Source organism: Gossypium arboreum, chromosome 13 (assembly GCF_025698485.1).
Source record: "Gossypium arboreum isolate Shixiya-1 chromosome 13, ASM2569848v2, whole genome shotgun sequence".
In the NCBI taxonomy this organism is placed as follows: Eukaryota; Viridiplantae; Streptophyta; class Magnoliopsida; order Malvales; family Malvaceae; genus Gossypium; species Gossypium arboreum.
Window position 1 is genome coordinate 15277625 of NC_069082.1, and position 72089 is coordinate 15349713.

The 72089-nt window shown below is 34.6% G+C and overlaps 2 protein-coding genes and 2 long non-coding RNA genes across 8 annotated transcripts; 1 reads left to right on the forward strand and 3 right to left on the reverse strand.

Annotated features, from left to right (window-relative positions):
- Positions 1–14895: 14895 nt before the first annotated feature.
- LOC128286683 (uncharacterized) lies at positions 14896–16046 on the reverse strand. Its single transcript, XR_008277307.1, has 2 exons — positions 15766–16046; positions 14896–15119 (listed from the first exon to the last, which is right to left on the reverse strand). It is a non-coding gene; the product is annotated as an uncharacterized LOC128286683 (long non-coding RNA).
- Positions 16047–19879: 3833 nt separating this feature from the next.
- On the reverse strand, positions 19880–36169 carry LOC108463645 (uncharacterized). 3 transcript variants are annotated; one of them, XR_008277306.1, is made up of 5 exons: positions 35953–36169; positions 35501–35694; positions 34879–35387; positions 34653–34755; positions 19880–20634 (listed from the first exon to the last, which is right to left on the reverse strand). It is a non-coding gene; the product is annotated as an uncharacterized LOC108463645 (long non-coding RNA). The 3 variants fall into 3 exon arrangements; XR_001868113.2 differs by lacking the exon at positions 19880–20634 and having other exon boundaries at positions 34535–34755; positions 34879–35242; positions 35325–35387; positions 35953–36168; XR_001868112.2 differs by lacking the exon at positions 19880–20634 and having other exon boundaries at positions 34535–34755; positions 35953–36168.
- Positions 36170–38160: 1991 nt separating this feature from the next.
- LOC108463643 (uncharacterized) lies at positions 38161–42674 on the forward strand. The gene is made up of 7 exons (XM_017763551.2): positions 38161–38603; positions 39821–39970; positions 40067–40282; positions 40492–40613; positions 40791–40954; positions 42002–42156; positions 42393–42674. Exons 1-7 carry the CDS (start codon positions 38376–38378, stop codon positions 42486–42488), a joined length of 1131 nt encoding a protein of 376 aa, XP_017619040.1. The 5' UTR covers positions 38161–38375; the 3' UTR covers positions 42489–42674.
- Positions 42675–42878: 204 nt separating this feature from the next.
- LOC108463644 (serine/threonine-protein kinase PBL34-like) lies at positions 42879–47673 on the reverse strand. 3 transcript variants are annotated; one of them, XM_053024059.1, is made up of 7 exons: positions 47064–47673; positions 45630–45964; positions 45379–45514; positions 44889–45025; positions 44640–44763; positions 43306–43809; positions 42879–43137 (listed from the first exon to the last, which is right to left on the reverse strand). In XM_053024059.1, exons 1-7 carry the CDS (start codon positions 47275–47277, stop codon positions 43130–43132), a joined length of 1458 nt encoding a protein of 485 aa, XP_052880019.1. In that variant the 5' UTR covers positions 47278–47673; the 3' UTR covers positions 42879–43129. The 3 variants fall into 3 exon arrangements, with proteins under 3 accessions (XP_052880019.1, XP_052880018.1, XP_052880020.1); XM_053024058.1 differs by having other exon boundaries at positions 42879–43809; XM_053024060.1 differs by lacking the exons at positions 42879–43137; positions 43306–43809 and adding an exon at positions 43853–44174.
- Positions 47674–72089: the final 24416 nt, after the last annotated feature.

The window sequence follows — 72089 nt, forward strand, 5'->3', positions numbered from 1 at the left end:
CTGCTTCAGTAGTTAAGTGTCTTCGGAAGAGTTTGAGAAGTCTTGGATTCAAGCCTTAGCTAGTGCAAAAGTTTTGTTTTTAATATGAATAAACCCTGTCTCTAGTCTGTAGGCTTTTAAATTAAATATGGGTATTTTATGTCAGAAAGGGCCTACCGGTCTAGGGGATAAGTGGTGTGTTGTGTTTACTTGTAGTCTTGGGTTCGAGTGCTGGTACGTGCATTGAGGTGTTTCATTTTCACTCTGGCCATGGGAGAGTTGTGGTTTGACCAAAACTTGAGTGTTTGAGGAGTGTGGGGAGCTGTGGCCAAATTTTAAGCGGTTGTTGGAAGGAATTTTGATTGTTAAGGGATGTGGATAAGTGGGGATTTGGTTGAGTGATCTTAGGAGTGATTTGGGGAGAAAAGTAGGGGAATTTGAAGGTAGTGGATGAGTGTATGCTGAATTAGAAATCCTGCCTCTCAGGTTTTTGGCTTTGGTTAGTATTTTCATTCCTTTTTCGATTTTTTCAAGGTTTTGCACTTCTTGGGGACTGAATATTGCTTGGAGACCATTCGGGTATTTCTTTTTTTTTTCAACTTTACTTTTCCCTAGGGCCATACCTTGCTTCGATTTTCTTTCTCTCTCTACTCATCTATCTGACACTCTCTCCCTTTTCTCTTTGGGCTGAATGTCCTTTTCTTCCTCTCTATCAACTCTTTTGGTTTAACGTTTCCCACTCTTTTCATCTTGTTGTGGTAGTCGAATACTCTTTCTCTTCCTCTCCCTATCCTTTCGACTTAAGCAATTGTTCTTTGACCAATCAGGTTTGGGTGCACTGTTGTTCTCCTTTTCTCTCTCTCTTTCTACCATAATGGTCTTTCACCTAACATCTTTCTCTATTGTCGGTTATTGCTAATGGTGTGATTGTTCTACCTTTTGCCTCCATTGTATCGTGTGCTTTTGGCTATCATTTGGGTGTGGGCCGATTATCTCTTTCCCCTATTCTGAGATTGGCGCTTTTTGTATGTCAATAAGTGTTTGGTTCAAACTATTGGTGTATAAAATATTGGTTAAGTTTAATATGATTCAGTTGGAATGCAGGTGTTCTCTAAGGGCTAGTAACCAGTCTTCTGCAATGGTTGAAGGGTGCAAGTCTCAATCGTTCAATCAAGGCAAGTGATGAGTAATATTTTGGATAAGTGTTAAGAGGGGTTGTTTAACCCTATTGTCAAATCATTAATAAAGTGACTTGATCGAATGTAGGTTTTGGTGCTCGTGGGCTATTCGCACATTTTCCTAACCAAGATATGTAAACACGATCTCAACTACGGAAATCGACAAAAGCCGGAATAAGTGAACCATGACGCTACACGGGCGTGCGCTCGCTCGTGTGGTGGTCCGTGTGGCTCAACATGGGCGTTTGATCGTTGAGACTGGCCATGAGCAATTTCATGTGCTGAGGTCGTTTTTGGGCCATTTAGGGTCGAACTGGACTGTGTGATCCCACAGGCATGTAGGCCCCACACAGGTAATCCACACAAGCATGTAGAGAATGTTGGGCTAGGATGTGTAATCCACACGGCCGAGGTTATTTTTAGGCCCGTGTGGGCCCACAATATGGGTCATGGGCCCATTTTCACTGTTTGGCTATTAAGATTGCACAGGTCGCCCGAGATGACTGTGGTCCTACAGTTGGGTCGGTAAGTGTACCTAGACCCCCTAACTGATAAAATGATTATTATGCCCCTGTGTAAAAAAAAATAACTGTTATGCCCCTGTGAGATGAATGAGTATATTTAAGCATGCCATTTTAAGCATACTGAATACATATATGATATTATGACATGACATGACATGATTCATGATATGTTGTATGGGGATGGGTTTTATTATGATTGGAGGAAGTGTACTGTACTGGCAACTCTGCTACAAGTATTGTTTAGTGCCGCAACAAGTACTTTTTGGAGTGTAGGGATGGGTGGGTTGATTATATCCCCATATAGAGTGCAGGGTTGGACAGAGATGGAGTGTAGAGGCTGGCTGGGTAGGATCACTTGATTGCATATCTGTACTGTTACTATCACTGAGATGGGCTCAGGCCCAAACTTATACTGATATTGTAATGGGCTAAGGCCCTAACTGAGACTGAACTTTTACTGAATTGGGCTTAGGCCCAGACTGTATGTGCCCACTGTTTGGTTTTTTGATATGGGATTACACACTGAGTTTTCATAACTCACCAATCTGTTAATCTGTATAGGTAATCCCCAGTCGTAGGCGGATCGGTGCTGTGAGGGACTCAAAGGTGGCCACACAATCGTACATACTTTCATGTTTGATTTATAAATTATAAATAATTTTATTTTGGGTAATTTTTATTGTAATAAGGCCTCTTTGGATTTTATTTTTAATTTGGGATTTTTATTTTCTTTCATTTATAACTGCTAGTGGTAGGAAAAGATGCGAGTTTTAAAAAAGATAAAGTTTTTTAAAAAATACCATAAATACGCAACCTATTTTAAGAGCTTCCACAAGAAATAACATTTTATAAATTAATGATGTTTTAATATGATTAACTTTTTGCCAAACGACTTGCATTTTGAAAAAATGAATGAGACATCAGAAAAACATCGTTAAGATCGCAAGAAGGTTAAATATAGAATGGGTTTTTCAACGATATCTCACTTTATGAAAATACACTTCAATGTGATATCGCCAAATTCGGTCATAACATCCAGGCCGGGTATGGGGTTTTACAACAATTGATATGTTTCAATCATTCCAAATTAATATCCAAATCGTCATAATTCAACTAAACATATTTGATTTTAATTCTATATCAATAGATGCCATAAATGATCATTTTGCAACCATGCCAAAAATTATCACTTTGGTCATAAATCATACATCAATTTAATCTTATAAACACCAATCATCAAGGCATCAAAATAAAAAAAGTTTCACAAATTCAAAGCAACATTTCATGCCAATATCATACACAAGCATACCAATTTGGCCATTCCAAACATATCATCACTAAATCAATTCAACATTAGCCATCAAGCCCAAAAATGCCAAAATGTCATCAATCATAAACCACATTTACAAGTCAAACATAGTGGCTATATCATCAAGCACAAAACACCTATCCATGCCATTATAATCGCGACCAAAGCATAAAAATCTATCGATAAATCGACAGATAGTGTGATGGATCTCCAACTAGCTTCCAACCCAATCAAGCTTTCGATAATTTGTAAAGTAAAGGAAAATAACTACATAAGCAATGTATGCTTAGTAAGTTCGTATAAATTTTAAGCATAATATTCAATTTCAATAATAAACTTTATAAAACAAACATAAATCTATGCTAGTGCCATAAGTTTCATAAATTGATATGATCATCAACTCACAAATGAGTAAGTTCATTAATGTCACATACATTTATCATTCATAACATGATAGGATTTTATGGACTTAATAGATAATCATCAACTTTTCTATAAGATTATACACTTTTCAATCTACTTGCTTTTCATTTCATTCCCAATGCTTATCATAAGCCTAAACAACATTATCAATTCCCCACTTAGTGTATTTATCCATGATATAGGTATATTCATCCATAGCATACGTAAACTTCTCACATATATTACATTATTCAAAATCATTACTCCCTTTTCATCAAATTTCATTTCAACTATGAATTTACCATTTCATTATCTTTCCTCACCCGTTTCATATGCATAACACACAAGTTATAAATATAACTTCAACCATGACTACAAACTAGTGCATTTAAACATAGCTCTTTTGAAATCAACTACATACTCAACCATTTCATAAGAAATTACATACTTTGATTTATTTCACCTTTTCATGAACATAAGCACGTTACCAATTAAGCACTTACCGTTTCAATGTATTTCATTAAGATTAAACATGATATAATTCAATCATAAACTTGGCACAAGCCTAAGCACCAACAACAACACATGTTAGCATAATTGAATATAATTCATATGAACTTAACATAGATAACCATTATACTTAAGCATGATCCGATTAGATTTATCATCCTTCATAACATATCATGTTTTTCATGTATCACCATTTTAATACGTTTCATACACACATGTCTTGATTCATATTGAACACTTACCATTTCATTTGCATAACACAAAAGACATAAACATGACATTTACCATAGTCACAAGCTAGTGATGAAACACATAACTTAGCAATATCATCACATGGTAAGATATGGTACGTAAACATAGCATTACTTAAATCATACCTTTGATAATCATGAATATTCATACTTTGATCATTGGTACAACATACCTTTCCATATTTTTCATAGTGAAGTCAATCAGAACCCTTACCAGAGCTCACACAAGTGTGCTAAACGATGTTCGTAAACATACATTTTCATATTCGATGGTCATCACCATCCCTTTTCATATTCGATGGTCGAAACCATCCCTTTTCATTAATCGATGGTAGTTACAATCCCTTTTCATAGTTGATGGTCGTCACCATCCCTTTTTATAGTCTATAGTCGAAACTATCCCTGTAGCGCCCCGAGCCCGAGACCGTTGCCGGAGTCGAACACGAGGTGTTAACAAACTTATTTCATTGTAAAACACAGTTCATTTAAAATTTCCAGACAAGCTGGCTAACTGCGTCACTATCACCTTAAAAATCATATCTCGAGTTCCAAAACTCGAAAACAAGTTCCATAAATTTTTCCTAAAACTAGACTCATATTTCCATCTACAAATTTTTTCTAGAATTTTTGGTTGGGCCAATTAGTACAGTTTATTAGTTAAAGTCTCCCCTGTGACAGGGTTCGACCACTCTGACATTCATGCATTACGACTTAGATATCTTCCTGTACAGGGCTTCAATACTTATACCGTTTGTTTCTAAAGAAACTAGACTCGAAAAGGAATCTGTACATATAGGGCATGACTTCTAATTATCTCTGGTTAATTTATAGTGAATTTCCAAAGTCGGAATAGGGGATCCAGAAATCGCTCTGGCCCTGTTTCACGAAAACTTAAACATCTCATAAAATACGGCTCATATGACTGTTTCGTTACTTTCATATGAAAATAGGTTCATCAAGGTTCGATTACATAATTTATTCATTATTTAATTCTATTCCTACTATTTTTAGTGATTTTTCATATTCACATCACTGCTACTGTCGGTATCTGTTTTTAAGATAGACTTTACCTATTTCATAATTTCCATGATTTAACTAGCCCTTTAACATACATAGCACAAAAATATGATCGTGATTAACCATTCCAATGGCTAATCATTGCCAAGCCTTTCCACACCTCTCAATAACCATATGTATACAAAATGATTATAACGCTATGCTCAAAATATATAAGCTATTTTCGCATGGCTATCCAAATATATACAATACCAAAGTACTTGACTAACAACAAAAGGGTAGTCCTATACATGCCATTTTCAGAGTTCATCTAAATGAGTACCAAAAGGGCTTTGATAGTGTGGATGAGTTCGACTCTGTCACTCCCGAGTCCGATAGTTGACGAACCAAAATCTATAAAACAAAGAATAAAGAAACGGAATAAGCATTTAATGCTTAGTAAGTTTTGAGTAATGAAATCATGCACAACTGAAGTATAGCATTCATACGACTAAACGAATAATTTCATATACACATATTCTCACAATCATACCTACTTCACATTTCCAACCCTTATATTCATACATAAGGAATCAACTTGACTAAAAGCGGAAGCTTGTTAATCGATTGAGCAAATACTATTTAGAAGGAATCAATTATTTCAATGCACATCTGAAACATACCTCATCGTTGGGATTTTACGGCGTGGTAATTGAAATTATTACAACAAGATCGCTCATTCCCAAACCCAAGTATCTTGAGTTTAGCGGATATAACCACTCGCACAAGGCCTTGGTCTTAGCCAGATATGGTCACTAGCATAAATGCCTTGGGACTTAGCCGGATATAGTCGCTAGCACAAATGCCTTGGTCTTAGCCGGATATAGCAACTTCGCACAAATGCCTTCGGATCTTAGTTCGGATATAGTCCCTAGCATAAAAGCCTTGGGACTTAGCAGGATATCATTCGAATAACCATGCACATATATCAATAAATCATGACACATCCATATTTCATTTTCATTACCAAAGCTCAAACACAAGACACTTATCACATGACTAATTTGGCTCAATAGCCACATACAAAGAGCACGATTTTGATTGGCTTTATAACATGATCTCTATACACATTCGGCTACCGTCATAGGTATAAACTAATCACCTCAATATATAATTCAAGTAGAATCATTATATCACCGTTTATTTGTCATACCTATGTATCATGACCTAATCGAATCATAATCTAAGTTCCATTACTCGAAAACTTACCTCAGATGTTGTCGAACGATTTCAACGTCTATTCAATCACCTTTTCCTTTCCTTTGTCGGATTTAGTTCCCCTTTGCTCTTGAGCTTAATTTAACAAATAAATTGATTTAATCATTTTGAACATCAAGGAGAAATTCAAGGTACTTAGCCCATGTATATTAGGCATTAGAGTCATATATGTATGAAATCATGAATCAAATTCAACATATTAGCCAATATTCTCCTTTAGCCGATTTTCTAAGTCATGATAAAGCCATCAATATGCTTACCTATAGCCGAACGTACAACATCAATCTATGTATTCATTCATGTGGCGAATATGCATGTCTATGGTGAGGCCGATTGTATATAATACATTCTACAAATATGGTCACTTGTATTGACTAATTACCATTTTGTTTCAAGTTCAAAGCTCGGCTAAAACACATATATACACTAGTAATCAAATACTAACATTTGCACTTCACCTTAATAGCTAACTTAGCAACCCTTAATTTAACATATAATTGTTCATAACAAAATTAAAGCATCGTCTCCATTCCATCAATTCAAAACACATACATTACTCAATAATATTCAAAGTCACATTCGGCCTTAGCACACACTTCTCTACTTCATCTAACATGAACAACAACTATATTTCTCTTCCACTTCCTACCATGGCGAATGCTTCATGAAGTTGCTAAGACCTACCTTTTCAAATTCTCACACACTCACATCCAATCCTTTTGTTGAGCACTCAAACTCTATCATCTTCATACCTCATCAACACAACATCAAACACCAACCAAGAAGACAACACCCATGGCCAAGTATCATCTCCTCACATAGCAAAGATTTAAACCATGGGCTAGGTAGAACTCAAGCTAACAACTAAAAATATACATGAATGTCATGGAGCAACATCAAACATACCTTAGCCTAGTTACATGCATGGCGAACCTCTTCAACCTTTCTTCTTCCTTCCTCCTTAGAATTTTCTACCAAAGATGTTAAAGGATGAACATTTTTTTCTTTTCTTTGTTTTCATCACTCTTCATCCCCTTTTTTATTACTAACTCTTTTATTTTATTCTTTCCACATGAAACATTAACACACCATGTTTATAATATGCTATGACCCATAGCATGGCCTACCACTAGCTCAAATTTTGGGTAATTTGACATGCAAACCCATCATTTCTATAACATGCATTAATAGGCCACTTTACATTTGCCTAGCACATTTCTAAATTTTCTCACATAAGTCCTATTTACTAAAATTCACCTACAATTAACAAAATTCAAATATGAAATTTTCACACATGCATATATACATATAATAAGCATCAAATATGACAGTTAATTATTTTTATGACTCGATTTTGTGGTCCCGAAACCACTTCCCGACTAGGGTCACATTAGGGCTATCACAATCCCTTTTCATATACGATGGTCGTCACCATCCCTTTTCATAGTTGATGGTCGTCACCATCCCTTTTCATAGTCGATAGTCGAAACTATCTGTTTTCTATAATTGATGCTTGTCGATACTTCGTTGGATTTTTTTATTGAGGCATGATATCATAACATAACATAATAGCAATTAAAAAAACTTTTTAAAATACTATTTAAACAAACAAAACTTACCTAGCTAAATTTCAGAAATCACAAAGTACAAGGGCATTTTGGTAATTTTTTATTCTCCTCGATTTTCCATTTGATCTTGATATAAATTAATAATTTCATTCAATCTATTTAACTAGATAGTAAAACAATGTATTTTATGCAAGTTAGTCATTTTTTACATTTTTACAAAATTACCCCTATCATTTTATTTTTATTCAATTTAGTCCCTGAGACTAAAACATGCAAATTAACCATTTTTATTGAAATTTCACACTTAAAATATTCATAACCTCCATTTTAGCCCATCTTTGTAACAATTTCACATCAAATCCTTGTACTTTTATTATTTCAACAATTTAGTCCTTAATCGAAAAATTCATCAAAATTACTTAACAAAATACTTTTAAATAACAACTAATATTTCAGTTTCATCATTTAACATAAAAAATCACTAGTTTCATCAATAGCAACATTCACAATCTTCAACAATTTCAAAATCGAAGGCACAGGCTACCTGGACCTAGCTGTAACGATTTCAAAAACATAAAAATTATTAACAACGGATGAAAAATAGCTTACCATTTATCATCCAAAGAAGAACTGAAGCTTGAAGCTTTTCATATGGTGTACTTCGGTGATGAACAAGCCAAAATGAAAAAGAAACTTATGTTTTCTTATTTTTTTTATTTAAACCTTTATTCATTACTTTAATAATAAAATAACTTATAAAAATTATAAAATTAAAAGAAATTAAAGCATCCACCATCCCACTATCTTAGGTATGGGTAAATTACCTATTAAGACCATCCAATTATAATTCTTTAAGAAATTAACACCTTTAAACTAATAGCGATTGACTTTTTCAACTTTTACGATTTAGTCCTTTTTGCTTAATTAACTATCGAAACATTAAAATTTCTTAACGAAACTTTAATACCAACTTAATGACATTTCTTAAATATTTAAAAAAATATTTATGGCTTGGTTTATAGAAATGAGGTCCCAATACCTCATTTTCTAAAACCACTTGACCTTAGGGTCTTACCACTTGAACTTAATAAATCGCTTATATAACATAAATTATCAAATAAAAAACCTTTCTAAAATCACATTAGACTCGTAAATATTAAATAATAATATTTATGAACTTACTTGTCGGATTTGGTGGCCCCGAAACTATTGTCTTCGACACCACTAAAAAATAGGTTGTTACAAAATCCATTGTGACATGCTTCCATTTCCACTAGGGAGTCATCACAGGATGTAGAAAGCCTGGTGGAAACTAATGTTTGGCTTTTACCTGCTGGCATATCAAACATTTGGATACCCTAAAAAAGAGATGATACAACAAGTCAAGCCCTAAATGGCTTTTAAATATTGTCCATAGTAGCAACTGCATCCTCCAAGCCTTTTCAAGCAACCAAACACCCTTCTCTACCCTATTTTTTGAAATTCCACAAATCTTTTACCTTTCACTTGTTCCATAGTCCTATAAAGATGAGGAACAACCTTTCGGATGTAGAATCGAGGTTGATAACTTCAAAGAACTTAGAGAAAGGGAGCTCGAAATTAATATACATACCATTTGAGGAAAATCTCTTCTTCAGGAGAGAAGTTTTAAGTTCATAACATCTTAAACCAATGAATTGTGGGAGATAATTTAATTCCATAAATGGGAAAAATTCTATGAAATCCCAAAGGAATGAACATGTATTCTGATAGTCTAGGAACTTTACGTTGCCTTAAGGGAGATTGAGAAAAATAAAAAACTGGACGTACCATGGTTACAGGTAATTATTTGAGGAAAAGAAATTTCTATCTTACCGCCCAAGATAGCGACGTAATATGACACTCCTTTATTCCTGTATGATTTTGCATAGAAAACTGATCTAATTTATTGTCTGAAAGGGAATTTGGAGGAGATAATCAACCTCCTAACGAATAGGCAAGGTGAGTGGAAATGTCATCTACGGATGAATTTCCTGACATCGTTGTTCCAAGAACAACTAACCCTGAGGCCAAAAATGTGGTTAAGGTTCATCAGTACTCAAATCTGCCCAGCCTCAAACAGGTCTAACATAGAAACTTTCTGATTGGTTGTTTAACGTCACAGTAATAATGTGCAAGCATACACTATCGATGCAAGTATAGTAGACAGATATAAGTCTGTTGGATATCGATCCCACAAGGATGGTAATCTTTTTTCTATTAATGTCAGTGCAATAACTAGATAGAAGCGAGATAAATTGTGAGAATAGTTGTTGATGCAATAACTTGAAAACAATAAAATAAAATATGATAGTAATAAACTGGGATCCCCAACATGAATCTTCAATAGAATACTAAGTGCTCACAAGGTATAAAGAGATAGGTGATTGTCGAAGCAATAAAGTTCAATGTATATCTTACCCAGTGTCACTCCTCTATTTAATCTGAGACTTAAACATGTATACTAACCTCACCTTTCGGTGATGACAATATGAAACTATTAAGAATAAGTGGACTAAATTCCTTTAATTCTCACTCAACTTCTGTTGTAATGCTTGTTGGCTCAAACTGTCACTACACTTTCCAATGTCAATGACTGCAATAACACTTCCGTGTTACAAAACATTCAAACCCCAAGATTAAACAATAAAAGCAAGATTGAATAAGATAACATTTAACCAATAATTCATGTGTATTTCCATAAAAATAGAAAAAAGAGAATAATCACCAGTAGTTAGAAGAAATAAGAAACAATTGAGTGGAGAATACTATCCCTAGACAACTCAACTGAATATCTCTATTCCCTCTTGTCTCACACTTAGGTCTCTTCATCAGGAGCTAGTCTGCATCTGGTTTTCACGTTGGCTCACCTATCAAAGGCTTAAACTTCTATGGCCGTAAGCTTCAAGGTAGGATGATGAAGATGATGATCTAAAAACAAGCCCCCATTTTTTCTTCTCACGTCCACCCTTTTATGTCCTCTTCCAACAGTACAATGTCCTTTGCCCAAAATGATTTCATCCTTATATGTACAGGCTAGTTATACCAGACTGGACAACTCATGCAGTGTTGGTTCTTATCCGAACAGTTGTCAAATGCAGCGACAATTCTGGATGCAATCTGGAATTCACTCATGTAGTGACATTACGGGCAGCTCTCAGGTCCAGTGACAATTCTGGACGTAATCTGGGATTAACTCATGTTGCGACATTAATGTAATAAGATAGCAAAATTTGAATAAAATAGGCTACGATTCACTGAGTTATAAAATGCAATTTAGTAAACTGAAAATGATAAAATGTATGCTAAGGATAACTAAATGGGAACAATTTAACCAATAAGTAAGGGGGAAAACCTATGTTCTTTCTAGTGCTATCACTTTCTAAGCTATGTTATTGTATACTATATTACAGAAGAAAAACATATGTGTTGGAACAAGAATCTACAAGAGCATGCTTCATAGTGCAAGAAAAACTAAGTTCGATGGACGCAGGAAGTAGGACCACTCTACAAAAACTATGCGAAGATGACCGATTTAAAGTTGCCACAGTTTCCAGTAGCTAAATATGAGGTAAAAGCAGAACCTAGCAAGAAAGAGGTTGAAGAGGACCCAGAGGAAGATTTAGAAGAAGATCCGAAAGAAGATGTTAAAGAAAATCCAAACTCAGAGGGCAACTAGGATGAAGCGGATTGAAAAGTCAGAGCTGATTCTAACTAGTTTGAACATTTTTAAATTTGGACACTATTTTTTTAGGATGATTTTTATTTTTGCTTTAGTTTTTATTTGGTAAGGATTTTAGTTATTATATATATTTAATGTTTTTGGTTCCTCTTTCTAGGAGCCCCATAACTTTTTAATGCATTGCAATTTCGATAAAAAACTGTACTGAGGAGTAGTCCCACCAATTTTGTTACACGTATCACGCTAATTGGGTAACCTCTTTCCTTTATCTATTGTTGTACATTAGGGGCAATGTGCTGAATAAACTGTAAGGTGACTTAGGAAAATTTTAAAATTCTTCTGCTATTTTTATTTCTTTTATAATTTTTAAAATTTTTATTGTGTGTTTCCTATGTGCTTAATGATCTTCCACAATTCATTGTAGCTAATTAGGCCCAATTCTATACTTAACGAGCTAGTCTTCTAACAAATTAGTTTAGTTTTTATTAAGTTTCCCTTCTTAGAATCGAGTGAATAAAATGAACATTTTTATGTGTTCTATGACCTTCTAGGCCAATTTGGGCATAAAGGAATACTAACAAGTTGATTAAGTTTGCAAGACATCATTTAAGGGCAAAAAGACTGTGGACTGCTGCTAATGTTTCAACACGAAGCTGGGATGTCACAACATAACAAGCATAATATCCAAGAAGTAGCTTGCTGAGGATTTCACAACATAGGCAAGACAGTGTCACAACACAGCCCTAAAGACACCAAGAATAAAGTAACCTACCTTTGATGTCATGACACAGGGTGATGTCATGACACAGGGTAGAAGGTGTCGCAACACAACTGCGACGAGGCCAATTTAATAAGTAAGGGTGTTTTTGTTTACACAACCTAAATTAACATGCTTAACCATCCTTACGTTACCTAATTAGGTCATAATACATGTAATCTATTAATACTTTCTCAAGACAACACATTAGGGAAGGAGGATTCTTAGGTTTTTATGCTCATTCTTAGTTTTTACCTAGTTTACGTTATGTTCTTGTAATCGAAAGATTCTATTTAGAAGTGAGACTTTCGCGAGCGAAGATTATTCTAAAGCCATGCTTTCATCTATAAATGCATTAACATCTCTTTCTTTTATTCTATTCTTTATATTTCTTTCTTTAACATTGTTAAATGAATGTTTGTGTAAAGATTAGAATCAATTTATACTTTATACATATTTCACATGTTTCAATTTTACTAATCTAATTAATTGATTGATAGGTGGAGTTCAATTTGGATTGGTTAGATCTGGTTTAGTGCAATTAAACCATATGATTGACGACCATAGAAAGTCATTTAGGTAGGAATAAACCCGAAATTGATATTGCCTACCAAGAATCACTTAGCAAATCAATGGTTGTGAAAGGAAGAACTTAGCAAACCTAGGCTTGACAACCTTAGGAAGTCATATCTGTATGGCCTATCTGAGAAAACCTTACCCTGCCCTAGTCTAAACTATGTCATTGATAGGTGAGTAGTTCTTGTCGACTAGTTAGGTTAGTTAAAGGGTAGGAATCCCTGCTAGGTTAATTAGTAACCAACTATTTAGAACCCTAAATCAATAATTAATCAGGTAAAACAATTGGATCTAGGCTAAAGGAACTCGCATAGTCGAAACAAGGGATAGGAGAATTCAATACATGAACTTAGGATTAGATTTAGGTTTAGTTCAATTCATATAGTTTATCATTACTATTATTATCATCTTGCTTCAAGATATGTAACACCTCTAACACGTATTCGTCGTCGGAACAGGGTTACAGAGCATTACCAAAACTTTTAGAAAATTTTAAAAATAATTTATGTAAATTACTATTCAATAACTGAGATCATTCAAAACATCCCCTAATTGGACCCTCGAGGTCCAATACGAGTATTAGAATTGAGTCGAGACTTAATCGGGGACACTAAGAATTTTTTGCGAGATTACAAAAATTTTCCATGGTGCAGGGCTCATACTCCCGCATGAACTTGGGACACGCTTGTGCGACCTTGGGACATACCCATGCTAGAGGCCATGTTCGACCACGTGTAACTCTCTGACTTATGCACACAGCCATGCCACACGCCTGTGTGCTAGGCTGTATGGTTAATTAATTTAATTTCAAATTAGGTACAGGTTTCACACGGCCAAGACACACGCCCGTGTTTTAGGCAGTGTTGCACACACGGCTGAGACACAGGCCCCTGTCTCTGCCCGTATGCTCAATTTTGAGTATCCTGTTTCTCAAAATTAAGGTGCAGGGGACACAAGGCCTAACCACATGCCTATGTTACCAGGCTGTGTGTCACACACAGTCTAGACACACGCCCGTGTGTCTACCCGTGTGGACAAAATGAAGCCATTTATATCTTCATTTCTCACCCAAAATTTCACCCAAGACCTGCACTTGAAACACACATCCAATACCAACTATTTCAAGCTTTCAAATTAGGCAAATTCCATCATTCAACATGGCATACCATTACATGCTTATGTGATTATAAACTTACCTTGGATTAACTTAGGCATTAACACCATTTAATCTCATATACTTAACATAACACATATATATATCATGATAATCTACTTAGTAATACCAAAATGAACCATTACTAGGCATTCCAGTGGCTAAGTTACAAAACATCATTTTCAAGCCACTAATGGCCAAGTTGTCCTATACATGTCATTATACCAAAATGATTTTACTAAGTATACCCAAAATGACTAGTTGATAGTGTGACGATGCTCTAGTGCTCTCCAACCTTCTTGAGCTTCCGAGCATTATAAAACAAGAAAAAATAAACGGAGTAAGCATTATATGCTTAGTAAGTTCGTATAATGGAAACTAAACTTACCAATTTTGTTTATTAAATCTAAGCATACAATATCAAGTTTTCCATCCATTTGGATAAATTGCCTAAACACATGCATTCAATCAAACATGTAATTCTACAAAATCTTCATACAAATCAAGTAACATAGTTGACCTCATCATGCAATACTCTTTCTAGACATTATCATTTCATCTTAAAATTTTCATGCCATGTCTAGAGTTATATGTCTATTGAATCATTGAACTTCCGATGGATGCTCAAGTAGTACACTCGAGGTGTATGAATCCATAATCCATCAATTCTTATTCTTTTTTATTTTGATAAAAATGACCCAAAGGTCAACTTCATTTTATTGCATCATTAATGACAATACTATGAATTTCCAAGGGAAAATCCATATTGAAGTACGAATTACACTTTTCTTTAATCGCTAACTTACAAAGAAAATCAGCAGCCTTATTATTACATCGGCCAATCCAATTAACTTGTACCGAAGTAAAATTCCTAAACTTCCTACAAGCTTTTTTAACACAGCAGCCCAAAATGGTAATATCTTGGTCCCTCTTTTTAACTGCATTGACAAGAAATGCACTGTCAGATTCCAAAATAAGCTTATCCACTTTCAATTTTAAAGCCAAATTTAAACCTTCCACGAACTTACCTTGACACTTGTTTGCAATAGAAATCTACTAATCCGAAACTTTTTCTTTTCCTCGATCTAATCTCGAATTGGTGTTTTCCTAATCTATGTAAATTAATTTAATCATAAATTTCACACATTTCATATTTAAATGGACTCAAATTACGTCCTAGGCAAACTTACCTTTTTGCCCTTAACTTTTCCATAAATTTTGACTTTGTCCCTAGGATCGGAAAATGAAAATTGTGCAATTTACTCCCTATTCCAAGCCTAACCAAAATCCCATTACATATTTTACAACACATGTATTCATAAAAATTCATAATTTTTCATCAAATTTCACAAGTTTACATTTTAGTCCCTAAATCCTGTTTTCATCAAAAATCACTTTGTAAAAGTTGTTTATCTATCAACAACCTTTCATTTTCTACCATAAATTTCTAATTTTCAGCGTGTACATCCTTAACCCATTTTCCATACTTTGATAACTTTTCCAATTAATCACTCAAATAGAGAGATTAAGCTATCTCGGATTCAAAAATATCAAAATTACTAAAAATGGGACAAGAAAACTTACCCAATTAGGCCTTCAAAGTCTCTTCTCTCTCTCCTAGGGTTTCCATGTGTTTTTAGGTTGAAGATGATGAGAAAGTAAGACGATATTTTCTTTTCAACTTTTAATTAATTAAGTAGTTTGCAATTTCCAATTTAGTCCTTGCCCTTTTCCTATATTTCGATAGATGAGTCACCAAGAATCTACATACTTTTCCTTAATGGTCTAATTATCATATAAGGACCTCTAAATTTGAATTCCATAGCTATTTAATCCTTATAGCTACTAGAATTCAACTTTCACATTTTATGCGATATAGTCCTTCCGTAATTAAACACTTAATCGATAAAATTTTCGTATCAAAATTTTCACACAACATGTTAATAATAATACGAACCATATAATGAAATAAAAATAAACTTTATTTTCAGATCGGATTTGTGGTCCCGAAACCATTATTTCAATTTCACTAAAAAATGGGTTGTTACAACTCTCCCCCATTAAGGATTTTCATCCTCGAAAATCTTACCAGTAAAAAGGTTCGGGTGTTGCTTCCTCATAGTATCCTCCTACTCCTGGGTAGCTTCCTCTTTGCCATGTCGTTGCCAAAGAACTTTTACTAATGCTACCTCCTCATTTCTTAACTCTTTTGTTTCCTGACCAAATCAGAGAACTTTCTTCCAATGCGACACTTTTAAGAATACTTTGTCACTGACTTGAAATTCTATTTATTTTTGCTTCAAATCAACGTAGGACTTTTGACGATCAGATGCTACTTTCAAACTTTCTTGAATTACTTTCTCTTTTTCCTCAGTCTCTCAGACCAAATCAACTTCGTGTAACTTTTTCTCACTGAGTTCTATTCAGTACAATAGAGTTCTACAAGGCTTCATACAGTGTCATTTTAATTCTAGACTGATAACTGTTATTATCAGCAAATTCAACCAAAGGCAAATACCTTTCCCAATTACCTTCAAACTTAAGTATACAACATCGAAACATACCTTCTAAGATCTATTTTACCCGTTCAGATTGACCATCTGTCTAGGGATGAAATGCAGTACCAAAGTGTAACTGAGTACCCAGAGCTTCTTGTAATTTCCTCTAAAATCGAGATGTAAACCGAGGATCTCTATTTCAAATAATAGAGACAGGCACTCGATGCAGTCTGACAATCTAAAAAACATATAATTCAACCAATCTATCCAAGGAATAAGCCATACATACTGGAATAAAGTGTGCAGACATTGTCAATTGATCAACAAGTACCCAAATGGCATCTTTCTTCTTTAGAGACAGGGGTAACCCCGATACAAAGTCCACAATAATTCTATTCTATTTCCATTCTGGTATCGTAACTGGCTGTAATAGTCCAGAAGGCAACTGATGTTCAGCTTTTACTTGCTAACTTATCAAGCATTTAGATACAAACCCAGAAATATCCCGTTTCATTCCTAGCCACGAGTACATCTTTTTTAGATCATTATACATTTTATTGCTACCAGGATGAATAGAAATATTTCCATTATAAGCTTCCTTCAAAATCTTCTGTACTAGTTCTGAAACACATACTCTGCCTTTGAATAACAAACAAACATCAGTGCCGTCAAGAGTCGATTCACTTTGTACCCTTCTTGCTTGCAACTTACTATCATTTTTCTAAGCTTCAGAGATCTGTTGTAAAAACATTGGTCTAGCTTTTAACTCAGCTATGATTGAACCATCATCAGACAATGACAATTGAGTGTTCATTGCTCGCAAAGCATACAGGGATTTTCTGCTCAAAGCATCTGCCACTATGTTGGCTTTTCCCGGATGGTAGTCAATAACAATATCATAATCTTTCAATAACTCAAGCCATCTGAGCTATCTCAAATTCAAATCTTTCAGTGACATCAAAAGACTTTTATGATCAGTGAATATGTGACATTTTTCCCCAAATAAGTAATGCCGCCAAATTTTCGAAGCTAACACAATTGCTGCCAATTCAAGATCATGTGTTAGTAGTTCTTTTCATGTGGCTTTAGCTATCTTGAAGCATAGGGTACTCCTTTACCTTCTTGCATCAAGACACAACCTAAACCGTTCAATGATGCATCACTATAAACTGTAAATTCCTTACCCGATTTTGGCTAGACTAACACAGATGCTTCTGTCAATAAAGCCTTTCATTTGTCAAAACTCTGCTGCCATTTGTTAGTCCACTCAAACTTTACATCTTTTTGTAGCAGACGAGTCATCGGGGAAGCTATCATTGAAAAACTTTTTACAAATCTCCGATAGTAACCAGCTAGTCTTAGAAAACTTCGGACTTCATACATATTCTTCGGTGGCTTCCAATTAACAATGGCTGAAATTTTATTTGAGTCTACTCTGACACCTTCAGCAGATACTATATGCCCAAGAAAACTAACTTCCCATAGCCAAAATTCACATTTACTAAATTTGGCATACAATTGTTTCTCTCATAGAGTTTGCAACACTATTCTCAAATGCTCAGCATGCTCATTTTCATTCTGAGAATAAACCAAAATATTATCTATAAATGCCACCACAAACCTGTCTAAATACGCGCTAAAAATTCTGTCCATCAGATCCATAAACACTGCAGGTGCATTTGTCAAGCCGAATGGCATCACAAGAAACTCATAGTGTTCATACCTGGTTCTCAAAGCTGTTATTGGTACCTACGATTCTTTTACCATAATTGATAGTAACCAGAACGGAGATCAATCTTTGAAAATACAGTGGCATATTTTAACTGGTCAAACAAGTCACCGATTCGAGGCAATGATGCTTGTTCTTTAGTGTAACTTTGTTGAGCTGTCTATAATCAATGCATAGCTTCAACGATCCATCTTTCTTCTTTATGAACAAAACTAGCGCACCCCAAGGTGAGAAACTAGGTCGAGCAAAACCTTTATTAATCAATTCTAACAACTGTACTTTCAGCTCTTTCAATTTAGTAGGAGCCATTCTATAAGGTGAAATAGATATAGGTGATGTACCCAAAACAAGATCTATAGAGAATTCCACTTCTCTTTCCAGTGGTAAACCAGGTAATTCTTCTGGGAATACATTAGAAAATTCACATACAACTAGTACTGACTGAATCTTTGACTCAGATACTTTAGTATCCAACACATATGCGAGATAAGCATCATAACCCTTTCGAACATATTTCTATGCTGATATTGCAGAAATCACATTAGGTAATCCATCTAGTTTATCATATTCAACATTAAGTAATTCACCACTCTCACATTTCAATACAATATATTTATGTTTACATTTCACCACTGCATCATATTGGGTTAACCAATCCATTCCCAATGTCACATCAAATTCATCAAATGGCAGTAACATCAAGTTAGTTAGAAAGCAATAACCTTTTACCATCAACGGACAATTCTTACAAACTTTATCCACTATAACACACTGTCCCAGAGGGTTTGAAACTTTAACAACAAATTTATTGAATTCAACAGGTAAATTTCTAACAGACACTAGGTTCGTGCATATGTATGAATGTGTTGAACCAGGGTCAATCAAAGCAGTAATATCAGAATCAAGTAGAGAAAATGTACCAGTAAATATGTCTGGTGCAGAGGCATCTTCTCTAGCACGAATAGCATATGTTCTTGCAGGTGCTCGTGCCTCATATCTAACTGATGTATCCTTGGTAATACCTCGACTACCACCAACATTACCAAGATGGCGGAGTGCTCTGTCCCTCGAGACAGGATTACTCGACTTTGGAGCTGGTTCTATTTCCTTTTCAACTCTTTCTAGACAATCTCTAAGAAAATGCTTAAGTGAATCACATCCAAAACAAGCTCCACTTCTGGACCGACATTCCCTATGATGAAATTTGTTACAATGTTCACATTTTGGTTTGGGATTACCAACACTACCCACACTGGTCACAGATAGAGATGAAGTCCTCGGGTTAGAATGTTAAGAGCTTCACTCTCTTCTAGAATATCCTGTAGAGGTGGTAACACGATCATAATACTTTTTTAATTTCTTAGAAGCAAATGATTGTGATTTACTTATAGTTCTTTTTTCAGAAACCTGAGCCTCTCTTTTGGCTTGTCTCTTTTCTTTGCTCAATTTCTCAGCTTTGTGGGCTCAATCGACTAACACTGTAAATTCCCTTATCTCTAGAATTCCAATCAACAATTTGATGTCTTCATTTAAAATTTCTTCAAAACGTTTACATATTTCAGCCTCAGTTAGAACCCATTCCCTAGCATACTTGCTCAATCGAACAAAATTTTGTACATATTCGGATACAGTCATGTTTCCTTGTTTGAGTTCCAAAAATTCTTTCTTTTTCTGGACCATAAATCTCTGATTAACATATTTCTTCCTAAATTTAGCCTGGAAGAATTCCGATGTAACATTCTCTCTCGGTACTACGGAAGTTATGGTATTCCACCAATGATAAGTGGTATCTTTCAGTAGAGATACCGCACATTTCAGACATTCAGCAGGTGTACAAGATAATTTGTCAAAAACCCGGATAGTATTTTCTAGGCAAAGCTCAGCCCTTTCTGGATCATCATCTGTGGTAACTCTAAATTCTTCTGCCCCATGCTTACGAATTTTATCTATCGAAGGCTTACCAATTCTAACAGGCTCAGCACCCTGTGGTACCCTAGGAATCAATTGGGGAGCAGGTGGGGGAGGTCGTTGTACAGCAGGGTTTGTTCTCAAGTACTGTGTAAACCATTTATTTGATCATTTGAAAGAAGGCCTGTTTCACCTCCTCACTTCAGCCCTCAGACATGTGCCTTTCACTACCAAACGCAGACTCAACTCTTTGAACTAAAGCTAAAGCATTGCTCTCAGCTTCCTCAGATTCAGCTCTAGCTCGGTTGGATGATATTACTATATGAAAAACACATTTAAAATGATCAGGATTCATCACACTATCACAATTTATATAATGACATGTATAGCTAAACTCGTGTCTGCTACGTCAAATTCAAGAATCGGCTAAACCGTAGCTTTGATACCACTAAATGTAACACCCTTAGCCCGTATCCGTCGTCGAAATAGGGTTTCATAGCATTACCAAAACTTTCAAAATATTTTACAAATAATTTATGTAAATTACTATTCAATAATGGAGATCATTCAAAACGTCCCCTAATTAGACCCTCGAGGTCTAATACGAGCATTAGAATTGAGTCGGGACTTAATCGGGGACTCTAATTAGACCCTCGAGGTCCAATACAATGCTCCAGTGATCTCCAACCTTTGTGAGCTTCCGAGCACTATAAAACAGGGAAAACTAATTGGAATAAGCATTACGTGCTTAGTAAGTTCGTATAACGAAAACTAAACTTACCAATCCCGTTTATTAAATCTAAGCATCCAATATCAATTTTTCCATCCATTTGGATAATTGCCTAAACACATGGATTCAATCAAACATGTTAGTCACCAAAATCTTCATACAAATTAAGTAACATAGTTGAGCTCATCATGTAATACACTTTCAAGACATTATCATTTCATCTCAAAATTTTCATGCCATGTCTAGAGTTATATGTCTGTTGAATTATTGAAATTCTGATGGATGCTCAAGTAGTACACTCGAGGTATACAAATCCATAATCTGTCAATTCTTATTCAGTGGTACCCATTAGGTCACTTAATCAAGGAACACACTCCCGAGCAACATATCGTATGTCAAGATTACCAGTCCAGGTTAAATCCTTTATATAACGTATGCTCAAAGAATTCAATTAGGGTTACCAGTCCAGGCTAAACCCTAATCGTAACGTACACTCCAGAAGTATTATATCAGGATTACCTGTTCGAGCTAAGTCCTTTCTATGACAAGGTCAATAGGATTACTCATCCGAGCTAAATCTCATCCACAACAAATACAGGACCTTATTCATTTCAGGAAAGTGCATATATTCATCAGAATTTAATATTCAATCGGGACTTAACCTATTTTTCACCATATCAAGCATGTATTAATTCTTTCATTATAGTATTCAAGTAATGTACATCAATATAAGTCACATTTCATACAATACAACATTCAATTAAACATATTACATGTCCGATTAAGTTACACGAACTTACCTCGACACTTGTTCGCGTAAGAAATCTACTAATTCAAAACATTTTCTTTTCCTCGATCTAACCTCGAATTAGTGTTGTTCTGGTCTTTAAAAATAAATTTAATCATCAATTTCACACATTTCATATTTAAATGGACTCAATTTACATCCTAGGCAATATTACCATTTTGCCCCTAAATTTTTCATAAATTCTGATTTCATCCCTAGGCTCAAAAAATGAAACTTGTGCAATTTACTCCCTATTCCAACCCTAACCAAAATCCCATTACAAATTTTATAGCACATGTATTCATAAAAATTTAGAATTTTTCATCAAATTTCACAAGCTTACATTTTAGTCCATAAATCATGTTTTCATCAAAAATCACTTTGTAAAAGTTGTTTATCTATCAACAACCTTTCATTTTCTACCATAAATTTCTAATTTTCAGCATATACATCCTTGACCCATTTTCCATACTTTGATAACTTTTCAAATTAATCCGTCAAATAGAGAGATTAAGTTATCTCGGTTTCAAAAATATCAAAATTACTAAAAATGGGACAAGAAAACTTACCTAATTAGGCTTTCAAAGTCTCTTCTCTCCCTCCTAGGGTTTCCATGTGTTTTTAGGTTGAATATGATGAGAAAATAAGATGATATTTTCTATTCATCTTTTAATTTATTAAGTATTTTGCAATTTTCAATTTAGTCCTTGTCCTTTTCCTATATTTCGATGGATGAGTCACCAAGAATATACATACTTTTATTTATTGGTCTAGTTACCATATAAGACCTCTAGATTTGAATTGTAGTTATTTAATCCTTATAGCTACTAGAATTCAACTTTCGCATTTTATGCGATTTAGTCCTTCTTGTAATTAAACACTTAATTGATAAATTTTAATATCAAAATTTTCACACGACATCCCTATTATAATATGGACCATATAATGAAATAAAAATAAACTTTATTTTTAGATCAGATTTGTGGTCCCAAAACCACTGTTCTGATTTCACTGAAAAATGGGCTATTACATTAACGCTACTAATTCATGACTCAAGTAGACTAGAAGTTATTTTTGGTAATTGGCTTAATAATAGTTTTTCCCAAACTGCAATCCCTAATGTACAATCCTCTGAATACTCACCAAGTGTTTCATTGTAAACAAACTATATTTCAACCTGAATTATACATTTTTGGACTCTACCTTAATTCATATCTTTAGTTGTAGTATTCTCACTTCCAACATTGGTACATCGAGAGGTGGTCAAGTTGTTGACGCCATTGTCGAGGATTACTACGGTGATAATTGTTATTGAATAAATTACTTTGTAGAATAATATTAGTCAAAAGAAGACCGAGTTAGATAGTGTGATAATTTTATTAACTTATTATTTCATTTTTATGTTTGTTTTTATTATTTTTATTATTTCATTCTTTTCCTTATTGATTAAATAAATTTAATCATGAGTGCAATTAATGGTGATTATAGTTGGTATGGAGGCAAGACGTGGGATAATTTATATGATGACGTAGAATCAAGTAGGTTAGATAGAGACTCGATGGACAAATAGATTTTGAATAGTGAATATGGACAATAGGGGTATTCCTATGAACCTCTATATGAGTTAGATGATAAAACGGCTAATAGGCCTGATCCTAAAACAGTTCGGTTTAGACCCCAGTCGGAATAGTGATTTTGAGACCACAAATCTGAGTCAAAAAATATTTCAATATTATTTTCTATGTTTATAATATGTGAATTAGCATGCGTGAAAGTTTCATATGAAAATTCGATCATTTGTGTGCTTAATTATGAATAGGACCTAATCGCGTAAATTGTAAAAGTTGTTTGTTGTTTGTTAAAGCACTTAATTGATTTTCTTATTAAAAGAGAAGTCTTTATGATGCAATTAGACTATTAAAAGCATGAGTGGACAATTATGACCTTAATATATGTGATTTTATAATGTTTTATTATAAGGGTAAAATGGTAAAATGTTTATTAATGTTATATTAAATAAAAAAAAGGTTAAAATTCATTTAGTTCATCCATCTTCCACTGAAAATAGTAAAAAAAGATAGGGTTTAAGTGTTTGAAGCGTTCGGCCATGGTCTAAGCTTGATTCAATGTTCGTTTTTGTTAGATTTTTGATAATTTCTACGTTTTTGTGATCGTTGCTTTGTGTTTTACTAAGCCCATGTCACAATTTTTGATTTTTTTGACAATTTTGAATTATTCCATTTATGAAACTATGAATTTATTGAAGTTTGGTGATAGTATATGGAAGCTTGATGTTGGGTTAACCTATTTTGTTTTTGAATTTTTGATGAATTTGAGTAATTTGGCCTAAATTGTAAAAATGAGATTTTGAGGAACTAAAATGTGAAATAAAAGAAATATGAGGACTTATATGAATACTATGAGAATTTGACCTAACATGGGTATATGCAAAATTTGTGTATTTTGTGATTTTTGTGATTGGGGACTAAATTGTCAAAAAGAGAAAATGTGAAGGCTAATTTGTAAAATGCCCTAAATATGTGTTTTTGGATTGATTTGAATGATTTGGTGAATAAAATGGTTAAATTTGAATTTATATAGATCAAGAATTAAAGAAAATAGAATTAGATCAGGGAAAGTCGAAAGTCGTCGAGTAGCCGGTTCCGTCTACTCGAATTAGTATGAGGTAAGTCTATATACAAATAAATGTATTTGAAATGGTTTATTTATGCTTATATGTTATTGAACAATGATGAATGGCTTTATGCCTTGAATATGAGATATCCGAGAAAGTATCTACAAAGTTTTGACGTCTGTAAAGCCCCATACGAACCTTAGGAATAATTAAGATACAAATGTCATGACATAGGATCTGACATGTATTTTCATGTAAGACCACGTCTGGGACGTTGGCATCGACTTATGATTTACGTGTAAGACCACGTCTGGGACATTGGCATCATATTTTATTTCGTGTAAGACCTTGTCTGGGACAATGCCATCAATATTTGTTTACATGTAAGACCACGTCTGGGACATTGGCATTGTATGAGCTTTTCGAGCTATCTGTGCATCCTTATGATTTCGAACGGTTCAATGGGCATTCCAAGAAAATAGATGACTATGTGAATTTGTATCCAACTCAGGTACATTTGAATTGTATACCATGTTTGAGATTGAAAGGTAAAATATATGTACCTTGATGAATATATGATATAAGTATGAGTTACTATGAGAATGAGTTATGATATGTATATGTGAATTATGTTCAAATGAAATATAAGAGATATATGGCTAAGTGAATGTACTTTGCCTTAACTTTTATGAATGAATTGATGTTATTTGTTAATTTTATTTGTTAACTATGTGTGTTTGCATTATTTTATAGATATCATAGCTATCGGGAGCTCGGGGATCGTCTAGGATCATCACCTCACTATCAAACTTCTTTTTGGTACCTTTTGAAAATGTGAATATTAAAGTATGGCATGTATAGGCTAGAAGTACTTTGGTTATGTTTTCTGATGTATATATATCTAGCCATGTAATTTAGCTTGATTATGGTTGTGTATATGAATGAGTTCTTGGTATGAAATATGTGATGCAATACGATTGATAAACCGTAATTTATAAATATTTTTACCATGTCTAACGTATTTTATGGATGATTTCCCAATAGAATTGGTGAATTCGATGCTCCTAATGCTTTAATTTCATGTTTTGTACTTAGGAGAGCATAGGAGAGTGAAACGAACGAGAAACGGGCCAAAAAGGGAGAAAATGGGCCAAATTATGAAATCAACACGGCCTGGACCTCCTCACACGGGCAGACCACACGACCGTTTCAATTTAGCAGGCTCGAGCACGGCCTGAAGTAATTGCACACGGGCGTGTCCCTGCCAAGCCCAAGTTGAGTCTAATTTGGAAAAGGCTAATTTTGAGTGCTCTTAGACATTCCAAAGCCTATAAATACACCCTAGAGGAGGAAGAAAAAGGAGACACAGAATAGGGAGTAAGGAATTACTCCAAGGAAGCCGATTGATCCATCTTAGAAGTCAGATTCACCATCAAGACTGAAGATCTCTCCTCAATTTCCCCTTTAGGAGTTTTGAGTTTTCTTAATGTTTTGTATTCTTTATTATTCTGAGATGTTTTCTTATTTAGTTATGAACTAAAACCCCTAAATACCTAAGGGGAATGAAACCTAAGACGAATCCTGTTATTATTTTCTGAATTGTATGATAAATATTTAACTTGTTCTTAATTATGTATTCTTAATTCTTGTTTTGATATCCCAAGATACTGATTCAAGATAAGCTCTTATTCAGAAGAGGAATAGACCCTATCTAAAAGTACATTTGTCATAAGCGCGCCTAGACATAGGGTGAAAAGATTTTGCTGGATTAGGGTGAAACCTAATAAAGGGATCCATAGATCCAGTTAATGCAACCCTAGGGTGTTAATTAGAGAAAGGTCTCATTTATTCAATCTAGGGATTAGACGTTATTAGTCTTGAATAGGGGTAATAACGTAACTTAGGTATCTCTACGGAACAAGTTAAATGAATAAATTGTCCGATTCGGAGCAAGAATAACAAGTACAGTCTAGGTGGATTTTTCCTTAGGTATTGTCTTAATTCAATCAATTTTCCCAAAAGCAATTCCCCAATTCCATTCTCTGTGAATTCTTAGTTTAGATAATTAGTTAGTTAAACAAAACATCTTTATTCTTAGGCTAGATAATAAAAAGAGTCATTACTAGTACTTTTAGTTCCTCTGAGTTCGACAATCCTGTCTTGCTAAAACTATACTACTGTTCGATAGGTACAATTGCCTACATCGCAATAATAGTTAGTTTCAAGAATAATTAATTATAAATATTTAAAACATATCAAATCACGCGATCAGTGATCAATATGATGTGTTTTGAATGCCTATAGAAATTGGTCATTTTTGTAAGTCTTAGTATATGTTTCTTTTAGAAAGTGGTAAATTTTGGTCATGAGATTGAATGATGTAAATTTGAAGTATTGAAACATATGTTTAGATATGATTATGTCTTATGTTTTGGCATAATTTGGTATGACTATTGAGCATCAAATTGGTTGATAATGTTATGTCATGATTGGTGTAAGTCTTGGTATTGAAATTGGCTGAAATTATATTGCAAATGTGCTTGATTTGTTACTTGTAGGTTTGACCTGAATTGGGTGGAAAATTGGCATTTCAAATGGCGTATTTTTGTCGACACAGGCAGAGACATGAGTGTGTGTCTCAACCATGTGATGTCCCTTGGGGTACCTTACGATTTTAAGTCAGTCTTGACCACGGCCAAGGCACACAGGCACGTGGCTAGCCGTGTGACCCAAGTCAGTCTCGACCACAGCCAAGGAACACGGGCATGTCTTGTTGCCGTGTGATTAAGTCAGTATGCATGCCATGTTTTGACACGGCCTAGACACACAGGCATGTCTAATGCCGTGTGAGGCACACAACTTATTCACACGGGCGTGTGACCTGTGTAACTTTGAAAAATTGTTTAAGTTTCGAAAAATTTTATATAAGCTTAGTTCAGTCTTGACCCCTTTCTAATGCATGTTTAAGGTCTCGATAGCCTATATAAGGGACTCTATTGTGATATATGACTATGATTATGGATGATGTTTATGAACTGTTCGTAAAATATTTTGATTCGTCCAGTAACACCTTTAACCCTAGTCTGGTGATGGATACAGGTTAGGGGTGTTACATTTGGTTGGTATCAGAGCTACGGTTTAGTCAATTTTAGGACTAACATAGCGTATGTGAGTTTAACTATACATGCCATATTTATGAAATGCGATAATGTGATGAATCCTGACAATGAAAATGTGTTTTTATATAGTAAATGGATCTCAAACGAGCCGTAGCTGACGATGTCTAGAGTAATGCACTTACTCCCGCACAAGGGACAGGGCCATCCGACTCTAGACTGGCTACGAGTAGCCATGATGGAGAGGCTAGACAAGCCTTCTATCAAATGATGAATGATTTGTCCAGTCAGTACATTAGAACTAAACCGGCAGTTCAACAACCCCCAACCCCGGTCAATCCTCCACAAGTCCCTGTTATGCCACATGTTAATTCGAATCAATTAAGTAAGGCACTAGTCGATAAGATTAGAAAATATGAGGCTGAAGAATTCTGTGCTACTACGAATGATGATGTTGAAAGAGCCGAGTTTTGGTTAGAGAACACGATACACGTGTTCGATGAATTGTCTTTGAATCTAGATGAATGCATAAAATGTGCCGTTTTACTTCTGAGAGATAGTGCGTATCACTGTGAAAGACTTTGATATCGGTGGTTCCAGGAGAGTGAGTCACTTGGGATTTCTTTCAAACTGAATTTCGAAAGAAATATATCAGTTAGAGATTTATTGATAAGAAACTTAAAGAGTTTCTTGAGCTTAAATAAGGTCGTATGTCTGTTACAGAATACGAGCGACAATTTCTAAGACTGAGTCAGTATACTCGAGAATATGTATCTACTGAGGCAATAATGTGCAAGAGATTTGAGGATGGCTTGAACGAGGATATTCATTTGTTAGTCAGGATTCTTGAGATCAAAGAATGCATTGTACTTGTTGAACGAGCATGTAAAGTTGAAGAGCTCGGGAAAGAGAAAAGAAAAGCTTATCCAAAAGCTAGAGAAGTGCGAAAGTGATCATCAAGCAAACCATTTCAATCTACATCAAAGAAGTTTCGAGATGATTATAGCCGTTCAAAGGCTAATGTGGGACATGCGAGTAGAGATTGTATGAGATCGCATTCGAGTTTTAGAGCTCCAGCTACATCTGTTGCTAGTGTTGGAAATGTTCGATCTAATCGCCCTCTGTGCAAACACTATGGTAAAAGAGATCCCGACAATTTTAGATTGTACGATTGGGCTTGTTTCAAATGTAGATCATTTCATCCGTGATTGCGCCGAATCTGTTGAGCAAGAAATTGTACAAAATCTGAGACGTAATAACACTTCAGCTAGACGTAGACCTCTCAGAAATCTGAGAAATGTCAGTGGTAGTCAAAGAGGGACTAAAGACACTGCTGTTCAATCTGAGGCTAGAGCACCTGCCAGAGCTTATGCTATTCTCGTTCGCGAGGAAGCTTCGTCTCTAGATGTTATTACTGGTACTTTCACTCTTTATGATACTTATGTGATTGCATTGATAGACCCAGAATCAACACATTCTTATATATGCATGAACTTAGTGTGCAGTAAGACTTTGCCTGTAGAGTCTATTGAATTCGTAATTAGAGTATCGAACCCTTTAAGCCGGTGTGTTTTGGTTGACAAAGTTGTAAGAATTGTCCATTGATGTTTCGAGATTTTTGCTTTTCGGCTGATCTGATGTTATTGCCTTTTGATGAGTTTGATATAATTCTGGGTATGGATTGGCTAACTTTGCATGATACAATTGTAAACTACAAACGAAAAACGATTGATCTGAGATGTCAGAATGATGAGATAATTCGAATTGAATCTAATGATTTGAGCAGTTTGTCGTCAGTGATTTCTTCGATGTTAGCTCAGAAATATGTGAGAAAGGGTTGTGAAGCTTACTTAGCTTATGTGCTTGACTCAAAAGTGGCTGAAAAGAAGATTGAATTAGTGCCTATTGTGTGTGAATATCTGGATGTGTTTCCTAATGAGTTACCGGGTTTACCACCAATCTGAGAGGTTGAGTTTGGCATTGAATTAGTACCAGGGACTATTCCAATTTTGATAGCTCCGTATAGAATGGCTCTAACCGAGTTAAAAGAATTACAGTCTCAGTTGCAAAAATTGATTGTTGGGTGCACCAGTTTTGTTTATGAAAAAGACAAATGGTACAATGAGAATGTGCATTGATTATCGTTAGTTGAATAAAGTAACTATCAAGAATAAATGCCCTTTGCCTCGAATTGATGATTTGTTTGATCAATTGAAAAGAGCTACCCTGTTTTTGAAGATAGAATTGAAATCGGGCTATTATTAGTTGCGAGTAAAAGACTTAGACATTCTGAAAATTGCATTCAGAATGAGGTACGACCATTATGAATTTTTAGTTATGCCTTTCAGATTAACAAATGCACATGCTATGTTTATGTATTTGATGACATATTAATCATATTAATTTTTGTTTTATATTTTTAAAATGTATTTTAACAAAATATTTTATAGTTTTTAATATTATTTAACAAAGTTTCAAAATTATTTTCTTATATATTACAAAAAAACAATAATTTATATACGCTATCCACAAAAGAATATTTTTTATATAAACTTTTAAATTATTTTTATTATTTTAAATATAAAATATAAAATAATTGAATTCATTTGCAAAACAAAAATAAAAATAAAAAAGTTTGCTACCCTAGCACGTCTCTGTCTGCTATTTTTGGTAGGAATTAGGTCTTTTGTTTTTTCAAGTTTTTGTTTCAATTCTTTGACAGCTATATTGAAAAATTTACTTTCTAATCTCTTTAGTCAATTGAAATTCTCGTTCATATATTAATTTCAATTATGTAGTCAGAATTTGCTGGTTTATCAATTAATGAGGATGAGATTTTACAAGTACAAGTCAAGCCAAACTCAGAGAGGGAGGTGGAAGCTTTTTGTTTAGTGGGATGTTTTCTCACAGCCGGCATCATTCATTTTCCAGCAATGAAAAGCACAATGGCAAGTCTATAGAATCTTATTCCGAGTGTTCAAATTCAGGATCTTGGAGAAAAAAGGTACTTATTTCAATTTTTTTCATGTTATGGTTATAGAGAGGGTTTTAAATGGATTACCTTGGACTTTCAATAATAATTTATTGGTGCTATACAAGCTGCAGTGGAAAGAGGATCCATTAAAAGTCCCTTTAATTTTTACACATTTTTGGGTACAGATCCATAATATTCTTATTGCCTTCTTCTCTGAAAATCTGGTAGTACAGCTGGGTAATTTTATAAAGAATTTTATTGAGTATGACGGCTTTAATCTGGGAAAAAATCGTAATTACATGAGGATAAGAGCCCAAATAGATATTCAACGACCCTTAAAAAGAAAGAAACAGCTTATATTTTATAAGAACTGCTCAAATGTCCGATTTAAAATTCTCTTTTCCGTTTTTATTGTGGTTGCTTAGATTATAGTGATTCTTTTTGTGAAGCAAAAATGGCAATGAAGTGAAATTTGCAAAACTGGGGTGAATTATCATTGCGTGCTCAATCTCGAAGAGATATTGCCATGAACAATGTTTAGTTACGTGAGGAAGGAAAGGGAGAAAGGGGTGCTAATTGAGTAGAGGTGATCATGGGCCGGGCCGGGCCTAGTTCGGGCTGAGCCCAAATAAAATTTTAGGCCCATCTACTAGGCATGGGCCCGGTCCAGCCCAAAATATGGGCCTAAAATTTTGCCCAAACCCAACCCGAAATAAAATTACTAAGCCCGAACCCGAACCGACCCATATTAATTTTTTTTTCTTATTTCATTAAATAAAAAAATTTAAAAATATAATAAATCAAATATATTTAAAAACATAAAAATAAATATTAAAACAAATAAAAATAATACTAAAACAATTCTTAAAACAATACACAAATTAACAATATAATAAAAAATAATTATATTAAAAATTTAAAATAATTAAAATTAAAAAAATATATATTAATATATAATTGGTAGGGCCGAAAGTTCGGCAAAAAAACTCTTACGAGGCGGCCCATTTTTAAACGAGCCTCGTTTTTTTGCCTAAGCCCATTTTTCGAGCCTATATTTTTACCCAAACCCTCCCATTTTTCAGACAAACCTTCGAGCCAGGCCAGGCCGCCCAGCCCATGATCAGCTCTATAATTGAGTGGGATGTCATATTTTAAGGAATAATTCAGGGGTTCTTGGGAAAAGCATTGACAATAGGAATAATATAGATCCAATATTGGGTATTAATTTGGAAAGGGGATTATCTAATTCATGTCAAGAAGGGGAAAACGTGTGTGGGAAACATTTCCATACTACTATGGAACATGACCTAGAAGTTGGTGTTAATCAGAGAGGAAGGAAAAAAAAGGTCTAAAAAAGAGATTGAAGATTCTACAATCAAGGAAGAGATTAACACAGTAGCGGTAAGGAATAAGAGAATGGTGGAAAATAATAATGTATTATCAACGGCTACCAAGAGGCAAGCAACTGGGCACAATAAAAATCTTAAGTTGGAATATCCGTAGTTTGGGAAACCCACAGACAATTCAAAGACTTCGGCATATGCTGAAGTTACATAATCCCCAAATGGACTTCTTCATGTAGACAAAAAATTATTAGAAGTCATGGTAAAAGTTCAAAGAAGGTGTGGTGTTTTCAATGGCACTGATGTAGAATCAATTGGTCCTAGAGGTGGATTATGCTTGGCATGAAATGGGGACACTAATATCTTGCTTTAAAGTTTTCCAAAAAGGCATATTGATGTGGTAATCGAGGACTTGGATAAAGGTAATAAATGAAGATTTACTGGTTTTTACCATTCTCATGGGGATCTTCCATGAATTGTATGTGAGGACTTCAATGAAATTCTGTATAGATTTGAAAAAAAGGGTTGTTTAATTCAAGAGAAGGAGAGAATGGAAGTTTTTCGAAAGGTGTTAGAAGACTGTAACTTAGTGGATGTGGGATTTTTTGGGAACTGGTTCACGTGGTAGAGGGAAAATTTACCAAAAACAAATATTCATGAACATTTAGATAGGGGTGGGGCCACTAATGAATGGTTGTCTTTATTTCCCGAGTTTCAAATTCAACACCTTCCTCATTCTTCTTCAGATCATTGTCCACTACTTATTACTACAAAAAAGGAAGATAAAGGTCAATTTAATAGAAGTTTTAAATTCGAAGCATGGTGGTTTATGGAAGAATCATTTTTTAAGGAGGTTAGAACCATTTAGGAAAAGTCAACAAGAGATTTATTGAACAAGCTAGAAAGTGTTAAAAAAAAGTTTGTGAGGATTAGCTAATCAAATTCTATTCACCAAAAACGAGGAGGAGATGTTTACCTCTAAATTGAAAAAATTGGTGAAGGATGAGAGAAGTGATGAAAATCTAGCATAAATCATTGATACAAAAGTTGAACTTAATCTTGAGATTCTAAAAGATTAGCATTACTAGGAACAAAGGGCACAAGTTAATTGGCTCAAATTAGGTGATAGAAATACTACTTTCTTCCACAAACAAGCGACGCAGAGACGAAATAGGAACTTTATTCATAAAATGCAATCTAATGAAGGTAGGGAGACAGACAAATTTAAAGAAATGGAAGAGATAGCCAGATCTTATTTCCAATATTTGTTTTCTGCTGGAAGAAGGGGAAACTTTAATCATATTTTATTGAGTATTGATCGAGGCATTTTTATGAAGATAACTCAAAACTTAAGGTGAGATATACGAAGGAGGAGATATGAAAGGCACTAAAAGAATTGGGTCCGACAAAAACATGACTTCAAACCCTTTTTTTATCAAAATTGTTGGCCAATTATTGAGGAATATGTTACATCATTTTGCCTTATTCTGAATGAAGGTATGGATCTAAACACAACCAATAAGACTAATATTGTGTTAATTTCGAAAATTTCAAATCCTTCGCATATTACTTCAGACCTAGTAGTTTGTACAATGTGCTTTATAAATTGATGGCAAAAGTCATTACTAATCATTTCCAGATAAATGTAATGACTTGGCACAGAGTGCTTTTGTGCCTAGAAGACTGACTTCTGATAATGTTTTATTGGCTTATGAACTTCTTCATACTTCAAAGCACAAAAGGGTGGGAAAAAACAGATTTATGGCAGTTAAACTGGATATGAGCAAAGCGTACACCAGGATTTAGTGGAATTTTGTAGGAGTTCTGAAGAAAATGGGTTTTGATTCAGACTGGTTTGATTCGATAATGAAATGTGTAACTACAGTATCATGCTCGGTGGTTTTTAATGGTTATACCGGTCAACATTTCTTCCCTTCTAGACGTCTAAGACAAGGTGACCCTTTCAACCCATTTTTTTTCCTATTTTGTGGAGAGGGACTGTTTAGCCTTATGTGGTCAACAATGAAAGAAAAAGTCACAAGAGTAAAAGTGGACTGCAGATTTCATGTCTGTTATTTGCGGACAATTGTATTCTGTTCAGTGTTCGGGGAGGCTACTAAAAGAGGGGTAGTTTCATTGAAGCAACTTCTACATGAATACGAGAACTGTTCTAGTCAAAGTGCTAATTATACTAAATCTACTATTTTCTTCAATTCTAATACACAAGAGGGAGATAAAAGAATTTTAACCAGAGTGCTTGGAGTACATAGTTCAAACAATTTAGAACGGTACCTAGATTTACCTAATTTGGTGGGAAGAAAGAAGAAAGCGTCTTTTCAAAGCTTGAATGATAGATTACAGCAACAAATAGATAATTGGAGTATAAAACATCTTTCGCAGGGAGGAAAGGAGGTTTTTATTAAGGCTATTCTCCAATCCATCCCAACTTAATCAATGGCATATTTTTTACTCCATAAAACCCTTTGTACTGAATTAAAGGGTATAATAATAAATTTTGGTGGCAAAAAAATCGAGGTAAAAAGGGTATCCATTCGTGCGCTTGGAAGGATATTTGTTCATTTAAAGATAAAGGAGGTCTCGGCTTTTGAAAATTTGATAAATTTAACATCGCATTATTAGCTAAATAGGGTTGCCGTCTAATTAATTATTCGAATTCCTTGTTCGCTCGAGTTTTAAAAGCTAAGTATTATCCATCCTCAAAATTTTTAAAAGCCCAATTAGGAAACTTACCTTCACTCACCTGGAAGAGTGTTTGGTCAGCCAAAGGACTTCTAGAGAAAGGAATCTGCTAGAGGATTGGAAAGGGGGATCGCATTTCTGTTTGGTTCGACATCTGGATATCAGGTGCCGAAGAAGATAGGTTGCAGAATCATAAAAGAAATTTTAATATTGAGTTAGTTTCGGATTTGATTGATGAAGAAAGTAGAATATGGAAAGCAGAGTTACTGGCTAATACCTTTAATGCAGATATTGTAAAAAAAAAATCATGCAGATCCCTTTGGCGAGGTCAGTGCACGACAATTTCCAAGTATGGGGAGGGAAACCATCCGGAAATTTCTCAGCTAGAAGCGCCTACAAACTATTACAAAAGACTACACTGGTTCCTAGTAATAATAATTTACAGGCCAAAAATAAAACTTTCTACAAGAAACTGTGGAACCGACATATTCCTTCAAAACTCAAAATTATAGTCTGGAAAATCTCCTGGAACTATATCCCTACTTTTTCTAATCTTAAGATTAAACGAGTAGCTGTTGAAACTCGATGCCCCAGGTGTCATCTTAATAAGAAGGACAACAATCACATTTTTTGGTAGTGTCCTACAATGGAGGAAGTATGGAGGAATTTACAGTTTTCTTGGGTGCTTAATAATAACAATCAAGGAATATGGGAATGGCTCACCTGGGTTTTCAACCGAGGGACAAGCAAACAGTGTCAACTCTTCTGCTGTGGGCTCTGGATTATCTGGACAAGTAGAAATAAGTTCCTTTATGAAAATAAGAACACAACAAGCAGTGATATTTCTAACCAAATTATCAATTGCATATCAAAGTTGCAAGGAGTAGAGGAGAAAATACTTGGCTTAGATTCTAACAGAGATCTCAAGCAGGATGAACAAAGAACGTATGCAGCCATTTAATTTGATGCGACTTTCGACCGACAATATTTCAGATCCGCCTCGGGGTTGATAGTCTGAGAGGTGGATGGGGAAATCTTAGCATCAAAATCGGTACTCCACTCAGACGTTGCTTCACTATTTACGACGGAGGCTCTTGCAGGATTATATGCAATAAGGTTAGGTATTTCCATGGGATTTAATGCATGCATAATATTGGGTGATTCTAGAACAGTTATCAAGAAATGTCAGAGTACAAAATATGATAGATCGATCATCGAAGCATTCATCAGAGATATCCAAAGCTTAAAAACACAATTTCAAGAACTGGGGTTTCATTTCATCCCAAAATCAGAAAACTTCTTCCCTCATTCTACTACTAGAGAGGCATTGAAAAAAGGCGAAGATCATTACCTTGAAGGTGGCACCCCAAGCTATGTTCGAAAAGCAATGGAGAGGAAAAAGATGAGAGCATCAGATTGAAGAATAAGAAACGGTTCTCTTTGAAAACTTGTAGCAAAAGATTAAAGATTTGATGAGATTTGAGAACTCTGCTATTTTCAATGGGACATGACTTTAAGAAGCCAGCTGTTGTTGTCGACTGGCATTATTAGGAGCAGGTTTCCTTTTTTCAGTTTTATTTTCTTTCTTTGATTTTGGGCCATTTTCGTTTATAGCCTGGTTTATGTTTTGTTTTATTGGACCTATTTTATTTGGACCCAAGTCCAAGATGCAGGAGAACACTTATTTCTTTTACAACTTTTATTTTTATAAAACCAGTTGACTTAGTTAAAAAATATAAAATATAAAATATAAAATATTTATATTATAAAAATTAATTTTAAATTAAATTAAAATTAGATTCTATATACCTAATGGATTTCCAATTTTTCAATCATTCTTACTCAACCCTACGTGGATGGTATAAAATAAAGGTCAAACTGTTATCCAGAGATATGTATTTATTTAGGGTTTAAGATATTGTGGGATTGCTAGGCCATGTCCACGTTCAATCTTTATCCATACAAATGCATGCATGCATTGGTAATATATTATTAATGAATTTTTGAAATTTTTATGTAGAAATGTAGAAATAAATATATTTAAAAATAGAATATATTAAATAATGAAATATATTATTTGAAATTAATTGATAATAACACATTAAAATGAAAAAATAGATTAAAATGTGAGTAAAATGAAATTTAAACACACATATATTGGATTAAGAATATTAAATTAATACAATTATTTTTGATGATGTTGCCATCATTAATCTTGAGTTGGTGTGTATCAAATTAATTTGTAAAACCATCTCAATTAACAACATTATTAATATTTAATATAGAAATTCTCACAATTGATGAAGGTAATAAATTGTGCATAATAAAATCAATATGTATAAAAGAATATTTAAATAAAACTTCGATTGAGTGGTGAAATTAAGGTTTTAGTATTACAATTGGCTTGGGTTTAAATATTATTATATTATTTTTAATAAAATGACTAAATTATTATTATTTATTTTAAATAGGAGAACATTTTAGTAATTTTCCTAACCAAATTGTTGTTCTATTGACTTGTGATACTAACTTAATTAGGAGTTTAAATAATAGTATAAATATAATGATACATTATCTAAAATGAAATTAAGTAAATTTATTTTTTAAAAGTTATTTGACACACAATAATTTATTTTAAATTTCATAAATTAGATTAACAAGTTATAATGTAAATTTAATTTGAATTCTATGTAATGGCATGATGGTCAGGGTATTTATTATCTCAAGTGTGGCCTAGTGTCACGGGCTAGACCTTTCGTCTCGCAATTCGTGCGGCCTTAGGCGATTTACACGTCCAAACCCGCCCAAGTCAGCCTTTACGCCTAAAAATGATGATTCCTTAAAACTCCTCTCATGGCACCAAGCCAAAGAAAGAATGCACACAAAGTGTTTGAGTAAATGCCCAAGAATTCTATTACTCTTAAGAATTCAACATACAATGGATGGTTTACAAATGAGGGGAGGCTCTCTATTTATAGTTGAGCTCCCCCAGAACCGACGGTCAATATATATTTACATCGACGGACGAGATTAACGAAATCCCATGATTTAAGGGATTTACAAGATATGCCTTATCAAATCTAATCTTTACAAGATATGATTCTCTCTATCTTTTAAGATTAGTTGCTTAAAATAGTCTAAGTTGTCATATCTTCGCTATTGGGCCACCTAGGCTTTAATCTGATAGGCTTTTCCAACAATTCTTTGAATCGGGCCAATTCTTGTGGGCTGAATAATCCTCATCTAATCGATCGACCTCCATGGGGCGCATCTTGTTCCATGGTCACGGGCTTGGAACTTTGGCCCATGACACTAGGTTCAAGTTGCATTAGTTGTTCGGGTTTTGTCATGTTATTGTAATTAAAAAAAATTAAGTTGAATTTATTTATTTTTAAATAAATTAATGATGGGTGACGATTTTTTAACAACTTAAAATTTTCATTATTAATTATATATATTTTTGTATAAAATGCTTGAATTACGGGTAAAGTGAATAATTTGATAATGTCAAAAAAAAAAGATAGACTATTTGAAAGTTGTATTGGAGTTTAGCCATTTTGACTTCAATAGTTTATGCGGTATTAAAGCATAATAATGCCGTGTGATATACGATAGCTAAACATTTATTTCTACATCAACTGAACGAAAGGGAAAAGGAACCAAGAGAAGAAAAAAGAAAATAAATTTGATAAGCATTTCCAGAAGAACCCAAAAAAAGAATTAAGTGCATTGAAAAGGGTGATTATATTGTCACAGTTGATCCGTGACGCCCAAATGAAACTATCAGCGGTGTTTTCATCCAGCTGTTACTCATCGGCAATCGCTAAGAACGCCTTGCAACCACCGTCTCTCATTACTCTATCCGCCTCCACCTTTTTGCCTCCGCTGTCCCGCAAGCTATCTTGCCGTCATGGCGTTTCATACAACCGCCTTTCGTTTCGCGGGAATTCTTCATTTTCTTCCACCGCCGTATCCGCCTCTAAATCGGACAGTCAATCCCAGGTGATCCTCCTCTTGTTTTTGGTAAAAAATTCAATTATTTTAACAAAATGCTTCTGAATTTAATTTCTTTTGGAATTTGGTGCTTGTATGCATACGAACAGTTAAGATAGGTTTTCTTTTTTGTTAGTTACGAGGTTGAATTATAAATTTTGGAGCCAGATAGCAATTTTACCAATACTTCTGGGGGCCAAATAGCAGTTTTACCCATATTTGAAGTAGTGGCCAAGACCCTGCCTTGCACCTCTGCTGCCGTCCCTGCTTCTACGAATAGTGTTAAGAGAATGCCAAGTTTTAATCTTTTAAAAAACTTCATCGATTTTGTATTTTAAACAAATAATTTTAGATATTTTTTTTCATGCTTAATATAAGACTCCAGATATCATCAGAAATTCATATAGGATATAAGCATCACCTTTTTTTTCTTTTTCATAAAAATAATTAATTAATGCTTGGACTCATACCTGAATTGTTTGATAGTGCGTTATAGAGTACTTAATATGCTATGGGATTTACACTTCTAATAGTCTTTTGGAAAATTTTCTGTGATTTCGTTTCATAAAGTTCTATGAACTATCAACAATCAACATAAAAATACAATTGAAGTACTAATTTTGCTCCCACAAAATTAAAATTTTTAATAGTTTGTCAGCGCTAAATTGAAAAATATAATGAAATAATAGTTTTACCTTCCACAAAATGAAAAATCATCAAAATGTTAGCATTTCCCACATTTACATAAATCAATTTTTGGAATTTTGAGCATAAAAATTTATAAGCTTTCATCATTGTATGAAAAATGTGAAAATATATATGATGAGGAAAAAAAAAACCAACCATTTAGATAATTTTACCATCACTGACATAAAGTACTATGTCTGTCCCTAATTGAGCTCCCCTATCAATTCCATATCCCACTCATGCCTTTCATTTGTAAATACTCAAAATTATATATATGGTCCCAAACTTCTTAATTTAATTATGAAATTAAATGTTGGCCTAAGGTTGTATTCTAAAAAAAATTATAATTAGTACAATCAAATATATGACAGAATGTAATCAATAGAAGGAAAATAAATTATGTTGCAAAGTTGTTTGAGTTGGTCACAATAGCTGCCAAGGCAATTTTTTGCCACTTCAATATGAATATCTTCAAATTCAACTTCGCTTTTGTCAAATTATTTGCATCTCAACCATCTTACTTGATATATCTGTTACAGGGAAGTGAATCATTTTTCAGGGATACCTTGAGAAGCATGGAAACGGTTTACTTAAATAGAAATCCTACTGCAAAATCCATTTTGAAACTTGTCAGTTCCGTTGATGATGAACAAATTTGCTATGATCATCTGGCTTTCAGGACCTTTGGGGTATGCTTTGTTTACTTTCAAACTGTCTGGGAATCAATTGTACTTCATTATTTTGTATCAACTATTGAGCTCTGTAAACTTTCTGGTAAAACTTAGGTAAATGGTTATGGGATTAACTCCTTGGCAAGTCTTTTTCTGGATTATGGGTATACCCCAAAGGAGGAACTAAGATTTCCTGCTAAAAAGTTGAAGGCATTGTGGTTTTCTCCTCCCAATAGTTCTTCTCAAGATGGTGGCAGTGGTGTTAATGGGCCCTTGCCAAGAGTATTTATTTCAGAGCTTCTTGTGGATCAACTTAGCCCCAGAGCACAGGTATGTCTATTAGCGGTGCGTTATAAGTCAACACAATGTCAAATAGTTATGCCTTTACCTATCTCTGATATAGAAAGATACCCAAGTTTTTGGTCTAAAAATCCGGCTAAAGATGCTATTGTGAAGTGCCATCATAATTTGCACCTGATGTCCAATTCACTGTGTTCTCCTATGTTCTTACTTTTTTTACTTTGTCATTGCCGGTTCAGGAAATTATTAGAAAATACACCAAAAAATCTGGTAGTGGAAATAAATATGCAGCTCTTGCAAGTGCTCTGGGGTCTTTAACATGGGAGAAGCCTTTGTATTCTGAATTTCAACAATTGGCAGGGTACTCTCTTGATTGCGTTTATTTCATTGAGCAAAGAATTTCGAGCACTTCACAACATAATATGAGTTGGCTTTACCTACCGCATCTTAGTGCTATAATACCACACTTCCTACAATACTTTTATTTATAAACAGGCCTCCATTTATGAATGCCTACTTACATTTATTTAATGCTCAGGGAAAGTGAATATGCTGCCTGGACCATTGTCAATGGGTATGCACTCAATCATGTCACTATTTCCACACATCGGCTGAAATCTAATTTGAGAAATATCAAAAGCCTCAATGAGTTCATCGAAAAGAATGGGTTCAAGTTGAATTCTGATGGCGGAGTTTTAAAAGGTTTGCTACTTTTACAAATGTGTATTACTGTTTTATTAGAAACTGCTCCTATGCTAGCATTGTGGAGGAACAAAATGCTGAAACTTTTTGAGAGCGAGATTCTACGCATGATGGTTTCCATCACAAGGCATGTTGATCCTAGCAACTAGCTAGTAACTAGTGACGCAATTTCATTGCACACTCCCTTTCTCCTTGTCAGTTAGAAAAAGCGGTGGAGAGTTATTTTATTCAAACATCAACATTCTTGATGGATGCATACAACCAGACTTCCTTCTCCCCGTCCAATGTGATAGAAAAGGACTAGGGATGGTGTGAAGTAAGTGGAGTAAGCTAAAGACTCATAAAAGCGGGTCTTACAAAGTATGAAATGTTAGTTTTTGGTTCTAATAGAACAAGGCCTTTGACATTATGGCACAGGGAAGGGAGCTTAATGAATGAGATTGTTTAAATGCTATATATCATTGGTGTGTGTTTTTTGTAATCATGCCTGAATTAAGGCTCTCTATAGCCTGAAAATACTTTGCACAAACCATATACTAGAAATTAGTAAAGCTATTCGAGGAGCTTTCAAAGTTTTCATTTCTCGGATTTCACCAGCAATTAAGAGGCTAAGATTAGATGCTTCTCTGTATTTTTTTTAAGGCACTTTAGAACGTGCAGTAAAATAGTTATATGATTTAATGCATGCATTTTGTGTGTAGCTTCAAATTCATGGGTAAAATTTATTATTCTCTGATCCTCCTTGTAATGATCAAAGTATTAGAAATCTTGAATGAACATTTACTTGGCACAGCTAAGATTATTATTCTGCCATCCTAGCAAACTGTTAAACCTTTAGCTGAGGCTAAAATTTTCTTAAGAATATTTTGAATGGCAAAGCTATTTATCTAATTAGCTTATAAATGGTTTTTTATATTTCCCTTCATTCTTCAACCCCTTTTGCTGTTCTAATCACAGCTTTGTGGGTATACTCTTCTTTTGGCAAGTATTGGATATTGGTTTTTAAATGGATTTGAGAATTCAATGTGTTTACTTCCTCGATTTCAGTGAGTCCAGATGGCCTTCTGCTGCAAAGTTCAACTGTAGCGGATTCAATGCCCTTTAGTTTTCCTGACGGTGTTGATGAGTCTGTTCCCTGTTCGTACATTGAGTTTGCTGAACGCCTTGTGCTGCCTCAATACAAAAATCTGTCTGAGAGTGAGGTATTTACAATGTTTTAGGTGTTTGTTAAGATATTATCTCCTCTAAGACACAAAGTGCAAGTACAAAAACCTGCAATGTAAAGATGTCCAGTTGTGGACTCACAGTTATTACCGTTGAATGGTTTTATGGTTTGTACTTGTTTGTTGAAGTCACAAATTCCCCGATTATTGACTAATGTGCAAAAATTAATACTAAAAACAGAGCACGGGTACTGATTGCTTTTATAATGAGACAGATCAAAGAGTCCCACAGGCGAGATGGATTTGAGGTTGGAAACGCTGATAAAATCTTTGAGAGCACATCCAAAGAGCAGCTTACAAGGAGAGCTTGATGGGGGTGCATAGCTACATCTTTACCAAGACCATGGCAATTCAAGGGAAACTCTAGGCAGAGGTTGCTTAATAAGTTAGTCTTCTTTTCAAACATCTTAATGTAAATATATAACGTCATCATTGTTGGAAGTGGAAAAATAACTGTATTGAGTACAATAAATGAAGAGTTAATTTGAGTTGGTAAATTTTAGTAATTAGTATCTGTTCAACTCTATTTTTGCTTTCGTCCTTAATGCTCTATTCTTATCTGCTAACTTTATGTCCACAACTATCCACATCTCAATTGTGTAATAGGCAGTAGGAGGCAAAATCTCACCATCAATAACTGTTTTCAAGGTTTAAAAGGGTTTAGAGTTGGCATAATTGAAGTAGGGATATTTTCCACGGAATTTTATATGGAATCACAAACCATATCTAATTAAGACTCGGTGTTGATAATTCCATTGTAGCTACATGCAACTCTACCCTTTCAGTCATTTAGATACTACCAAGGAACAAGCACTTGTATACATCAGGGGAAGTAGGAAAGAAAAAACAAGCTAATCTTTTTAATATTTCCAAATAGATTAAAACAACAGATGATAAACATGGCATTTTGCTCCATAAGCTTTTTACTTGCCCTGTCCGTCCCGCTGGGAGGCTAACATCCTAAACATGATATAACAGCAAACATGTTACCGTGTTGTTTTTTCCCATTGTCTAGGAAGAAACGCTTTGATAGAATACATCTATACTGAGAGAAAAAGGGGGAAAATAAATAATTGATGAAAAGAGGTTGGGAAAAAGATAATTTAACTAGTCAACATTATGGTTTACCATTGGGTTTTGGTGATTGATAAGGATATTGATGGTGATAGGGAGAAGCATGGGAACCATTTGGAATGGAAAGACTCCTGTGTCCATTCCTTGAAAGTGAGCTGGCTTGAGCTCGGGTACCATTTCTAGTGAGTGGACTGGATCCGACTCTTTCAGCTTGCATTGTCTGGAAATAATATGATGAGCTTGCCATGTCCTTGAGATTTGGTAGAGGCTTCAATACTTCCACCACTTCACTCATTAGGGGTCTAGCTTTTGGATCACGGCTTAGACAGTGAGCAGCAAGCTGTGCAGCTTTCTGAGCACCTTTAATAGAGAAGTGACCTTCAAGCCTAGGATCAATCAATCTATAGAATCTTCTTCTCTCACCAAGATGAGGTCGAGCCCATTCCACAAGATTGTGTTCTCCATTAGGTCGGTTTTTGTCCATGGATCTTCTACCAGTCAACATTTCAAGTAGAACCACACCAAAACTGTAGACGTCACTTCTCGAGGTAAGATGTCCTGATATAGAATTATGTTTTGTTTGAATTAGAGAAGGAAAAACTAAATAAAGTGCTCCTTTTTCATACAGATAAGCATTTCTTGACATCTCCAAGTTAGTTGAGTAGGCCAAAAAGATGTATTACAATAAATCTATAAAGAAGAAATTTTAGAGGTCATCAACGAAACTAACTGCAAAATCCACATTGACGGTGAAAAAGTTTCTAACATGCCAGGTAATCCAATGATGTCCCTGAAAAACATCTTAAATTATTAACTGATATCATAAACTCGAGCTGCCCCCACTCCTGTTAAATAGATACTGCTTCAATGGGACGGAGATGTCAGCAGGCCAAGATTCCATTTAAGGAGCATTCAACTGCATTCTACAAGCAGTTACACCAGAAAATAGTTCATTGTTCATCAGCCAAAGTGCGATAAGTATCTGCATCTGACAGAGTTTCTGATTTTCTTTAACTGCCTATCTCAAGGAGGTAAGGCTTTCAATACACAGTTACACGTTAAACCACTAAATTTCTTACTATTACACTTAACAGTGGCTCCTAAAAGGTCAGGTAACATATAAAGAACCCAATAACGATTAGAGATTCAAGAATCAAGCCAAAGGAGGAAGAAGAGCTCGCATGAGCCCAAGTGCGTAAAAATTAAAAAGAATACTGCATGCTGTTAAAAAATGCAAATAAGAAACATCATAAAGCAGACAAATCAGGTTACAGCTACCTTGCATATCTTTTAACTGTCAAGTATAAAGTTGAGAGAGCATATAAAATAAGGAAGGGAAGGGTAGAGTGGCCAACTTAATCCAGCATCTCCTTTCTATTAAAGCTTACCAGTCATGACATATTCAGGGGCTGCATAGCCATATGTTCCCATCACACGGGTTGATACATGGGTTTTGTCTCCCTCGGGACCATCTTTAGCAAGCCCAAAATCAGAAAGCTTTGCATTATAGTCCTGTAACGGCATATTATTAGGTGTTAACCATTCCATAGAAATAATTCTTGCTTTTTTTTTTTTTTTTTTTTTGGGGGGGGGGGGTAAATAGAAAACTTCACTGACGTGAAGTTTTTGGCACATACTGCATCTAGTAGGATATTGGAGGTTTTGAAATCCCGATATATCACAGGCCTTTCTGCCTCTTCATGGAGAAATGCAAGACCTTTTGCAGCACCTAGTGCAATTTTCATCCTTATGGACCACGGAAGAGGCAACGATCCTGCATAATTTGCAACAAACAGAGTTACAGTGTTATTTGAAAACATAAAACCCTTGATCAGAGCATATAGCTATAAGAAATATGCAGTATATCAACACCAAGAAGTAATTCAAGTCCAGTCTAAGAGGTCAATGTTTTCTAAAGTAGATGGCAGATCCATTATTTTTGGAACTCCAATCTACAATAGACCAGAGATGATATTTGTTGTATATTCTAACTCAATACCTCTAGAAGATATATATAGCAACGACTGAAACCCAACTTATCATAGTTTGCTGGTGAACATTTATGATGCCTTAAACTGAATATTCTACAGTGAAAAATCATTCATAGACAATATAGCTGCTACATACTTCTGAAGAGGTGGTTCTCCAAGCTTCCACGAGGCATAAACTCATACGCCAACAGTCTCTGATCATCTTCAATGCAATAACCAATAAGCTTAACCAGGTTAGGATGTATGAGATCACCGAGATAATTCACTTCGGCCTGCCAAATTGATGATCCAAGGAACAACAAAGATTAGGTGTTTAGGAGAAACAGAAAGAAAAAGTCAGGCACTGATATGATATAACAAGAAGAAAAGTTGAGGAAATGTGCAAACCAGCCATTCTTTATGTCCCTGGAGGCCATCATGGTTGAGTGTTTTAACAGCAACAGTAAGCCCAGTTCCTGGTTTTACTGGAGCAGTTCCATTTTCTTCAATCCATCCCTTGAAAACACAACCAAAACCACCTTCACCAAGAAGACTCTCAGGTCTGAAGTTTCTTGTTGCCAACTTTAGATCATTAAATGTGAACTTCCGTAACTGAGATGCAACTTTAAGCTCATCTTCAAGTTTGGATGTAGATGAACTACTTTCAGCATTGCTAGTGGTTGTGGATGAGACAACTGGAGCTGCCGGTTGATCTTTACTTGTATCATAGGCAGATTTGCTATCTGTTCATCAATGCACAAATTTAACACGTTAGAAGATAAAAACTATATAGAACTCCACGAGGAAAAACATAATGTAGGGAAAATCTGGGGTTTGCACTGTGGGAACTCGAGTTGCCACAGACGGTCAAAATGCTGATAATATAATCCCTTTTTGAGTATAAATGATTGTAAAGCATCTTTGAGTTTCTCCATGCTTTTAACATTATATCTTTTCTCATCAACAGCGTCATTGCTGCCATTACTTCATCTATAACCTCTTCAAAAAATCATTTAAAATTAAGCAGTAACCACAATAGGTTTTTCTTCACATACACACTTTTCATTTGCTGCTATATCATGCATGAGAGTTAAGCAAACCACCTAATTAGTCGGTGGACAAACATATATTTCAAATTCTCCACTCAGCAACTGATTTGTTACACTAAGAATGAAAGTTTTCAGTTTCCAAACTAAGTCATTCCACATATCAATATGGAAACCATGAATGTAAGACAAGTTAAAAATGTTATGACGTGAGAAAATAAGAGTGCAAGAGAAAATGGAGTCAAATTCTTTGGTCTTCACACTAATTCTTTGGTCTTCACACTATATCGCTATGTCCAAATTTCAATATCACTCATGAGAACAAGGGTTTAAGAACAATATAGGAGAGTGATTTCCACATTTCATAATAGTTAAGTAGCTCAAGGTTGGTGTTAAACTCATTTGATTAAATAGGTTTCCAACATGTATTATGATTTTCTAAAGATGGTTAACTAGTTAAAATCTACTAATTAATCCCAATCATAACTAGAGAAAAATTCCATTGCGAGCAATTGGTAGTCCTTAAGCTGGATGCAGCATCTTACAGGCTGCACCAAGCTAAAATAGCTTCTTACAACTAGCATCACAGCATTCGCATCAATAAATGATCATACAATGAACATATCATTTCATCCAGCAAAAGAAGCCAAAAAATAAAATAAAATAGAGAGAACACCATTCAAAGTAACAAAAGGTAAACAAAAAAGGGGGGGCAAGTTCTACAATCTAGGAGCAGAGTACAAGAAAAAAAAAAGGAATAACATCTAGCAAGAACAAAATGATAAAAAAAATATACCATAATTGGTGCTGGTCCCACTAACAGAACTATCAACTTTGGATCTTGAAGAAATGCAGCTTCCAATGAATCTCAACTTAACCCAACATCCTGTTTCTTCCACAGCAGCTTCATCATCAAGATCTTCTTTTTCACTGTTTTTCTTCTTCTTCCTTTCCTTTGATTTGCACGTATCCCAAGACTTCACCTTTCCTTCCTGAAAACCTAATCCCATCTTCTCTCTTCTTCTAACCCTAAAAATTTCTCATACCATCGTTACGGAAAAAGCAAAACAAAAACCCACCAAAACTGAAGGAACCCAAATTTTAAAAAATGTTAAATACCCAAAACCCTCACTTAAAAAAAGAAGAAGTAAAAGGCTGGAAAAGCTAAAACAAGAGAAACCCAATTGTGGAAAGACGCAGATTAAAATTAAGCAGGGAAAATAGAGCAAAAAAAAAAGAAGAGTAGGAATGTTTTATGGAATCTGGAAATGGTAAAGAGAAACAAGTTTGTTACTTTGTTTTTCCATTTTGGGTTCTTTATTTTAGGAGATGGAATTAATAAATCTCACTTGAAAGCAAGAAAATGTACTCTCTCTCTCTTTCTCTCAAAATGCTGAATAGATGTAAAAGTTATTTAAGTTTTGGGTAAATTCTATATATAGTCACTCAACTATCAAAACTTTTTATTTTACACAATTAAAATAAAATTTACAATTTAAATGCTCACATTATATATTTCAGTTATTTTAATTATTTCTGTTAAAATCACAAATAAAAACTGAGATAACAGATAAAAATAATATAATAATAAAGTTTACCTTCAACTTATATCTATTACATTGATTTACTTATAATTTTAAAATTTAATACTCAAAATTTATAAATATTCTCAATTTAATCCTAATTTTAATTTCTCACCTTGGTCCCTCTCCCCCTTCCCTTCCCCAACCAGACCTCCTCCACCATTGTCCCGTCCCCCTCCCCCACCCCCACCCCCACCACAGTCCCTCTCTACTGTGGTGGAAACTCTCAAAGCCGAAGGGAGGACGGCAGTGGTAGAAAGAGAAAGGACAGATGAGCCCAAAACATCACCATTAACTCCCAACTCCGCAGCACATTGTTTTTGTTTGTAATATGTTGGGTTCCTTATGATTTCATGCTTGTTTTCCCTTTAGAAAAAATCTCACTAGGATTCCCTTAATGGTGTAGATTAAATGTTCAAACATATGATGGAATGAGAAAATACAGAATCCCACTATATCATCTCTGTTAAAACTCGGGAATCTCACTCTGTGTGTGTTAATGATATTGCTATTTAAGCCTTTCACCTCTTTCTTTTACCCAAATCAAAAGAACTTTAGTCATTGATCGTATAGCCGCACACTCGTTGACCTGCTTCCAGCTTCAAGATGCAAGGTTAAAAGTTGAAAGGCCATTCATTGTTGCAAAAAACACAAATTCACTTTGCTTGGTTGCTTCTTCACCCTTGATTACTGCTCTGCAGACCTTTACTTGGTTACTGGTATGCAGTAAATAAGAACGCGTAAAAACCTATGCTTTTCTTGCTTCTTCGCAAATGATTACTGTTGTTGAACCGCAGTGTTCCTCTTCTATTATTGATCATTTGAGACTTTTGTGTTACTGGCATTTCATGGATTTGCATGCTACACCTCTCAATCTTAACCGCAAATCAATGAACAACCGAAATTTCAACGTGGCTCAGCACTACTGAACTTGCAACAAGAAATAAGAAACATACAAATGGGTCAGGCCCCCGAATTTTAGCCATCAAAGCTTGATGTCAGGAGCAGCAATGTCAGATGAATTTAAGTTTGGATTCCCATCCGATGGCTTATCGGTCATTACAAACTAATGGTGGTTGGGGAGGTCCGGTGGGGGAGGGGATGAGGGACGTGGTTGGGAGATTTTAAAATTAGGATCAAAATGAGAATATTTGTAAAATTTGAGGGTTAAAATTTTAAAATTATGACTAAATTGATATAATATATAAAAGTTTAAAGCTAAATTTATTATTATACAGTTTTTCAATAATCACGTCACCGGACTGAACTATGTTACGTGAGTACTTAAATTACAAACTTTTTATTTTAAGTGTCTAAAATGAAACGTTTAATAGTTAAGTGATTATATATTTAATTTACCCTTATTTTTTAATCTAGGGCTGAGGAAATGATTGTTCACCTTTAAATCTAAAATATGATGTAAAATTTAAGAAATGCAAATCATTTATTGTATATTTTATTGTCTTCTTAAATTATTATTATGTAAAAGGGATTTAGTAGGATAATAATAATAATAGTATGTTTTACGATACTAATATGTTCTTTAAGATATATTACAATAATAAAAATATTTAGCAGTGACTAAAATAATTTTTCTAAAGCATTCTAGTATTTAATAATTATATTAAACTCTTATTAATTTCGAGGATGAAGTTAAATTAGATCCTAACTAAAGATAAAAGTTTTAAATTCAAAACTATGTTGGAGGAATATCTAACTTTTACCAATAAGGTAAAAGTTTAAATAATAGCCGTGTTTTTTTTTTTGGAAATTATATTTATTATTGGTATATGCTGAAAATTAAAAAAAAATTGAGAAAGTGAACTATTTTTTTAATTTATCGATTTACGTTATTTTTTTAGGGAGAAAGGAAAATGCGTTCTATTAAGCGCGACTTGTTTTCACTTTGTTAAAAATTATTTTTTTCTTGCGGTTGAAAATTAGAAGTTTGTAAATTTATTTTTGTCCATATTTGAGATAAATATTGTTATAGTTTTAAGGTATGTTTGAATTTACAGTAATGCCATGGAGATGGGTGACCTACAAATTTCATCTGACATGTGAGTATGGAGCCATCACTCGAGAAGTCGGATCGCGTTGCAACTCAAGGTCCCAGTTAACGATGATTATACGATCTCGGGTTAAAGTGTAACTAGGGTTTCAAGTTTACAAAGGTTATGCTATTAAGGGATGGAGCATAATTGGGCCCCAGTTGACAATGATTATGCGGACACGATGAATTTTTCTTCGTCAGAGGAGGATGCTTTATAAAACCCAAACAGAAGTACAAGAAAGAAAAACCAGTGATGTTTTAGTATAATCGAGTAATTCGTTTTATTCATTTCCACTAAAGGCGATGACATTATTACTTAACCTGGAACAAAATTGGGGTGTAACAGGTTTTACTACCAAGGTCACTGCCTTTGGTGGAGATGGATAACACAAATTACTCGATTGTACTGGAAAGCCCTTGTGTTTTTCTTCCTTACACTTTTGTATGAGGTTTATAAAGCATGCTCCTCTAACGAAGAGAAACTCGTTGCCGTGCCCGTATAACCACTGCCAACTAGGGCCCCATGTAATCCACTCGATCCGATCAACCAGATCCGAGTATTTGGTGTCACTTCCTTAAACAAATGTAACCTAGACTCTTCTATTCGCTTATGTACTAGACGAGCAATGACTTAATAAAATTTCTTTAATCTCTTTTTCCTGAAATACCTCATATATATTATTATGATTAACTCTTTGTACAATGCATGTTTGCCTTTACATTCTTAAATAAACTGTAAAGACCATTACTTAAGATTTCGCCTTTTCTATTACATGTATTTGAAGTATTACTTAATATCTTATGAGCAAACTTCAACTTTGCCTAATGGCTTTTTGTTTGACTTAGTTGATATCATATAATCCAAAAGCTTTTCATATAGATTTCTCTTTATGCTTTCCTTTTTCTTTCATTCTTCTTCTATATGTATATCAGCACGAACCACTGCTCCTATGGCGTAGTCGTGGCATCGTCTCTCGTCTCCTATCTTTCTACAGATCCTATAATTAGAGGCATCCGTAATAAGTTCATAAGAACTTAGTGAAACATTATCATAAATTTATTCATCATTTCACATTAAATATAAATGATGCACTTTACTTTATGGAACCAAACAGACACTCATCAAACTCAGCAGGAACATGTGTTATATCTTTACATACATTGTATTCTTTCATATTCTGTAAACAATCTTACCTTAGTTGTTATCACACATATTACTTACAAGTTGTACTAGTAACTTACTCTCCATTCTTTCATTGTCTCAAGCTAGAAAATAGCATTTTATTCATAGTCAACCACTTTGGAGTTGCCACTGAATCTTTGTCCCGAGTTCAATTCATAAACTACGCCACTAAAGCATATTCTTGACTTCAGATGTCTTCCCTTGTCTCCGGAAGCTTCAGACCCTCGCTTGATCAATAGATAGCCATGAAGACGTCCACTTGACTTAGATAGCCATAGAGGCATCCATACATCATTAGATAGCCATAAAGGCATCTAGATACACACAATAGACTTTGCCACGAAGGCGCCTTTAATAGAATCAACCACAAAGGCTCTTCTCATAAAGAATTAGCCAAAAACTCTCTTTTCATATCAGAATCAGCCAAAAAGGCTCTTCTTACATCAGAATCAGCCACAAAGGCTTCTCTATGATGATTTTGCCACAAAGGCTCACACGTAAAAGAGAACAACTACAAAGGGGTACACTTATAACATATTCTTCCATTAGGGCTCACATATAACATATTCAGCCATAAAGTTTAACACCCCTTACCCGTCCAGGTTGTCAGACCCAAGTAATAAGATGCTACGACAAAATTCAACAATACAATAAATACCTTACTTAATGAAAATTCAATTATTTATCAAAAAATTATGGATATAATTAAACATATTAAATAATTAGAATTGTACAAGGACCTAATTACAAAATACAAACATATAGTAAGACTAGATTGTAAAATTATGAAGTTAAAAGTTAATATTGGAAATTCACAGATGGTATCTATACCAAATCGATACCTTTTGAAAATCGATACCAAAATTCAATTATTTTTACTTGAAAATCAATGTTATCGATATTTTATGAAAAAAGTATTGATACTTAAATAAAAATCAATACCATTTTGGCATTCTATTTGTTTTAGAACTGTTTATATAGTCAAGTATCAATACCAATGCCAAAATATCGATACCTAACATCAAAATGGTAAATTTTCATCTTTTAAGAGTTTATACCATGCCAAATTTACCTAGCAATCAAAAGACAATAATATCATCTATTTCAACACTTAAAACCTAACCAATGTGCCCTCGTTGACACAACAGTTGAATATTTGAAATAATATCACATTTCACACCAACTAACAACATTCAAATTCATATATTCATACATAAAGCATACATGTAAAATTACCATATTTCAAATGCCATAATAAAACCTTTCCAAATGACCAAAATCAAGTTCACATGGGCATATACATGCCAAAACTAAAATCATATATATATGCAATTACTTATCTACTTTGTACTAATTAAAGTTATACCACATGAAACCATTACTCAATTTATGCAACTAACATATTTATTAAATTCATACTAACATATATAAACACATTAATTATATAGATTTTCAACCAAAACACAAAATGTCCATTAACATAAAAAATAGGCTTATAACTTAAAAGACTTCTAAGGTACATACATGCCAAGAACCAAAATAAAACATCACCAAGAAGTTGAGTCTGAAATTATCTTCGGATGTTGAGTAAATGTACGAACCACAATTCCTAACTTGCACATGAAATTTAAAAGAACATACTGAGTATAACTCAATTGCATTTCTATAATACAAACATTACTAACAAAATATTGTGCATATAAATATTCAATTTAAGATTATAAGTTTCTATATAAATATCAACTCAAATGTGCAAATTCATAAAAATACTATCTATTATAAGCACTCTACTAATGTTAATACATGACAATTTCCATTCATACATATCCATTTCATATATATATCATTCTCCATTACAATTTCATTTCATATTCTTTCCATTTCAAATCGATACTCAATTAGTTTGGCACCCAGTGCCTCATCAGATAAATTCGAAGCAAATAATTGCAACCAGTGCTAAAATAAGTTGACACCTAGTGTCTCATCGATTAAACCAAAGCAAATTGGCACCCAATATGTAACACCTCTAACCCATTTCTGTCACCAAATTAGGGTTACAGAGCATTACCATACAATTAGAAACATTCAAACTTAACTTCATTCAATGACATAAACAAATTATAAACCAATCATATACATACATATCATCCCTAAATTGAGCTCTCGAGGCCCTAAAAATACCTTAGAAACGATTTGAGACCAATTTGAAATCATTTGGAAAGTTTAAGAAAAAGTAATAGAAATTTGGAAATAGGGTTCATACGACCATGTGCCTCACATGACTAAGACACAAGCCCGTGTCTCAGGTCGTGTAACCTTCGAACTAGGGACACACGGTTGTGTTCTCACCCGTGTAACTCTCTAAGTTGGGTCATACGGCCATGTCACACGCCCGTGTGCCAGGCCATGTAACTCTCTGAGTTTCCCTACATGCCCTTGTGCCAGGTAGTGTGCTAGGCCATGTAACTCATTGAAACTCTCAAATGACACACGACCGTCTCGCAGGCCATGTGCCCCACATGGCTGAGTCACATGCCCGTGTCTAAGGCTGTGTGGACCCAAATTTTCCTAAAATCAAGCCATTTCCAATATCATTTCATGCATAAACATTTAGGTCTTTTGTGTACATTTTCAAGGCACCAAAACACTATCAAAACATATATATAATTTCCATTTCAAGAATCTTAATTCAACTTGTAACACCCCTAACCCGTATCCGTTGCCGGATTAAGGTTACAGAGCATTATCGTACAAACAAAATATTAAAACATACATTTCATACATTATTGAAAACTTATTATAATACATTCATTCACATACATATCATCCCTTAATCCAACTCTCGAGGCCCTAGAAACACCATAGAAATAATTCGGGACCAAATTGGAAACATTTGGAAAGTTTAAGAAAAAGTTAGAAAAATTTAACTACAGGGGTCACATGGTTGTGTGGTTAGGCTGTATGCCTCACACAGTTGAGACACACGACCGTGTCTCAGGCAGTGTAACCTTCAAGCTAGGTACACACTGCCGTGTCCCAACCAGTGTCCTCACTCGTGTAACTCTCTGAGTAGGGTCATATGGCCACGTCACACTCCTGTGTTTCAGGCCATTTAACTCTCGAAAGAGCCCTACATGCCTGTGTGCGAGGCCGTGTTATTAACTGACTTGCATGTAAAAGAACCTACAAGAGACACAGGTCATATCTCCAAACCGTGTGTGACACAAGCTAAGCCACACACCCGTGTCTCAAACTGTGTGGACCTAAAATTTGCCTAAAATCTAGCCATTTCCTACTAATTCATGCATGATCCTTTAGACCAATTGTGCACATATTCAAGGCATCGAAACCCTATCAAAACATACATATAAATACCAATTCAAGAGTCCTAACTCAACTAACCAATATGCTATTCAAGGCACCTCAATGACACAAACAATCAAATGATACTAGTAAACCATTCTCATCCATTATCAAAAGTGACCAAAAGTACTTTCTAAAGCAAGAATTATAACCTATTATGCATACATGACACTAAAACACAAACACATTTAGTTATTATTTACATATTCATCAAACACCACTTTAAAACATCCTATATACATTTCAACCACAAGTTCAACAACATAAGTTTATACATGCCACAACCTTAGGAGATACAAAAACTACCAATATCGATAGATAGTGTGAGCCGAAGGTTTGATCCATCCAAAACGTCAGCAACGATGATCTACAAAATAATCCACAAGAACGAATAAGCTTATAGAGCTTAGTAAGAACATAGTATATCATTTAATCTAACAATAATTGAATATGATTCATATATTATTCGATTTAGAGTTACTGGAGTCTAAACAAGGCATAAAAGTGCATTTAGGGGTACCGAAGTACAAACAGGGGCACGTACGTGCAATTCAACAATAATATTCTAAAAACATAATAATTAAAGCATCATAATATAAGTACACAAATAGAAATTTGTTTACATATTAAAATACTACGAACTTACCTTGACGACTAATACGTAGAAATATGATCGAGCAAATCTGTAGCTTTCGCCTTTCCTCGATTTAGATCTGGTTGAGGTTTGTCCTAATCTAAATAAATAATTATATTCAATTAAGTATTTCATTTAATCTCAAACATTCAATTCAATCCATATTTCAAATTTATGCATAATTACCATTTTGCCTTAACGTTTTAACTTTTCACAATTTAATCCTTAAGCTTATAACTTAAAATTTAACCATTTCTATCAAATTCCATGTTAACCAAACATGCAAGGAACCTTGAAACTACTCATATTTATCACCTTTTCACAATAAAACCCTATAATTTATGCCTTTAACAATTTTCTCCCTAATTACAAAATTTATCAAAAATCACTTAACAAAACATATTTATTTTTCAACAGAGGTTCATAAGCTATCATTTAACATAAAAAATCATTCAAGAACATTGATGGCATAACCTTCAATCTTTAATAGTTTTACAACAAGCTAGTTAGATTAAGCTACGACGATCCCAAAAACATAAAATCATTAAAAACTAACCTAAAAAATGGCCACATGCAAGAACAAAGCTAGCCGAACCTTTAAAGCACCAAAAATGGATACCATGAGCCAATCTCAACTATTCAACAACAAAACCATTAAGTCACATTCGACCATTCACCAATCATATATAGACCACATCATAAAGGAGATATTTGCAAATGTACGATTATACTTAAGCTTACAATCAATTTAACCAAAATGAGCCAATTACATGGCTAAATATCAAACCACCTTAAACAAATACAAGCCAACACATTTGTCCAAATTCGTAATGACACATATAACAAAATGACCAAGTCCCCATACATGCTATATACTCAAAATGTTTAAGATCATCGATACCCAAAATGATAGTTTGATAGTGTGATACGATCTCTGACAATCTCCAATCCGAGCTAGCTTGGTGACACTATAAAAGATGGAAAGTAAAACGAAATAAGCTATATAGCTTAGTAAGCTCGTATGAAAGAAATAAGCAAATCTTACCATACATTTATCATTCAAATAATATAATATAAAACGATGAAATTTACCATAATCTCATGACCATAATTCCTTTCATAAAAAAACCTACCTTCAATTCATCATTTCACGAATTTAATAATCATGTAACATCCCAAATTAGGGCTTAGTTAGAACAGCGGTTTCAAGACCACAAATCTGAAATAGAAATAATTATTTTATAAGCATTATAAGGTCCATGGTTTGTTTACATGCTTGTGTAAAAATTTCATGAAGAAATTTTATGTGAAAAATGCCCAATTTGACTTTAGGGACTAAATTGAATGAATTGCAAAACTTGTATTCTAGAAGTTTTTGGCATGAAATTGATATAGATTTTTAATTAGAGTCCTTAATAAGTAATTTGACCAAGTACTAAAAATTTAGACAAAAAATGGGCTTGAATGGTAAAAATTTGAAAGAATGACTAAAAGGGCATTTTTGTCATTTTGTAATTTAAAGATTAAAAAGAGAAAAATCAAGCCAAAACTTGTCCATATTTTTCTTTCTTGGCCGAAAATCACCATGTACACGATGGCTAGGGTTTTGTCACTTCCAAGCTCAATAGTAAGTGCTCCCAAGACCCTTTTTTAATGTTCTACACATTTTTGAAGTCCTCGTAACATGATCTACTCATTTCTACCCATATTTTTAGCTAGGGATCATGTTTAAAATTTTACCCATGCATGACATGTTAATATTTTGAAGATTTATGGAAGAATATGAAAGACTGAAGTATGTTTAACAACTTTTACTAGGAGATTTTTCATGAAAACACCTAAAAAGGACTAAAATGTAAAAGTTGTAAAATGGGTAGTAAATGTATGAAATAAAAGAGAAATTGTGGGCTAATATAGTTATGAAAATGATTCAGGCTTAAAATACAAATAAATTGAATAAATTTCATTTTACGAGCCTAAGGGCTAAATTGTAAATATGTGAAAGTTTAGGGGTAAAAATAAAAATTTATAAAAGTATGATTTTTGGGTCAATTTGATTAATGTGAGTAATAAATAAGTTATATTTGAAATGTTAGATCAAGAAAATCGAGATTCGAGCTTAAATTGGGAAAGTTCGAGGATTATGGACTAAAATGAAATAATTAGCCGTGCTCAGATTCGAGGTAAGTTCGTGTGATAATAATAATGTAATGTTATGTTTGAATTGTAATGCTATGCTATTATCTCATAGTTGAATGTTTTGTGATACGGATGTACATGATGAGAATGTGACAAGTAAGTACCTACGATAATGTCATTGTTGTTTTGATTCAACCTACATTGACATGTTAATTCGATTAAGTTGAGTAAAAGGTTATTGATGCTATGTATGTAATGGTGACATACCCCATGAAACCATATTATAAGCTATGTAGATGAAGTGATCTACAATATGTCTATGATACATGATTTCAACGTTATGAATTGTGATTTTGTGTTAAAAAGTTGATTAACATGATTATTATCATTATGTGAAATTATAAGCTTGAATACCATCATAATATATATGATTTAGTCCTAAGAACAAGTTCGACGAGAAGTGTATCTGAAGAAAATCCCGTTTGAACCTTAGGAATAGTCTAGGATACAAGTGACATGTCACTAGGAAACTAGTGACATGTCACTAGGAAACTAGGAATTAAGAAGTCTGAACTCATTAAGTGGTTTGAGTTCGTGATATATGTGGCATCCGAGCTCGTTAGGTGGTCTGAGTTCATTATGGATACTAGCATCCGAGCTCGTTGAGTGGTCCGAGTTCATAATGGATGCGATACATGTGATTGAGTTCCGGACAATGATCTTGTGTGTCCTACCGGTGGCTAGGTAATCCTTGAGTGGTCGGATACCTAATAGCTCTTGTGAACAGCCCGTGTAGTTACTCCTTGATCAATAGCTTATATGAGCAAGCCCGTGAGTAGCTCCATTGTGAGCGTTGCATGATATGAGGTAGCTTCGGCTATGAATGTTTATGTGGCGCTTATGTGCAAGATTCCGTGTATCCAATAGTATTTCGAGTGTTCAACAGGTAATACAATAGATGTGATGAAAGTCCTAAGGAGGGCATGTTAAAGAGGTATGGTTATACAGTATACAACGAATGAGCTCGATATGTGGTATGTGGTTGACTTGTGGTAAGAATGCAAATAAATAAGTTGCATTTGTGAGAATGAATTATTATGAGAACTTTGTGATGATGAAATCATATTTATGATGATTAGATATGTGATAAAATTGATTGATAGTTATGAAGAAGGTTTATAAGCTAATTTGACTTGAATCATGATTTGTTGCTCTCTAAGAGAAATGAACTATTATATGATGTTAAGTTCTTGGAATTGGGATATAATGACATGTATGATTATAATGTACTTACTGTACTTATATTGAGATAATTATTCAAGAGATGAGAAGTTTAATTATAAGGAGATTATGATTACTTGATTGAAGTCAAGACATGGTAAAGTAAGACTATAGTTAAGAAGAATGAACATTGAAATTGTCTAATTAGTAATTATGAGAACGTATCAATGAAATGGATAAATGCATGTAAAGAAGTGCTTATTATTTCATGTGAGCTTACTAAGCGTAATGCTTACTCCCTCATTTCCATTCTTTTCAGTATTGTTAGGTCAGCTCGGGGTTGGAGACCGTCGGAGGCAGCATCACAATATCAAGCTATCACATTTGGGGTATTGATGAGTCCTAAGTGTTTTCCTAGTGAGTGGCATGTATGGGGACTTAGTTATTATGATATGTGTTCTTATGAGTTGGCTAAATATATTGCCTATGTTGAGTTATTGTAATTAGCCATGAGATGTGGCTTATAATGATGGTGACTTGTAAGCTTAATTATCCATGCTATGTGCTAATGTTTTGTGATGTGATCATATTTGTTTTTTATGAATGATTAGTGTATGACATATGTACATGAGGAATGCCTTAGGACCATTCGAGGTGGTCATGACCATGGAATAAATGCGTAAAATAGCAATAAATTAATAATGATTAAACATGAACATTTGTTGAATAAGTAGAGATTAATGGTTGGGTAATACTTTATGGTTACTTAGTAAAAGTGGTCATCAATATGACAAGGCTATTGAATATGAATTGGTATGTCCCACTTGGTGTAACATGAGTATGTGAGAATCACATGTATGTCAGCATGCAATTGCTTTAATTGAGTTTTACTAAAGGTTGATTAACCACTAATTGATGTTATAATATGTGCCCACGATATTTTTAAGTATGAGAGAGTTTAAGGATAACACAAGGCTTGGAAAATAGCCTAAGTGTTGGCCACACGGGAAGAGACACGACCATGTGTCTCAGCAGTGTAGAGGACACAGCTTGGAGACATGGGCATGTGTCCAGAGCGTGTGAACTTTGCACTTAATTCGCGAGAATTTAATTCGTCACATAGCTTAGCACACGGGCGTGTGGCTTGGCCGTGTAGTTCATTTTGTTTGCTGACGACATAAACATAGAGTTACACGGTCTGAGGACACGGGCGTGTCGAGGGCACATGGGCCTGTCCTTGTGTCCACACTGGCTTGTGACCCTGTTTCATGGAAAATTTTCTAAGTTTTCCCAAAACCTTCTATCAGTTTAGTCCCTAACTATCTTCAATGCATGTTTTGGGCCTCGAAGGCCCTTTTAAGGGACATTATGCGTGTGTTTTAATGATATCGATATGAACAAAATTTTGTAGCCTGGTTTTGCATGAATGTCCATGTTTAAGCCCGGTAAAGCCTCGAACCCTGTCCCGGCATCGGATACGGGTAAGGGGTGTTACAAATCATAAGTTTTGTGTATATACTTGTACTATCTCACAATCATTTCATACTTGTTCTCATCATTGGCATACCCAATGAACCACTCGTAATAATAAAGTCGGATACTTGGGAAATCTTACACACAAGGTGTCACATATGTAGCCATTGCTACCTCTATCTCATAACACATATATGCTCACTCTCGAGCCATCAACAGGCCTGCTGACACAAGCTGTCTGTCAAGACATAGCTACCAAATGCTGCTGACACAATCTGTCAAGTAACCGAAACATATGTCGGTATACTCAGCCACTGGTATGACGTACAGGACCAGCACCTATATCACATAACATAAAACCCTAGTGACATGTCACTTGTATCCTAATCTATTCCTAAGGTTCGATTGGGATTTCTCGCTTGCCAGAACGTCACCAAATGTGTCTGTAAAGTAGATTACATAATTCATGCATAAATTAAAGCATTCAAAATACAATTTTAACAAAGCTTATTAACATAAGAACTTACCTCGGATGCAAAAATGGCAAAAGGGATCTATTTGTCAATTATTTTGTTTTCCCCCGATCTACACCCGAAATTTGTTTTTCTTGATCTATAATGCCACATTTAACTCATTTAATCATCAAGCTATTCAATTCAGTCCAAAATCACATTAAGGCAAAAATTATATTTTTACCTCTAACATTTCAACATTTTACAATTTAGTCCCTAGGCTCATAAAATGAATTTCCTTTAATTTCATCCAAACCCAAGCCTATCTGAATATTATTTGTACACATAAAAACCCACATTTTTCATTTATTCACACTTTTCTACACATTTTATAATCTTTCACAAATAAGTCCCTATTTATCGTTTTTACTGAAAATCACTTTACAAATGTTGTTTATCGAACAACAAACATGCATTTTCTATCATCAAACAACAAAATACAAGCATATTCATCATGGGTGAAATTTTAGACTTCAACTTTCTTTCAAATTAGTCCTTGAAATAGCTAGATCAAGTTACAAAGATCTCAAAAATATAAAAATAATTAAAAACGGGACAAGAACGGACTTACAATCGAGCTTGAAATCTTTCCAAACCCTAGATATGGTTTCTCTTCAAATTTTCAGCTAGGAGGATGAAATTAGAAAAGACGAGCACTTTTTATTAAGTTATTTCGGCTTTATTTATCAAATTACAAAATTACCCCAAACTTAAAACATTTATAATACATCTAACCATGTCCATTTTTGTCCACCCTAAAGTATAATGATCTAATTACCATTTAAAAACCTCAAATTTAAAATTTCATAGCAATTAGACACTTTTAACTTATAGAACTCAAGTTTTGTACCTATTGCAATTTAGTCCTTCTAGTCAAATTGAGCACTCCAACGATAAAATTTCTTAACAAAATTTTCACACAATTATTTGATAATGCTGTAGACCTTAAAATAGTAATAAAATAAATATTTTTACTTCAAATTTGTGGTCTCGAAACCACTATTCTGATTCGACCTAAAAATGGGCTGTTACAACTCTCCCCTATTTTAGGAATTTTCGTCCCCAAAAATCTTACCAAAAAGAGGTTAGAGTACTGTTTTCTCATAGCTTCCTTATGTTCCCACGTAGCCTCTTTGACTCCGTGTCTTTCCCATAAAACTTTCACTAGAGCTATGATTTTATTTCTCAACTGTTTAACCTCTCGAGCTAACACTTTGATCGGTTTTTCACCATATGTCATATCCAGTCGAATCTCAATCTCTGAGGGTGATATTACATACGGTGGATCTGATTGATATCATTGCAACATCAACACATGAAATACATTGTGAATTCTTTCCAACTTCGACGACAAAGCTAGTCGATATGCCACTGGCCTATTCTTTCAATAATCTCATATGGTCCAATTAAGTGTAGACTCAACTTGCCTTTGTGATCGAATCTAAGTATTTTCTTTCATAGTGACACTTTCAGAAACACTTTATCACCAACCTGAAATTCGATATCCTTCCGTTTCAAATCCGCGTACGATTTTTGTCGATTCGAAGCTGCTTTCAAACAATCACGAATTACTTTCACTTTCTCTTTGGTTTCTCTGACCAAATCAACCCCATGAATCCGTTTCGCACTAAGCTTGATCCAGTATAGTGAAGTTCGACACTTGCGGCCATACAATGCTTCATACGGTGCCATCTTTATACTCGATTGATAACTATTGTTATAATCACATACTCAGTAGACTCAATAGACAAATTCTTACTAGATACCAAATTCATGCAAATATAAGAATGAGTCGATCCAGGATCAATTAATGCAACTACATTAGTATCATAGAGAGAAAATGTACTAGTAATAACATTAGGGGAGGCCGCATCTTCGCGAGTGCGAATAGCATAAGTTCTAGTAGGTGCTCTAACCTTTGATCTTGCAGTTAAATCTTTCGTTGCACCCTTGCTACTATTCCCATTTCCCGTATTTCTCGGTGGGCTCCCTCTACTCGACCTTGCATTCTAAAAATTATCTTTCTCAGCCATTTTAGGGTAATCTCAAATGAAGTGATCTGGGGAGCCACATTTAAAGTAAGCCCGATTATTCATTCTGCATTCACTGGGATGTAATCTATGTAACATCTTGATTTTGGGCCTAGTCGAAATAGTGGTTTTGAGACCACAAATCCAAAGTAGAAATAATTATTTTATGAATGTGTTGATGTCTATGATATGTTTTCATGATTGTGTGAAAATTTCATGAAGAAATTTTATTAATAAAGTGTCCAATTTGACATGTAGGACTAAATTGCAAAAGTTACAAAATATGTGATTCTATAAGATTTAAGCATGAAATAGCTATGAATTATTAATTAGAGGTCCTTTAATAGAAATTTGACCAATTTCTATTTTTATGGACAAAAATGGGCATGAATTGGTAAAATTTGAAAGTTTAGCAAAATGGGCATTTTTGTCATTTGTTAAATAAAAGAATTAAAAGGGAAAAATGAAGAAAAAATCATGTCCATCTTCAACCTCTTGTGTCAAAAATTCTAAGGAACCATAGCTAGGGTTTCTTTACTTTCCAAGCTTGATTGTAAGTCAATCCTAGCTCCGTTTTTAATGTTCTTTACATTTTTGAAGTCCTCGTAACCCAATTTACTTATTTCTAGCCATATTTTGAAGTAGGGTTCATGTTTGAAATTTGAACCATGTGTGACATGCATGAATTTTGATATTTAATGGAGGAATATGATTATTGGATGTGTGAGAAACATCTGTTACTAAGTGATTTTTGATGAAAACACCTAAAAAGGACCTTTTTGTAAAAGTTGTAAAAATGGGTAGTATAAATGTGATTTGATGAAAAATGTGGGCTGGTACAAGCATGATATAGGTTTGGCTAGGCTTGGGTAACAAAGAAAATGAGTACATTTCATTTTATGAGCCTAGAGACTAATTTGTAAATATGTAAGAGTTTAGGGGCAAAACTATAATTTTTCCAAAATATGGTTGTTGGAATATTTGAACAATATAATAATTAAATGATCTAAATTTTCTATTATAGACCAAGAAAAACGGAGTCCGGACCTAGACAGGAGAAAGAGTAAGATTTTGGACTAAATCGAATTAGTTGTCCATATTTTGTATCGAGGTAAGTTCATGTGTAAATAATGCAACTTTATATTATGCATTTAATATTTTGATATTGCACGGATTTTTTAATTATTGTTATGAATACGAATAACGAGGATTCGATGTGGTAAAATTCTCGGTTGAACCTTAGGAATAGATAGGATACGAAGTCATGACATTAGGGTTATGTATGATTTCGTGTAAAACCATATCTGGGATATGACATCGATATTTGATTTCGTGTAAGACCATGTCTAGGATATGGCATCGATATTTGATTTCGTGTAAGACCATATCTAGGATATGGCATCGATATTTGATTTTTTGTAAGACCATATCTAGGATATGGCATCGATATTTGATTTCATGTAAGACCATGTCTGAGACATGACATCGATACGAGATATTGTTTAAAACCATAGCTGGGCTATCGACATCGATACGAGATATCGTGTAATACCATAGTTGGGCTATCGGCATCGATATATGTGATCCTATATAAGACCATATCTGGAATATGGCATTGGCATCTTATTATGTGTATGAGATTTTCTCGGGTATCCTTTAGTATTCCAAGTGGTTCAATGGGTAACTTGAGGATTTTGCCAAAGATGTGAAATGTTATGATTATATTATGAAGTGGTACAAATACGTATACAAAACTCATGAGATATGAGCTCGGTTTATGATGCATTATTGGTAAGGATGCAAATGAGTAAGATATGCCTACGATCATTTGATGATTATGTGTAAAATTATAATATGCTATGTGTATGTTAATATATGTTTAATGTTGCTTATTATTTACATTGAAACTTACTAAGCTTAAAGCTTACCCCTTCATTTCTTTTATTCCTTTTAGTGTCGCAAAGCTAGCTCGGGGATCAAAAGTCGTCGGAGTATTGATCACACTATCAACTTAGTCATTTGGGTATAATTAGTTTTGATATTTTGACTATGGCATGTATAGGGGACTTGGTCTTTTTGTTTATGTGTCATATTAATTTGGCCCAATGCGTTGGCTAATAATAACTTGAATATTCATTTTGTATATGGCCATGAGATATGGTTCATATTGATTATTGGGGTGTAAACCTATTCATATGTCCATGCATGTGCTAAGGTCATACATGTTGTGGTTAAAATTGTTTGGCATGGTTGAATTATGAACGTGATCATGGATGTTGATGATGGAATCGTGAGTAAATGGCATGATGACAACTAAGATATGAATGTGTAAAATGGAGTAAATTGATGTTACTTATTGCATGTGATTTAATAAACTTGGCTTAACAAGGTATGGCAACATAAGCATGTACAAGTTGATATGGTGTTGCCATGAACATGACTTAATTGATGATGTTTAAGCACTTAATTATGCTATGTTAAATGCCCTTGAAATTATGTATGTGTTTGAGTAAATAAGGGCGGCAATTGGCTTGGAAAATAGCCTCAAAGTTGTCCACACGGGTAGACACATGGGCATGTGTCTAGGCCGTGTATGACACAAGGTCTGGCCCCATGGGCTTGTGATCTGGCTGTGTGTCTCCTGCACCTTACTTTTGAGAAACAGAATGCCTAGTAGTAAGCACATGGGCACGAGACACAGCCATGTGTCTCGGCTGTGTGAGAGACACGGCCTTAGGACATGGACGTGTGCCCTGACTGTGTGAAGTTTGCACCTTCTTTATGAAAATTCATGAAAATTAAATTTGCCACACGGCCTAGAATACAAATGTGTAACTTGGCCGTGTGACTTTATTTTGTTGATGACATCATAAATAGAGAGTTAAACGGGCTGAGGACATGGACGTGTCCCAAGCCACACGGGCGTGTGAGACCATACGGACTACCCATACGGGCATATGACCCTCCAAAACAAGAAAATTTTCTAAGTGTTGTACAAGTTCTGAAATTCCTCGATTTAGTCCCGAACCACTCCTAATGTATGTCTTGGGCCTCATAGACTCGTATAAAGGACGATATGCATCTGTATGAATGGTTTTAAATTGGACGCATTTTTATTACCCGGCTTGGTATGAATGTTTATGTTTAAGTCCGATAATGCCTCGAACTCTGTTTCGGTGTCGGATACGAGTAAGGGGTGTTACAGTCTACCACAGTGTTGACATTTAGGTCTATTAGACCTAGCATTACCAACGCTTGCTACTGATGTAGTTTGGGCCTTAGAGCCCGAATATTGCTTCCTACGATCTCTGCTGGGATACCCAGCTGAAACATTTGAACAAGTATACAACCCTTGATTTCTATGAAGAAGATTGAAATGACTTATTTAGTGGTCTTTTTCTCGAATCTTTAGTCTTAAAATCAGCTTTTCTCTTTTTTTTGCTCAACTCTTCGGCTTTGCAAGCTCGGTCGACCAGCACAACAAATTCTTTCAACTCCAGAATCCCTACTAGCAATCTGATATCCTCATTCAACCCATCTTTGAATCTTTTGCACATGATGGCCTCGGTGGAAACACTTACTGAGCTTAACAAACTCTTGTTCATACTCAGTCACAGACATACGACCCTGTTTCAGCTCTAAAAACTCTTTGCATTTTTGATCAATGAACCGTTGATTGATATATTTCTTTCTGAACTCATCTTGAAAGAATTCCCAAGTAACTTTTTCTCTCGGTACCACGGATACAAGAGTATTTCACTACCAATATGCCGAATCCCTCAGAAGTGATATAGCATATTTTAAGCACTCATCCGGTGTACAAGAAAGCTCATCAAATACCTTGATAGAGTTCTCAAGCCAAAATTCTACTTTATTAGGATCATCGTCAACATTGGCTCTAAATTCTTTAGCCCCTTGTTTCCGAATCTTATCAATTGGAGGCTTGTTCAATCTTAACAATTCTACACCTTGGAGAGTTATAGAAACCGGTTGGGGGTTAAGTGGGGTGAAGAATGTTGGGCAGCTGGATTTGTTCGAACAAACTTACCAAACAACTCATTCATCTTTTGGAAGAACGCTTCTTTAGACTCTCCTCCATAACTAACTGTTATTGGTTTACTTTCAGATGGCACCATCCCTTGAGCGGGAGTCGATGCATTACTTTCAACATCATCAGCTACATCTCGGTCGGGATCCATTTACTATATGAAATCACAATTTAAATTGTCAGGACTCATCACACTATCTTCAATTATATATGGCATGTATAGCTAGACTCTCACACACTATACGTTAGTCCAAGAATCGACTAAATCATAGCTCTGATACCACTAAATGTAACACCCTTTACCGGTATTCAACACCAAAATAGGATACAAGGCATTACCGGACTTACATCGCTAGCAAACATACAATTCCAAGTCATAAATTTTCATCCAAATTAAAACCATCTTTGTTCAATCATAAAGTCCCTAATGCGAGCCTACAAGGCCCAAAACATGCTTTGGAAATGGTTCGAGACTAAGCCGATAACTAAGGGAATTTTTACAAAACTTAGAAAACTTTGCTATGTACAGGTCATACGCTCGTGTGGTTTGGGACACTTCTATGTGGGCAGGTTGTGTGGTCACACACGCTTGTGTCCCTAACCCGTGTAACTCACTGTTTTACAAAGCATGAGCAAATTGAGGTCACACAGCCAAGTCACACGCCAGTGTACTAGGCCGTGTGGTTAATTTAATTATCATAAAATAGGTGTAGACTTCACATGGTTGGGACAAACGCCCGTGCTTGAGACCGTGTCCCTCACACGACTGAGACACACGCCCGTGTCTCCGCCCGTGTGCTCAATACTGAGCATTCTATTTCTCAAAATTAAGGTGCAGGGAACACACGGCCAAAACACATGCCCATGGGACAGGCGGTGTGTCACACACGATCTAGACACACGCCCCTGTGTCTACCCCTGTGGACAAAATAAAGGCTATTTACCAAACCATTTGTCACCCTTATTTACACCTATTCACACAAAAGTTCAATGGCATAGATCATGGTATACTTAGGCAACCAAAACATCTATAAGTACCAACACAAATACTTTTATCATGCATAATTCTTCTTAGATTTCCTAGCACACCAAGGATCCAATCTCAACTATTCAACAACAAAACCATTACGTCACATTCGACCATTCACCAATCATATATAGACCCCATCATAAAGGAGATATTTGCACATGCATGAATATACTTAAGCTTACAACCAATTTAACCAAAATGAGCCAATTACATGGCTAAATATCAAACCACCTTAAACAAATATATGCCAACACATTTTGTAACACCCCTTACCCGTATTCGACGCTGGAATAGGGTACGAGGCATTACCGGACTCACATAACCAACAATCGTACAATTCCAACCCATAAATTTGCGTCCAAATTAAAACCATTTATAATAAATCATAATGTCCCTAATACGAGCCTACGAGGCCTAAAACATGCTTTAGAAGTGGTTTGGGACTAAATCGAGAACTTTAGAAGTTTTTACAGAACTTATAGAATTTTCCACTATACAGGGGTCACATGCCCGTGTGAATATGGGACATGCCTGTGTGGGCAAGTTGTGTGGTCACACACGCTTGTGTCCTGACCTCGCGTAACTCTTTGACTTGTAACTCATGACCAAATTGAGATCACACGGCCAAGTCACACGCCCGTGTGCTAGGTCGTGTGGTTAATGGATTAAATTCGAATTAGGTCCAGGTTTCAAACAACCAAAACACACGACTGTGTTCTAGGCCGTGTGGTACAGACAGCTGAGACACACGCCCGTGTCTTTGCTCGTGTGCCCAATTCTGAGCATTCTGTTTCTCAAAATTAAGGTGCAGGGGACACACGGCCTAACCACATGCCCGTGTTACCAGGCCGTGTGTCACACACGGTCCAGACACACGCCCATATGGACAAAATAAAGCCATTTCCTAGCTTCATTTCTCACCCAAAATCACCCAAAAACTTGCACATGAAACACTCAACCAATCCCAACCATTTCAAGCATTCAAATTTGGCAATTCCATCATTCATCAAGGCATACCATTTCATGCAAAAATGGTTACAAACTCACCTTAGCTTAACTTAGGCATTAACAAAATTTGATCACATGAACTTAGCATAACACATGTGTGTATATATATATCACAATAGCTTACTAAATCATACCCAAAATGAACCATCACTAGTCATTCCAATGGCTAGGTTACAAAGTAACATTTCAAGCCACCATTGGCCAAGTGATCCTATACATGCCATTATACCAAAATGATTCTACTATATATACCCAAGATAGCTAGTTTATAGTGTGACGATGCTTCAATGATCTCCCAACCTTCATGAGTTTCTAAGCACTATAAGACAGGGAAAAATAAAAGGATTAAGCATTACATGCTTAGTAAGTTCGTATAACGGAAATTAAAGTTACCAATCTTGATTATTAAATCTAAACATACAATATCATGTTTCCATCCATTTGGCTAAATTTGCATAAGCACATACATTCAATCAAACATGTTAGTCACCAAAATCTTCATATAAATCAAGTAACATAGATGAACTCATCAAGCAATATTCCATCTAGTCATTTGTAACACCCCTAACTCGTATCCATTGCCGGAGTAGGGTTACGAGGCATTACCGATCAATATACAACATTTAGATTACATTTATTAACCTCAAGCATTTATTTTCATATATCATTCAAAACAATCACAATGTCCTTTATACAGGCCTATGAGGCCTTGAACATGCTTTAGAAGTGGTTCAAGGCTCAACCGATAACATACGAGAATTTCAAAAAAACTTAAAAATTTTTAATCCTACAAGGGTCACACGCTCGTGTGAACAGGTCGTGTGCTTCACTCGGCTAATAGACACGTCCATGTGGAAACAGGACATACATACTGACTTGCATCACACGGCCGAGGACATGCCCGTGTGCCAAGCCTTGTGAAAACTAGAGAGTATACTGACTTGGGTCACACGGCCAACCACACGCCCGTGTGTCTAGCTCGTGTGCCCTACGAAATGGCCACAGATGCTCGTGTGCTAGGCTGTGTGCCATTTAGGGTGGTATACTGACTTATACCACACGGCTAGTCACACGCCCGTGTGTGAGACCGTGTGGATCATACTGACTTCAATTCAATTTCAACACTAGGGGACACATGGTCGTGTAACCTAACTGTGTGTCACACATGGCTGAGACACACACCCGTGTCTTTGCCCACGTGGACAAAAATAAGCCATTTGCAAGACCAATTTGCCGCCCTTTCTTGCACATACCTACTCAAGCTCATATGGTATCACTTTAAGAGACAATGATGTAGCCAAAAGTCATCAACCGATACATAATTATACCACATCCATTTCAACTAAATTCAATACTCAATTCCATATCATTTGCCTATTCAATTACCAAATAATTTAATTTGCTTTACTAAGCATAATTCACATGTATAATTCATTTAGCAAAACTATTCCAAACATATATAACCACTTCAATTCCATTTATTCATTTTAGGTCTATTATCAAACATTAAAAGTAGAACTATTTTCACATTCATAAACATCAACAAGTTCATCATTTTATACCAACTCAAATGGCCAAAATACATATCCATCAAACATACCAAAATGACTCAAGCCTATACATGCCATATACCATATATACATAACTTCAAAAGTACCAAAATAGATGATCGATAGTGCGATGAAGTCTTTGACGATTCCTGGATCCGAGCTAGCTTTGTAGAACTATAAAACATCGAAAATTAAACAAAGTAAGCTATAAAGCTTAGTAATTTCGTATGTGAACATGAAATAATCACAAAATTCATTAGTAAATCAAAATGGATAATATCATAAACATTTAAAGCATCAATTCATGAGCTATCATAGAACTTATCCTTATTATGATTCATGAGTTCTCAACTTCATCTAACTCGATACTTGAATAGTTTTCTGTACATACCTGTATTGATACTTTTCTATTTCTCATCAATACTCTTATAAAACCTCTTGGTTTATAAGTGCTTACGATACAAATTCATCAATATTCCGATGCCACAGTCCAACTATGGTCTTACACATACGTTGGCAAGGCCCTGCCGTGGTCTTTCTTTCACATGCCATAAATTATGGTATTTTCATTCGATTTGCCATAGCCCAGCCATGGTCTTATTCGGCAACTTGCCTTATTCAATTCGTACATTTCATTTACTATCTCAACAGTTATTCAATAGAATAATTATTATCTCAATTTCATCCATCAAACAAATAGATACACATTTAAGTTCAATTATACGAACTTACCTTGTGTTTGGAATTGACTGATCGGATCGACTACTCGACAACCTTGCTTTTCCCCCGATCTAAATTTGAATTCTTTGTTTCTTGATCTATATGAATTCAAAATTAACTTATTTATTCATCTACTCATTCAATTTACTCCAAAATTACTCATTGGGCATTTTTACACATTAGCCCCTAACTTTTACATTTTTAACAATTTAGTCCTTATTTCACAAAACATAAGAATTCACATAATTCAATAAGACCCAAGCTTGGCTGAATTTAACATATATTAGTAGCAGCCCATAACTTTCATTTATTTCACATTTCAACCCTTCAATTTACATATTTCGCCATTTAATCCTTATTTGACACTTTTGTCAAAAATCACTTTACAAAACATGTAAAACTAGCATCAAGCTTTCATATTTCAACATTAAACATCAAAGAACGCATAGATTCAACAATGGAAACTCTCAAAATATTTAAAAATTTCAAAATCTAAGGTACGGGCTAGCTAGATTACAAAGCAACGATCTCGAAAACGTAAAAATAATTAAAAATCGAGCTCAAAACATACCTTATTGCTTGATTTATCCATAGGCGAATGAAAAACCTTATTTTTCCTTCTTGTTCTTCTAATTTCAGTGCGCAAAGATGATAATGGATGAAATTTGCGCTTTATTTTTACTTATTTTAATTTATTTACAAAATACCATAATTAACCTTATTAATAACCATTTAAAATCAGTTAATATATGCCCAAAATTGTCCACTTACTAATATAATGGAATAATCACCATTTAAGGCCATCTTATTTAAAAGCCAAGGCTAATTGATACCTTTGAATAACAGCATGAAACTTTTTCATTTTACGCGATTTAGTCCTTTTTCTCAAATTGAGCAATTAAACGATAAAATTAGTTCATGAAGTTTTTACACATATCAAATAACATGCTGTAAAAACCAAAAATAATATTAAAATAATTTTTTAACATCGGATTTGTGGTTCTAAAACTACTATTTTGATTTGACTCAAAAACGGGCTGTTACAACTCTCCCCCCTTAAGGATTTTCGTCCTCGAAAATCTTACCAGTGTATAGGTTTGGATATTGTTTTTTCATAGCATCCTCGGGTTCCCACGTAGCTTCTTCAACCCTATGTCGATGCCATAATACTTTCACTAATGCGATTCTCTTATTTCTCAGCTCTTTGATCTCACGAGCTAAAATTCGAATCGGTTCTTCAACATATGACATATCTGGTTGAATTTCAACTTCGGT

Bases quoted from the DNA above. Each gene is read 5' to 3' on its own strand.
- LOC108463643 (XM_017763551.2), top strand. From the start codon at position 38,376: ATGAAACTATCAGCGGTGTTTTCATCCAGCTGTTACTCATCGGCAATC. The intron at 38,604-39,820 runs GTGATCCTCCTC...TATCTGTTACAG, and splicing joins AATCGGACAGTCAATCCCAG to GGAAGTGAATCATTTTTCAG. The intron at 39,971-40,066 runs GTATGCTTTGTT...GGTAAAACTTAG, and splicing joins TGGCTTTCAGGACCTTTGGG to GTAAATGGTTATGGGATTAA.
- LOC108463644 (XM_053024058.1), bottom strand. From the start codon at position 47,277: ATGGGATTAGGTTTTCAGGAAGGAAAGGTGAAGTCTTGGGATACGTGC. The intron at 45,515-45,629 runs GTTTGCACATTT...TCAATTTGGCAG, and splicing joins AGGGACATAAAGAATGGCTG to GCCGAAGTGAATTATCTCGG. The intron at 44,764-44,888 runs GTATGTGCCAAA...ATGCCGTTACAG, and splicing joins CCAATATCCTACTAGATGCA to GACTATAATGCAAAGCTTTC.